Genomic DNA, 71,519 nt, shown 5'->3' with positions numbered 1-71,519 from the left:
TTGAAAACTGTAAAAACCACACGAATGGTATCTCCATCAATTGGAACTCTGGGTTCTTCACTTTGCACATCAACGGTACCCAGCTGTCAGACAATGGGACATATTACTGTCATCTTCAGATTGAGCGACCCATCCCAATTAAGAGAGGACAGGGGAACGGAACAGTTTTGATTGTTGAGGCATCAGGTATTCCGAGGATTTTGAAGGAAGGGAGGGTGGTCATTGAGGAGGCGCAGGCCGCAATCTTTCAGTTGTTCCTTGGATTCGCCAGACTGAAAGATTGCAAGCTTTTCTTTCCCCCTCACTGAAGGAAGGTGGTGGGATTTGCGCAGAGGGTGGTGGGGAATCTGGAACTCACTGCTTGTGTGGGTGGGAGAGGCAGAAACCCCTCATTTCCTTGAGGAAGCGTTGAGATGTGCACTTGCGACGCCAAGGCTGTGGGCCAAGTGTGCTGGGAAATGGGATTAATATAGGTGGGCTGAAGGGCCTTTTTCTGTGCTGCAGACTTCCACAGATGGGCTGAAAGGCCTCATCTTGTACTGTAGCGCTCCATAGATGGGCTAAAAGGCCTCTTCCTGGGCTCTGGACCATCACAGATGGGCTGAAGGGCCTCTTCCTGTGCTGTAGATCTCCACAGACGGGCTGAAAGGCCCTGTCTTACGCTGTAGACCTCCACAAATGGGAGGGGGTTGGAGAGAGGGAGAGATAGAAAGACAGGTAGAGAGAGAGAGAATGAGAGAGAGAGAGGGAGAGAGAGACAGAAAGAGAGAGAGGATGATGGTTGAAATCAGGGCTGGAGGGGAGGAGAACAGAGGGCGGGGGTTCGCAGGTAGTAGACGTGACTGTCTTTCTGTTACCTTTAACCCTACTCCTCCGATACCTCCCTCAGAATGCTCTCTGGAATGAAATCTCCAGCAAGCTTCGAATCCAGTTCAGGGCATCAACACGTGAGGCGAGGGAGTGAGAAAGCGCTTTTCCCGGAATCAGTTCATGTCTAATCCAATGGTTCTTTCTCCTTTCCAGGAGACGCGCCTCTGGAATTTTACACTGATAGGGAATGGATGATGATGGTAGCTTGGCTGATCTCTGGGATCCTCCTTTGCGTACTGGCTACAATAATCTTCATTGTCAAAGACAGGAGACTGACTAGTGTGTACATTCGTGAGTTAATTATTGTAGCATCTTTTTTTTACAGGCGTCAGGGTTATCGGGGGTTTGGGGGGGCTAGCCCTGAATGCCTAAGGACAAATCCTGGTCTGAGATGTTAGACTGGATTTTCCGATGTCCTTCCATCTGATGTTGCGGACTCCAAGGCAATTCTCTAGAAAATTGTGCGTGACATCAAAGAAGTTCATCCACCATACCTTCCACCTCCCACCCTGCAAGTGTATCCTTTCAAATCAGATAATCTGGAGGGTTTCACTGCAGTTAAGTAGATAGTCGCCTGGCGAAATCTCCAGCAAGGGATTGCCACTCCTTGGAAAATTCTTATCTACCAGGCACTCCATTATCCCTGAAATCCGCAGGATGGTGTAAGAAATCCCAGCTGAGCAGGACTTACCACATTCCAATTCCTGTCCTCTTCCTCACTCTGGATACCATGAGCAGCAGTCTAGCTCAATGATAGAATGGATCCGACGAGTTGAATGGCCTGCTCCAGTCCCTGGAATCATTCTTACTTTCTCACCATAAGATATAACATAAGAACATAAGAACTAGGAGCAGGAGTAGGCCATCTGGCCCCTTGAGCCTGCCCCGCCATTTAATAAGATCATGGCTGATCTTTTTGAGACTCAGCTCCACTTACCCGCCCACTCACCATAACCCTTAATTCCTTTACTATTCAAAAATTTATCTAGCCTTGTCTTAAACACATTCAGTGAGGTAGCTTCAACAGCTTCACTGGGCAGGGAATTCCACAGATTCACAACCCTTTGGGTGAAGAAGTTCCTCCTGACCTCAGTCCTACATCTGCTTTCCTTTATTTTGAGGCGATGCCCTCTAGTCCTAGTTTCATCTGCTAGCGGAAACAACCTCCCTGCCTCCACCTTATCTATTCCCTTCATAATCTTATATGTTTCTATAAGATCTCCCCTCATACTTCTGAATTCCAATGGGTACAATCCCAGTATACTCAGTCTCTCCTCATAATCCAACCCTCTCAACTCTGGAATCAACCGAGTGAATCTCCTCTGCACCCCCTCCAGTGCTAGTATATCCCTTCTCAAGTAAGGAGACCAAAACTGCACACAGTACTCCAGGTGTGGCCTCACCAGGACCCTATCCAGCTGCAGCATAGCCTCCCTGTTTTTAAACTCCATCCCTCGAGCAATGACAGACAAAATTCCATTTGTCTTTTTAATCACCTGCTGCACCTGCAATCCTACTTTTAGCGATTCATGCGCAAGGACACCCAAGTCCCTCTGCACAGCAGCGTGCTGCAATTTTTTACCATTTAAAACATAGTCCATTTTGCTGTTATTCCTACCAAAATGGATGACTTCACACTTATCAACATTGTACTCCATCTGCCAGACCTTTGCCCACTCACTTAGACTATCTATATCCCTCTGCAGACTTTCAGTGTCTTCTGCACACTTTGCACTACCACTCACCTTAGTGTCATCTGCAAATTTTGACACACCACACTTAGTCCCCAACTCCAAATCATCTATGTAAATTGTAAACAATTGAGGTCCCAACACTGATCCCTGAGGCACACCACTAGCCACTGACCGCCAACCAGAAAAACACCCATTTACCCCTACTCTTTCCTTTCTACTGGTCAACCAATCCTCTATCCATGCCAATACATTACCTGTAATACCGTGCAACTTTATCTTATGTAGCAGCCTTTGCTGTGGCACCTTGTCAAATGTCTTCTGGAAATCCAGATACACCATATCCACAGGTTCCCCATTGTCCACCATGCAAGTAATGTCCTCCAAGAATTCTATCAAATTAGTTAAACATGACCTACCCTTCATGAACCCATGCTGGGTGTTCCCAATGGGACAATTTATATCCAGATGTCTTGCTATTTCTTCCTTAATGATAGATTCAAGCATTTTCCCCACTACCGAAGTTAAGCTAACTGGCCTATAGTTACCAGCTTTTTGTTTACTTCCTTTTTTAAACAGTGGCGTCACATTGGCTGTTTTCCAATCTGCGGGAACCACCCCAGAGTCCAGTGAATTTAGGTAAATAATTACTAGTGCATTTGCTATTTCCCCCATCACCTCTTTTAGTACCCTGGGATGCATTTCATCAGGGCCAGGAGACTTGTCTACCTTTAGCCCCATTAGCTTGCCCAGCACTGCCTCCTTAGTGATAATGATAGTTTCTAGGTCCTCACCTGCTATAACCTTCTTGCCATTAGTTTTCGGCATGTTATTTGTGTCTTCCACTGTGAAGACCGACACGAAATAACTGTTTAATGTCTCAGCTATTTCCTCATTCACAGTTATTAAATTGGCCTTCTCATCCTCTAAAGGACCAATGTTTACCTTCGCCACTCTTTTACGATTTACATATTTATAGAAACTTTTGCTGCCTGTTTTTATATTCTGAGCTAGTTTACTCTCATAATCTGTCTTATTTTTCTTTATAAGTTTTTTTGTGGCTTTCTGTTGGCCTTTAAAGATTTCCCAGTCTACTAGTTTCCCACTAATCTTTGCATTTTTGTATGTGTTTTTTTTTCAATCTGATGCTTTCCTTTATTTCCTTAGACATCCATGGCTGGCTCTCTCTTTTCCTACAGTTCTTCCTTATCACTGGAATATACTTCTGCTCAGCACTGTGAAAAATCGTTTTGAAAGTCCTCCACTGTTCCTCATTTGACCCACCATAAAGTTTTTGCTCCCATCCTACCTTAGCTAACTCCTTCCTCATTCCTTCATAGTCTCCTTTGTTTATGCACAGGACATAGGTACTGGATTTAACCTTCTCACTCTCCATCTGTATTTTAAATTCGACCATACTGTGATCGCTCCTTCTGAGAGGATCCCTAAGTGTGAGATCATTAATTACATTGCCTCATTACACAGGACTTGATCTAGGATAGCTTGCTCCCTTGTAGGTTCCATTACATATTGTTTAAGGAAATTATCGCGGATGCATTCTATGAGCCCCTCCTCAAGGCTGCCATGACCGATCTGGTTTGACCAATCGATATGTAGATTAAAATCCCCCACGATAATTGCTGTACCATTTTTACATGCATTAGCTATTTCTATGTTTATTGCCCGCCCCACCACCATGTCATTATTTGGTGGCCTATAGACCACACCTATCAGTGACTTCTTCTCCCTGCTATTCCTAATTTCCACCCAAATGGATTCAATGTTTTGTTCAGTAGAACCTATATCATCTCTCACTACCGCCCTGATATCATCCTTAAAAATCAGAGCAACACCACCTCCGTTATCTTCCTGTCTGTCCTTCCGAACAGTTTGATACCCCTGGATATTTAACTGCCAGTCATGACCATCCTGTAACCATGTCTCTGTAATGGCCACTAAATCATACCCATTTGCCATGATTTGCACCGTCAACTCATCCACCTTGTTTCGAATGCTTCGAGCATTCAGATAAAGTGCCCTTATGCCAGTTTTTGCACCTTCTTTTTGGGTCCTATCACCTCTATTACTAACAGCTCTTGAGTTCTCCTCCCTTTAAATTTTTCCTAATTTTCAATGGAGTTGAAGCTTCCTCATCACCTGCTAACCTGCGGCTCTGCCTTACATTAATTGTTATTCTCCCTCTACGCTCACTTCTCCCTTCCCCCCTACTTACTAGTTTAAAGTCCTATTAACCACCCTATTTACCCTTTTTGCCAGAACACTGGACCCGGCCCTGTTCAGGTGGAGTCCATCCCAGCGACATACGTCCCTCCTGTCCCAGAACTGATGCCAGTGCCCCATGAAAAGGAAACCCTCTTTCCCACACCACTCTTTTAGCCACGTGTTTACTTCCCTGATCCTCGCCTCCCTATGCCAATTTGCACGTGGCTCGGGCAGCAATCCAGAGATGATGACCCTTGAAGACCTGTTTTTTAATTTTGTTCCTAGCTTTTCATAATCCCGAAACAGGTCTTTTTTCCTAGTCCTGCCTATGTCGTTGGTACCTACGAGGACCACAACAACTGGATCCTCCCCCTCCCTCTCTAGTATCCTCTCAAGCCGGTCAGAGATATCTCGCACCCTGGCACTGGGCAGGCAACACACCATGCGGAATTCTCTATCCTGCTCACAAAGGGTACTGTCTATCCCCCTGATGATGGAATCCCCTACAACTGCAATCTGTCTTTTTGGTCCCCCCTCTTGAATGGCCTCCTGGACCATGGTACCATGATCAGTTGACTCATCCTTCCTGCAGCCCTGTTCCTCATCCACGCAGGGAGCAAGTGCCTCATACCTGTGGGACAATGTCAAGGGCTGCGGATCCTGTGTTCCTGTCTGCAGGGTCCCTCTACCTGCCTCACTCGCAGTCACACACTGCTGTCCCTGCCCGCCGATCGAATTAACATTAGTTAATCTACCAGGTGTGACTGCCTCCTGGAACACAGCATCCAGGTATTTCTCCCCCTTCCAGATGTGCCGCAGTGTTTGGAGTTCGGATTCCAGCTCATCAATTTTGAGCCGGAGCTCCTCAAACAGCCAACACTTGCTGCAGATGTGGTCTCTGCCGTTCTCAATGGGATCAGCTAGCTCCCACATCATACAGCTACAACACATCACCTGGCCTGCCATCTCTACTTAGTTAATTATTTAAAATTAATTAGTTTTTTTTTAGTTTCGCAGTGTTCGCTGCACCAGTAAGTTTACTCCGTTATATACTCAAACAGACTCTGGCTTTGCCTTCCGACCCGCTCCCAGAGGATTTGGTGTCTAGGTGACCACCCCAAAAGATAACAAAGAGATGAGGAAAATAAATGCAAATAGCTTACCTGCTCACCACACTTAGTTGTTATTATTAGGTCAGAGGAGGTGGAAGGATGGGAGACACTACGTGTGTAGTGTCTCGGGTTAACTCCCAAATTTATTGGGTGGAAGCTTACCTTCCCAGGCTGCCCTCGCGCTTTCTCTCGGACTCCCGCTGCTGAAACAATGCAGTTTGACCAGACCCTTATACAGCCTCAGCAGTACATCCCTACTCTAGCCCTCTCAAAATGAATGCTAAATTCCATTTGCCTTCCTAACTGCCAACTGAACCTGCATGTTAACTTTTAGAGAATCCTGAACTAAGAGTCTAAAGTCCCTTTGTGCTTCAGATTTCCAAAGCCTTGCTGTTGAGAAACTAGTCTGTGCCTCCATTTATCCAGTCAAAGTTTCATAGAATGCCTGCACTGCAGAAAAAGGCCACTTGACCCATTAAGTCTGCACTGACCCTCCAAGGAGCATCCCACCCTACCACCCTATCCTGCCTTTAGCATAGTTAACCTAACATGTCTGCACATCCCAGGTCACAATGGGGCATTTTAGCTCATGGCCAACCCCACCTCACCTCACCTGCGCATCTTTGGACTGTGAAAGGAAACCCACACAGACACAGGGAGATTGTGCAAACTCCACACAGACGGTCACCCGAGGCTGGGATTGAACCTGTGTCCCTGGTGCTGTGAGGCAGCAGTGCTAGCCACTGAGCCACCATGTTCTGCTTTCCTAACTCCTTAGCCCCCAGGCTCTGCATTGACTAAGGGACAGTTCAGGATCTGATCGAAGGGCGTGGGACTCTTGTATTACTAAGAGACAGATGAGCCGACTCCAAAAGTCTGTTTCTCCTCCTCCCATTGGCCTTGTCTTCTCTCCTAACGTTGAGGAATCTCTTGCAGGATCGGGATCAGAATCACAGGAAGCTGGGGGAACAGATGAGCCCTGTGATCTACCGTCGGAGCATGAGAAAGTTGCTGGAGAATCTCAACAAAGTCTGGGGAGAGAGGCTTTCAAAAGCGTGATGATGAAAGTTCAGAATAACTATGTTCCTGTTAGAGTGAGGCAGGTAAGATTAAGGAACAATGGATGAATGAAGATATTGATGTTCTAGTCAAGAATAAAAGGGAATCTTATATTAGAGATAGACAGCTGAGTACAAATGAATCCCTTGAACAATCACATATAGACAGGGTGGTTAAAAAGGTGTTTGGTACACTTGCCTTCATTGCTCAGTCCTTTAAGTTGGGATGTTATATTGAACTTGTACAGGATACTGGTGAGGCCTCTTCTGGAATACTGTGTCCAGTTCTGGTCACCCTGTCATAGGAAGAATATTATTAAGCTGGAGTGAGTTCAGAAGAGATTTACCAGGATGTTGCCGGGAATGGAAGGTTTGAGTTATAAAGAAAGGCTGGATCGGCTGGGACTTTTTTCACTGGAGCGTAGAGGTTGAGTGGTGACCTTATAGAGGTTTGTAAAATAATGAGAGATATAGATAAGACAAATAGCAGATGTCTTTTCCCTACAGTGGGGGATTTCAAGACTGGAGGCATATTTTTAAGGTGAGAGGAGAAAGATTTATAAAGACATGAGAGGAATTTTTTTCACACAGAGAGCAGTTCATGTGTGAAATGAACTCCCTGAGAAAGTGGTGGATATGGGTATAGTTACAACGTTTAGAAGACATTTGGATAAGTACATGAATAGGAAAGCTTTGGAGGTATATGGACCAGGAGTAGGTAGCTGGGACTAGTTTAGTTTGGGGTTATGGTTGGCATTGACTGGTTGGACTGAAGGGTCTCTTTCCATGCTGAAGGATGGAAGAAGAGGGGTTATGAGATAGTATTGGCAGATAAGATTAAGGATAATCCAAAGAGATTCTTTGGATTGGAGAGATATTAAGTGAATATACCGAAACAGTTTTTATTTTGGAGAAAGAAATAGAGGCTACAGAACTCAGGAAAATAAATATTGATGTTTTGGAAGCAGTTCACATTACAGGAGAGAGACAGAGAGAGAAAGAGAGAGAGAGAGACAGTTTGATGTCAAATGTGCAGGGGGTGATTGTGTTCCATACATAGATTCACAGACCCATAAAGCATGGAACCAGATCTTTCGGTCCAACCTGTTCATGCCGACCGCATATTCCAAATTAACCTAGTCCAGTCCATATCCCTGTAAACACTTCCTATACATGTACTCCTCCAGATGCCTTAAAAATGTTATAATTGTACCAGCCTCCACCACTTCCTCTGGCAGCTCATTCCATACACACACCACCCTCTGTGTGATAAAGTTGCCCCTTAGGTCTCTTTTAAATATTTCCCTTCCATTTACCTTAAAACTATGCCCTCTAGTTTTGGACTCCTGTACCCTGGAGAAAAGACCTTGGCTATTCAACCTATCTATTTCCCTCATGGTTCTATACACCTCTATAAGGTCACCCCTCAGCCTCCGACAATCTAGGGAAAATAGCCCCAGCCTACTTAGCCTCTCCCTATAGGTCAAACCCTCCGACCCTGGCAACAGCCTTGGAGATCTTTTCTGAACCCTCTCAACATCCTTCCTATAGCAGGGAGACTGGAATTGAACAGTATTCTGAAAGTGGCCTGACCAATGTCGTGTATGTCCACAACATGACCTCCCAACTCCTATACTCAGTGCACCGACCAATAAAGGCAAGCGTACCAAATGCCTTCTTCACTATCCTATCTACCTGGGACTTCATTTTCAGGGAACAATGAACCTACCCTCTAAGATCTCTCTGTTCAGCAACATTTAAGACATGGGATTTCCCTCTCCCCTCTTAGGGGCCTGTCCATTTTCTAATCTTATTTTCTTAATCAACCCAAGATCCCAATTTTCCCAGTTTGGTTCTGTGTCTCTACTTGATGCATCTGTTATTCCAAGTAAATATATTCTGGTAAATCCTCCCATTCTGTTTGGAGGGTGGGGCAATAAATTGTAGGGGGGGAATGTGGGGGCCAATTGTAACAGTTTCAAATTCCTTATTAGAAACAGAAGTAGGCCATTCAGCTCCTCGAGCTGGTTAGCCAAATATTCCGGATAATCAAAGGGGACGTATAAACGCTGTCAATCCTGACCAAATGAGATTTTGAGGCATCAACAAGGCTCAAAAAATCAACGTAAAAGCATTGACAAACTTCCTAAAAGCGATCTAAATACAAATAGCAAGTGAAAGAATCGTAGTGCATGGTGTACACGCAAATGTAACATTTTATTCGCAGTATGATCAGACGTCGCTGTAGCTAGTTTACCTAGAGTGCCGGTTGATCAAAAGTGCCGGTTAAATGGAAGTTTGCTGTCCCTATACATCTGCATTCCCCAGGCTAACAGAGAAGTGATCTCGTCGAGCCTTACACAATTCTCACAGGGTGTGCACGATGTAGACAGGGACAATTCCCCTGAATGGCAAAGATAGAATGAGACAGTGCAACCTCAGAATAACAGGCAAGGCCTCCAGGACGGAGATGAGGAGGGATTCCTTGAATCAGAGGGTGTTACATCTTTGCAATTTATTGTTACTTTCTACTTTACCAGCTCCTTATCTCTCAAGCTCTGTGCTGACTGAGGGACGATTTAGAAGCTTATCGAGCAGTGAGGGTTTTATCAAGAGGCAGATAAGCCAGTTCCAAATGGCTATTCCCCCTCCTCCTGTCGGCCTTGACTTCTCGCTACATGTTCATGAGTCTCTTGCAAAATCAGGATCAGAACTGCAGAAAGCATGAGGAGGAGAGAGGCACATCCCTCAATCATTGAGTAGGTTCCAGACCAAAATCAGGAGGGTTCTGAAAGTCAATTATATTAAAGGATTCAGAGACAATAGAGGAAAATTGTTTTTTTTCCTGTTTACTCATGGGATGTGGGCATTTTTGGCTGGGCCAGTATTTTTGACTGTCCCTAACTGCCCCTGGAGAAGGTGGTGGTGAGCCACCTTAGGGTCATACAGCACGGAAACAGACCGAAAGGACTGCGGTTGCTGTTAATCAGAAACAAAAAAAGAAATTCCTGGAAAAGCTCAGCAGGTCTGGCAGCACCAATGGAGAGAAATCAGAGTTAATGTGTCAGGTCAAGTGACCCTTCCTCAGAAACAGACCCTTCGGTCCAACTTGTCCATGCTGACCAGGTTTCCCAAACTAAACTAGCCTGCATTTGGCCCATAACCCTCCCAACCTTTTCTATCCATGTACCTATCCAAGTTTCTTTTAAATGTTGTAATCATACCTGCCTCCACCACTTCCTGTGGCAGCTCATTCCACATACGAACCACCCTCTGTGTGAAAATGTTTCCCCTCAGGTCCTTCGTAAATCTTTTTCCTCTCACCTTAAAAATTTTTATGCTCCCTAGTTTTGAACTCTTCCATCCTAGGGAAAAGACCCTTGCCATTCACCTTATTTATACCCCTCATGATTATATAAACCTCTATAAAGACACTCCTCAACCTCCTACACTCTAGTGTAAAAATATCCCAGCTATCCAGATAACTCAAACCCTCCAGTCCTGGCAACATTCTTTTCTGAACCCTCTCAAACTTAATTATATCCTCCTATAGCAGCATGACCAGAACTGGACACAGTATTCCAGAAAAGGCCTCACCAATAGCCTGTACAACATCACGTCCCAACTGCTATACTCAAAGGTCTGAGCAATGACATCTTAAATGCCTTCTTAACCACCCTGTCTACATGTGACGCAACTTTCAAAAAACTATGTAACTGAACCTCTAGGTCTCTCTGTTTGATGAATTGCTGATGTCCGTGTGCTGTAGGGACACCCACATAGTGCCGTTAGGGAGGGAGCTCCAGGATTTTGACTCGGCAATACTGAAGGAACAGCTGCCATATTTCCAAATCAGGATGGTGAGGGGAACTTGCAGGGGGTGGTGTTCCCATGTATCTGCTGCCCTTATCCTTCAAGTGGTTGTGGGTTTGGAAGGTGCTATCTGAGGATCTTTGGTGAATTTCTGCAGTGCATCTTGTAGATGATGCACACTGCTGCTACTGAGCGTCGGAAGTGGAGGGAGCGGATGTTTGTGGAAGTGGTGCCAAGTCAAGCGGGGGCTACTTTGTTCTGGATGGTGTTAAGCTTCTTTAGTGTTGTTGGAGTTGTACTCATCCAGGCAAAGCAGGGACTATTCCCTCACACTCCTGACTTGTGCCTTGTCAATGGTGGATCATTGAGGAACCATGATGTAGAATAGCAAGGCAAGATCAATGGGCTGACTGGCCTCTGAATTAAAATGAACCCTCAGTCGAGCAATGATGTGCAACTGACTTTAACATCTGCATGACCTTCCCAGCTCTCCGAGGTGTCTCAGGACCAGGTCGATGAGGCGGGGGTGTCTGACACGGTTTTGTACAGTGTAATCACAGTGCTGGGGATGACATCGACAATGTTTCAAACCCCATCTGAGGATGGGGAGGTCTACTCGCAAATCACCGGTGGAACATTGGATTGCGACCAACACTTACATAGCCACCCATCTTTCACCCCAACGTGTGCATCCTTGGAAACGAGAAGCTAATGGAACACCATCTTCTCATCTGAAAGCTGTGGATAAAGGCGAGTTATGTTCCTGACCTGACATCTGAAATTTATGGGTGGCATGGTGGCTCAGTGGTTAGCAGTGCTGCCTCACAGTGCCATGGATCCAGGTTCAGTTCCAGCCTCGGGTGACTGTCTGTGTGGAGTTTGCATATTCTCTCCATGTCTGCATGGGTTTCCTCCGGGTGCTCTGGTTTCCTCCCACAGTTCAAAGATGTGCAGGTTAGGTGGATTGGCCATGCTAAATTGCCCTGTAGTATCCAGGGATGTGAAAGTTAGGTGGCTTAGCCATGGGATAGGGTAGGAGTGTGGGTCTGGATGCCACGATCTTCGGATGGCTAGTGTGGACTTGATGGGTCAAATGGCCTGATTCCACTCTTTAGAGATTATTTGATAAGTCCGTCCAATATTTCATCCTCCTTCCCTTGCTCTTGCTGCCCCTTGTCATCAAGAGGCCAAATGGCCTATCTTTGTCAGGTGTTCTAATAGGTGTAGGCAGAAAGGATATTCCCAGTGACTGGGGTGAATCCAGAGTCAGAGGGTTACAGGCTAAGGATATGGGATAGGACCTTCATTAGTCAGAGCATTGAGTACGGGAGTTGGCATGTCATGTTGACATTGTACAGAATGTTGGTGAGGCCACTTACAATGTACTGCATACAGTTCTGGTCGCCCTGCTACATGAAGGATCTTTTTAAACTTGAAAGGGTGCTGAAAATATTTACAAGGATGTTGCCGAGACTAAAGGGTTTGCGTTACAAGGAGAGGCTTTTCTTTTCTGGAGTGTAGGAGGTTGACGGGTGACCTTAGAGAGGTTTATAAAATCATGAGGGGCATGGATAGGGTGATTAGCCAAGGTCTTTTTCCCCAGGCAGGCAAAGTCCAAAGCTAGAGGGGCATAGCTTTAAGGTGAGCGGGGAAAGATTTAAAAGGGACATGAGGGGCAAATTTTTCACACAGAGGGTGGTTCATAAATGGAGTGAACTGCTGGAGGAATGGTACATGCAGGTAAGTTATAACATTTAATAGACATCTGAAGAGGTACATGAATAGGAAAAGTTTAGAGGGATATGGACCAAACACAGGCAGATGGGACTAGTTTAGTTTAGCAACCCTTGGTTGGCAGGGACAAGTTGGACAAAGGATCTGTTTCCGTGCTATTTGATTCTATGAATCAAGGAAACAATCACCAGAAAAAAAAAACCATGTGGTTTACTATATAAAGGGAAGTAGGGAGAGAGTGCAACTAAACGTGTGGCTACAGGGCTGGTGTAGGAGGGAGGGCTTCCATTATGTGGTTAATTGGAGCACATTCTGGGGAAGGTGGGACCTGTACAGTAAGGACAGATTACACCTGAACTGGAAGGGCACAAATATCCTGGGAGGGAGGTTTGCTTGAGCTATACGGGATGGTTTAAACTAGATTGGCAGGGACTGGGGAACCGGATTTATAATTCAGAAGATGAGGTATTCAGCCTTCCAATGGACACAACAGGGAGTGAAGTTGTCTATAAAGAAATGCGGTCGATGGAGCGTGATTGTGGACAAAGAGATGGTTTGAGGTGTGTATACTTCAATGCTAGAAGTATCAGAAATAAGGCAAATGAACTTAGAGCATACATTGGTACTTGGAACTACGATGTTGTGGCCATTGCAGAAACTTGGGTAAGTCAGGGAGAGGAATGGTTTAAAAGAATTGGGACGGTGGAAAAAGAGGCGGGGGAGTGGCATTGCTAGTCAGGGCTAGTATAGCAGCTACTGAAAGGCAGTTCAAGAATGATATGTCTACAGAGTCAGTTTGGGTTGAGGTCAGGAACAAGAAAGGAGCAGTCACTTTGCTGGGGGGTTTTTACAGAGAAGTTGCAGAGAAGTAGAGGAGTGGTTTGGGAGGCAGATACTGGAAAGGTGCAGAAGTCGCAGGGTTGTAGTCATGAGTGACTTCAACTTTCCAAATATTGATTGGAAACATTTTAGTTGCAATAGTTTACATGGAACGGATTTTGTCCAGTGCATTCAGGAAGGATTCCTGACACAGTATGTAGATAGACCAACAAGAGAAGGGGTCACTTTGGATTTGGTGCTTGGCAATGAACCGGGCCAAGTGTTAGACCTGTTGGTAGGAGAGCATTTTGGCAGTAGCGATCATAACTCTGTTACTTTTACAATAATCATGGAAAAGAATAGGTACATACAGCAGGGTAAGGTTTATAATTGGGGGAAGGGTCATTACAAATCTGTTAGGCAAGAACTGGGTAACATAAATTGGGAACAGATGCTGTCAGGGAAGAGCACTATTGAAATGCGGAGATTGTTTAAGGAATGCATACTGCATGTGTTCGATATGTTTGTCCCTCGCAGGCAGAGAGAATGCGGTTGAGTGAGGGAGCCTTGGTTCTCAAGAGAGGTCGAACAACTGGTTAAGAGGAAGAAGGAGGCTTATGTAAGGTTTAGGAAACAAGGAACAGAAAAGGCTCTAGAGGGATACAAGTTATCCAGGAAGGAGCTGAAGAAAGGGCTTAGGAGAGCTAAAAGGGGCATGAGGAAACCTTGGCAGATAGGACCAAGGAAAATTCCAAGGCTTTTTAAACATACATGAAGAATAAGAGAATGATCAGAGAAAGGGTAGGGCCGATCAAGGATTGTAAAGGGAATTTGTGCACGGAGCCTAAAGAGATAAGAGAGGTCCTTAATGAATACTTTTCTTTGGTATTCACAACTGAGATGGACCTAGTTGTAGGGGAGGACAGTGTGAAACAGGCTGGTAGGCTAGAGGAGGTGGATGTTAGTAAGGAAGATGTACTAGGAATTTTGAGGAACTTGAAAATGGATAAGTCACCTGGGCCTGATGGGATTTATCCAAGGATTCTATGGGAAGTGAGGGAAGAGATCGCAGGGACCTTGGCAATGATCTTTTCGTTCTCACTGTCCATGGGTATAGTGCCGGAAGATTGGAGAGAGGCAAACGTCATTCCCTTGTTCAATAAAGGGAATAGGGATAACCCTGGAAATTACAGGCCAGTTAGTCTTATGTCAGTGGTGGGCAAATTACTGGAAAGGGCTCTGAAAGATAGAATTTATGATCACTTGGAAAGGCACAATTTGATTCGTGATAGTCAGCATGGATTTGTGAGGGGTAGGTCATGCCTCACAAACCTTATTGAATTCTTTGAAGAGGTGATCAAACACATGGATAAAGGTAGAGCAGTGGATGTAGTATACATGGATTCAAGTAAGGCGTTTGATAAGGTTCCCCATGGTAGGCTCATGCAGAAAGTAAGGAGGCATGGGATAGGGGGAAATGTGGCAGATTGGATTTAGAATTGGTTGACCCTTAGAAGACAAGGGTAGTAGTGGACGGAAAGTATTCAACATGGTGCTCAGTTACGAGTGGTGTACCACAAGGATTTGTTCTTGGTCCTCTACTAATTGATGATTTTTGTAAATGATTTGGATGAAGGAGTGGAAGGATGGATTAGTAAGTTCGCGGACGATACGAAGGTGGGTCGAGTTGTGGATAGTGCGGAGGGCTGTTCTAGGTTACAAAGGGACATTGATAGGATGCAGAGCTGGGCTGAGAAGTGGCAGAGTTTAACCCTGAAAAGTGTGAAGTGATGCAGTTTGGAAGGATAAACTTTAAAGCAGAATACAGGGTTAACGAAAAGATTCTTGGCAGTGTGGAGGAGCAGAGGGATCTTGAGGTTCATGTTCACAGTTCCCTGAAAACTGCCACCCAGGTGGACAGAATTGTTAAGAACGCGTATGGTGTGTTAGCTTTCATTAATAGAGGGACTGAGTTCAAGAGCCGTGAAGTTATGCTCCAGCTATACAAAAGCCTGGTTCGTCCACATCTGGAGTATTGTGTCCAGTTGTGGTCACCTCATTACAGGAAAGATGTGGAAGCATTGAAAAAGGTGCAGAGGAGGTTTACCAGGATGTTGCGTGGAATGGAGGGAAGGCCTTACGAGGAAAGGTTGAGAGAGGTAGGGCTTTTCTCTTTAGAATGACGAAGGATGAGAGGTGTCTTGATAGAGGTGTACAAAATGATCAGAGGTATAGATAGAGTAGACAGCCAGAGACTTTGTCCTAGAGTGGAGGTAGCTATTACGAGGGGGCATAGTTTTAAAGTGAGTGGAGGTAGATAAAGGGGAGACATCAGAAGTAGGTTCTTTACTCAGAGAGTGGTCGGGGCATGGAATGCATTGCCAGAGAGGGTAGTGGAGTTGGCCTCATTAGGGGCATTTAAGCGGCTATTAGATAGGCATATGGATGATAGTATAAGGTAGGGCTGGAGGTTAGATAGACCTTAGGATTCAGGTAAAAGCTCGGCACAACGTCGTGGGCCGAAGGGCCTGTACTGTGCTGTACTGTTCTATGTTCTATGTTCTGATGTCCTTTAGGGAAGGAAACTGCCAAATTTACCTGCTCTGGCCTACATTTGACTCCAGGCCCACAGGCCAAGTCATTGACTGTCTTTAGGATAGAGATGGATAGGTTCTTGATTAGAAAGGTGGGGGGTGGTGGGGTGGTCAAAGGTTATGGGGAGAAGGGAGGAGAGGGGGGGTTGAGAAACATACCAGCCATGATCGAATGGCAGAGCAGACATGACAGTTTGAATGGGCCTAATTCTGCTCCTATATCTTATGGTCTAATGTCGTTGACTTTTAACTGACCTCTGGGTAATTAGCGATAGGCAATAAATGCTAGTCCAGCCACAGTAGCTCACGTCTATGAATGATTTAAAAAAAATCCTTAATGTGTTCAAGAAGGGGTTGGACGTAGAGCCTGGGGCTAACGGGATCAATGGGTTTTGTAACAATCCAGATTGTTTTTAAGTGTGTTGAGGGTTTTGTTCTGGGCAATGAAATCCAGATAACACTCCGAGCAGAAGAGATTTTCCTCACATCTTCTTGTTATCCTTCTACTTAGTTCCGTGTCGCCTGTAATTCACCTCTTCATTCGGGGAAAGCGATCTTATCTGTGCATGCTATATACACAATGATGAATTCATCTCTTCTGTTGAAAGGAAAGCTAAACTCATCTATCCAATCTGTCCTTACAGCTGCAATTTTCAAATCCTGGCAATTTGTCTGCACCCATATGACCATAAGAAATAGGAGCAGACTTAGACTATTCAACCCATTGAGTCTGCTCTTCCTTTCGATCATGGTTGACGTTTCCCAACCCCATTCTCCTGCCTTCTCCCCGTAACCCTTGATCTCCTTATTAATCTGACAGAAGTTCACAAAATTATGAGAGGTGTGGATTGAACGGAGAGTCAGAATCTTTTCCCCAGGGTAGTAATGTCAATTACTAGGGGACATAGTCCAAAGGTAAAAGGGGAAAAGTTTAAAGGAGATGTAAGAGGCAGGTTTATCACAAAAAAGGTGATAAGTGCCTGGGATAATGCAGTGTGGATCTGGAGGAACACAGTTGACGTTTCTGGTCAGGACTGTTCTTCAGAAACGAAGTCTTCCCGACCCGAAACATCAACTTTCCTGCGCCTCTGATGTTGCCTGGCCTGCTGTGTTCCTCCAGCTCCACGCTGTGTTATCACTGACTCCAGCATCTGTAGTTCTTACTATCTCTGATAAGTGCCTGCAATGTGCTGTCAGAGGAGGTGATGGAGGTAGATGCAACAGCAATGATTAATGGGCATCTTGACAGATACATGAATAGGTAGGATTAGAGGGATATGGACCGCACAAGGTTTTTAATTTAGAAAGGTGTCATATGTCAGCACAGGCATGCTGGGCCAAAGGGCCTGTTCCTGTGCTGTATTGTTCTTTGTTCATTGTTTTTTGTTCTTTGTAATCAAGAACCTATCTGTCCTAAAGACATTTCACCCCCTCTCTTTCTTTCCTTCCTTTTTTCTCTCTCTCTCACAGTCTTTCTCTCTCTCTCTTTCTTTCTTTCTTTCTTTTTTTCTCTCTTTCTGTCTCTCTTTCTTTCTTTCTCTCTCATACGCTCTCTTTCTCTCTCTCTCTTTCTTTCTCTCTCTCATATGGTCTCTTTCTCTCTCTGTTTCTTTCTCTAGCTCTCTTTCTTTCTCTATCACACTGTTTCTCTCTCTCCCTTCTTTCTGTCTCTCTCACACATGCTCCCTCTTTCTCTTTCTTTCTCTAGCTCTCTCTTTCATTCTTTCTCACTCTCTTTCTTTCTCTAGCTCTCTTTTTTTCTCTATCACACTGTTTCTCTCTCTCCCTTCTTTCTCTCTTTCTCTCTCTCTCTTTCTTTCTCTAGGTCTCTCTTTCATTCTTTCTCACTCTTTCTTTCTTTCTCTACCTCTCTGTGTTTCCTCTCTCCCTCATGCTGTTTTTGTCTCTCTCTCTCCTTTCTTTCTATCTCTCTCTCACACACTGTCGGTTTCTTTTTTTTCTCTCTTTCTCTAGCTCTATCTTTCTTGCTCCCCCCCCCTCTCTCTTTCTTTCTCTACCTCTCTCTTTTTTTCCTTCTTTCGCCCCTCACCCCCAAGCTCTCTCTCTCTCTCTCTCTCTGTCCTGCCCCTCCGTAATGTGTGACCAGGAATATACAGGAAACATCAGCTGTAGCTCAGCATTACTTCCCTGATCCTGTCTTCAGTACCTCTCCAATGAAGGATAGTATTCTTTCTACCTTCATAACCACCTCATCGATCTGTCCTGCCATCACCAGGTATCTGTGAATATGCAAATCAAGATCGTATGATTTATTGACTGACTCCTTCCTTGCTCCCAAATGTATAATCTGGTACTTCTCTGCATTGAATTCCATTTGCCACATTCCTACCCACTCAGCCAAACCATTAATACCTTTGTGCAATCAGCAGCCATCCTCTTCATTATCGACTACCTGAATTTTTGCATCACTTATATAAGATACTAAGGGGGATTGACAAAATTGTTGTGGAGAGGATGCTTCCCCATGTAGAGCATGCTAGAACATGCTAGGTCACAGTCTTACGATAAGGGGCGGCAGATGGGGAGGAATTATTTCTCTCAAAGAGTCGTGAATCTGTGGAATTCACTCCCCCAGAGTGCGGTGGGTACTGGGTAACTGGGTAAATATAAGGAGGAGATACACAGATTGTTAATTGGTAACAGGTTTATGGGGATGGGTAAGAAGGCGGAGTTCCTCCAGATCTTTCCACTTTTGTTTTTATTCTCACAGGAGGCACAGTACAATTGTTACACGAATCACAAAGTCACTTAGTTCCTGATTCAAGCTCAGAGCAACTGGTGGGAGGAAATAACTGGCTTTCTTTAGGCCGCTCAGATATTTTTGCTGCAGGGAGAGTGAGATTCACAGCCTGCCCTTATAACAGTCCAAAGGCTTCTTACTATATTGTTCACACCCACAAGCTACCCAGGAATAGAACCAATCAGAGACTGCTGGTCAGGCTCACAATCTTTGCATTCTAATATTTGTCACAATTACATTAAAAAAATTCAGCTTCTTGTTGTTGGTCATATTATACTGTACACGCCCAACCTGTGTCACCAACAAACACATTCCCCTCACTTGTTGAAGAGGGCAGTGGTACAAACAGATACAATGAGTTTCACTAACTTATTTTTTGAAAAAGCATCAATTACTTCCACAGACCCTTCCCCCATTTTAGCCCACAGTCAGAAATGCAGAAAATGGAATGATATGACCTCTGGTCTATTCCTTGGGCAGCCATTATTTCACACAGCAAGATCCCAATCGGCAGCAAACAAAACATGGGAAGCACAGTTCAATAGCACCAGTCCACATGTTGAGATGTTTGTTTTACTTGGCAAGGCCTTCTGTTCTTTGACTTTATTTCTTCAGATTCTTCCACTCTTTCTTTTTTGAATGAGGCATGGAGTGGTTGGTATACAAACTACAAAGTCTCTTCATTATTGGTTCAAGGCAACAGCTTAGGGCTGGGCGGTAATTGTTTCTTCATCGCTTCAGGTGAGTGAGGAATGGACGCTGGGAACTGGATTGTTAGCTCAAACGGGATCTGCAGGATTATGGAGAATAAGGTGGGGGGACCGGAGTGGCTCTTGCAGAAGGCCAGCAAGGGGCAGAATGGCCTCTTTCTACACATAAACACTCCGTGTTTCTCTGTATTTCCTCCAGGCTTCGGCAGGATCATTGACAATGGACGGGCCAGAGTCGATAGAAATTCTGTGTTTTTCACCATAGCAGGTACTTCTCCACGACGTAGTGTATGGGGGAAGACCGGACACCAGGCTTCCTGATTGGAGGAAGGGTGAATAAATTGAGCTTAGCAGCATTTTTAAGCACTGTGCGATGATATTACATTCTGCTGGAATAGTCACACATCGTTTTTCTCAAGAATGACACAAAAATAGGTGGCGAGACAAGTGGGGAGAATGACACAAAGTGTGCAGAGGATTGTGGTGAGTGTGCAAAATTCTTGGCAGATGAAAGAATAATGTGGGGAAATGTGCACTCTGGCAGGAAGAATCGAGGAGTTGAATATTATTTAAATGGAGGAAGACTGCGGAAATCTACCTGAACAGCGGGATTTGCGAGTCCTCATCCATGAAATACAAACAAGTGAACATCCAAATTTAATGGGTAATAGAGAAGGCAAATGGAATGTTGGTCTTTATTTCAAAGGGAATTGAATATATAGGTGGGGAGGTTTTGCTAAAATTATATAAGGCACCAGACAGGTCACAGTTGGAAAACTGAATGATTTTGGACTCTCTAGCTAAGGCTAAGGGGTGGTACGGTGACCCAGTGGTTAACACTAATGGAACACCATCTTCTCATCTGGAAGCCTTGGATAAAAGTTATGCTCCTGACCTGAGATTTTGATGATATGGGTGGCTCAGTGGTTAGCGTGACAGCACGAGGGTCCTGGGTTCGATTCCACCCTCGGGTGACTGCCTGTGTGGAATTTGCACATTCTCTCCGTGTCAGCATGGGTTTCTTCCGGGTGCTCTGGTTTCCTCCCACAGGAACGTGCAGGTTAGGGTGGGTTGGCCATGCTAGTTGTCCCATAGTGTCCAGGGATGTGAAGGCTCGGTGGGTTAGCCATACTAAATGTATGGTTATGGGGGTAGGTGGGATGATCTTCAGAGGGTCAGTGCATACTCAACGGGTTGAATGGTTTCTTTCCACACTGTAGGGATTCTGTGAAAGATAGACTGGCATTGGAGGCAGTCCAGAGAAGGTTCATTCGGCTGATCCCGGGTATGGAAGGACTGACTTATGAGGAGTGTTTGAATAGGTTGGGCCCATACTCATTGGAGTTTAGATGAATGAGAGGCGACCTTGTTGCAACATACAAGAGTCTCAGGGAGACTGGACAGGGGAGATGTGGAGAGGTTATTTCCCCTTGTGGGAGAGTCCAGGACCAGAGGGGCATCATCTCAGAGTAAGGGGTCACCCATGAAGACAGAGATGAGGAGGAACTTCTTTTCTCAGAGGGGAGTGAACCTGTGGAATTCTTTACCGCAGAGGCTGGGTCATAAAGCATATTCAAGGCAGAGACAGATTTTGAATCAGGAAGGGAATCAAGGCGAAAAGACAGAAAAGTGGAGTTGAAGATGATGAAATCAGCCACTGAATGCAGAACAGACTCCAACGGGCTGAATGGCCTACTTCTGCTCCTATGTGTTACGTTCTAATGAATGGATGTTCGATAAAACTATAATGAATTTAAGTGATCTATAAACATTAATCTATACTCCACACAATCCTGCTCACAGCCTTCCTTCCTCTCAACCCATCAGTCCATCCTCAGATTCCTATCTTCCTTATGTGTTTAGACAACTCTTATAGATGGGGAGGTGATGGCCTAGTGGTATTATCGCTGGACTGTTAACGCAGAGACCCAGATAGTGTTCTGGCGACCTGGGTTCAAATCTCGCCACAGCAGATGGTGGAATTTGAATTCAATAAAATATCTGGAATTAAGAATCTAATGATGGCTGTGAATCCATTGTTGATTGTCAGGAAGAACCCATCTGGTTCACTAATGCCCTTTAGGGAAGCAACTGCCCCATAAAATATCTGGAATTAAGAATCTAATGATGGCTGTGAATCCATTGTTGATTGTCAGGAAGAACCCATCTGGTTCACTAATGCCCTTTAGGGAAGCAACTGCTATCCTTACTTGGTCTGGTCTACAGCAATGTGGCTGATTCTTAACTGCCCTCTGGGAAATTAGGGATGGGCAATAAAAGCTGCCTAGCCAGCAATGCCCTCATCCCATTAATGGATAAAAAAAACCCTCCCCTTTCACCTCAACCACCCCAGTGTACCTGTCTAGTAAAGAAGCCCTACAAAACCACAACTGGAAGCTGGAGTTAAGATACAGATACTCTTGAACTTGAGTTACGATCTAATCCTTCTGATCATTTAAGGAAGAGAAGCATTGTTTAATAACGTGTTAATTATGTTTAATTATATTGAGGTGAAAAGCATTAAATTGGGCTTTTATCTCAGAGTTAGGAGGTGCATGCTTGTAATTTCTTACGCTGCAAATAAATGTTTAACTGTGTACAGATTGGTTGTGGCTCTCTCCTTTACCTGAAATATAACAGCTTGGGGTCTTAAGCAGCAAGATGGTACAGATTGTTATTAAAAGCGAACACTTACATCATTCCCCACATCTCCAGCCACAGCCACCATTGTTATAGCAGAGTTCATAACCGCAATTGCACATCTCATTAATCCACAGACAGTTCATGAACCTTCCCTGAGTTAAATTGACATTACAGGACCTGGGCACTTAGAAAGCGCCTTTCTAACTTATCCCCTGAACTCATGGGGCCATAAGGGACGAGAAATAGGAACAGGAGTTGGCCGTTCGGCCCATCGAGCCTGCTCCACCATTCAATAGGATTGTGGCTGATCCAACATTCTTCACGTCCACTTTCCTGCCCTTGCCCCTTAACCCTTAATTCCCCGACTGATCAAGAATCTATCTCAGCCTTCAATATACACAAGGACTCTGCCCTCACAGCTCTCTGTGGCAAGGAGTTCCAAAGACTCTGAGAGAAGAAATTCTTCCTCATCTCGGTCTTAAATAGGCATCCCTTTATTCTGGGACTGTGCCCTCCTGTCCTGGGCTCTCTCATGTGGGGAAACATCCTCTCAGCATTGACCCTTAAGAATCTGATATATTGCAATGAGATCACCTCTCATTCTTCTAGAGTCCCAACCTGTTTAACCTTGGCTCATAAGACAATCCCACCATACTGGGGATCATCCTCACGAATCCCTCACTCCCCCTCAATTCCCCTCACCTTAGAATGATTTAGAAAGAAAGCCCTGCATTTATATAGCAACCCTTGTGAGCGCCAGACAGCTCGGCCAATGAAGATCCTTACAAGGTGTAATGTAGGAAATCCAGCAGTCTATTTGCACCCAGTCAGATCAGAGAAGCAGCAATTTGTGGCATTTTTGCTCTCTTGTAATGTCAAGCGAGGGTGTAAATAATCTCTAAAGACTCAGGAGGGCTCCTCGGCTCTTCCTGAAGATCGCAGCCAGGAAAATATTTATGTCCACCAAAGTATAATCAGTTGCCACTCTCCGCTGGAAGGGGGCATCTCCAACAATGTAGCACGCCCTCAGCTGAGCGCCAATGGTAATTTAGCCAGAGATGCAATGGGGCAAATAAAGTAGTCCTCAGGTTGAGCAGACTGACAGAGCTCTATAGGTGAGATACTTACTCATCCTCTTGCTCTTTCGTTCCTGCATTTCGCCTCTACCCTGAGGAGCGCTGATCCTACAACCCGCTGAAAAAGAGAGAGTGCATTCCAAACAGAGAAAAACTTGCATTTAGGTAGCACCTTATGTGACTGCTAGTCTTTTCAAGGCACCTTGCAGCAATTGAATCTGCACTGCAGTCCCGCGGGACACACATCTGTCAATCCACGTGCAGCAAGATCCCACAAGCGTGGAGTCATAGAATAATACAGCATGGAAACAGGCCCTTCAGCCCAACTCATCTGTGCCAACCAGGTTTCCGATTTGCAGGCCTTTGGCCCTTATCCCATAGATAAGGTGAGGGAATAGATAAGGTGGAGGCAGGGAGGTTGTTTCCGCTAGCAGGTGAAACTAGGATTAGAGGGCATCGCCTCAAAATAAAGGAAAGCAGATGTAGGACTGAGGTCAGGAGGAACTTCTTCACTCAAAGGGTTGTGAATCTGTGGAATTCCCTGCCCAGTGAAGTGGTTGAAGCTACCTCGCTGAATGTTTTTAAGGCAAGGCGAGATAAATTTTTGAACAGTAAAAGAATTAAGGGTTATGGTGAGTGGGCGGGTAAGTGGAGCTGAGTCTCAAAAAGATCAGCCATCGTCTTATTAAACAGTGGGGCAGGCTCAAGGGGCAAGATGGCCTACTCCTGGTCCTAGTTCTTATGTTCTTATCCTTTTTCTATCCCTGTACCTGTCCAAATGTCTTTTAAATGTTGTCATTTTACCCGCCTCTACCACTCTTTCTATCAGCTCACTCCATATACAGCACCCTCTGTGTGAAAATGTTGCCCCTCAGGTCCCTTCTAATTATTTCCTCTCTCACCTTAAAAATATGGCTTTTAGTTTGGACTCCCCTACTCTGGGGAAAAGACCTTGGCTATTCAACTTATCTATGCCTCTCATGATCTTATGAACCTCTATAAGGTCGCCATCACCCTCCAATGCTCCAGGGAAAACAGGTCCCAGCCTATACAGCTTTTCCTTATAACTCAAAACCTACAGTTGCAGGAACATTCTTGTAAATCTTTTCTGCATCCTTTATCCTTTAGTAGTATCCTTCTAAGATCAGGGTGACCAGAATTGTACACAGCACTCCAAAGGTGGCCTCAACAATGTCCTGATGCAGCCATAACATGACATCCCAACAATGGTACTCAATGCTCTGACCGATGAAGGGAACCGTGCTAAATGCTTTCTTTGTTGCCCTGCCTTCCTGTGATGCCATTTTCAAGGAGCCATGTACCTGCTCCCCTAGGTCTCTTTGTTCGACACTACTCTCCAGAGCACTACTATTAAGTCTGTAGGTCCTGCTTTTGTTTGTTTTACCAAAATGCAACACCTCGCATTTATCCAAATTAAACTCCATCTGCCACTCTTCAGCCCACTGGCCCAGCTGATCAAGGTCCCATTGTGCTCTCAGATAACCTTCTTCACTGTCCAGTACACCACCAGTTTCGGTGTCATCTGCAAACTTACTAACCATGCCTCTGATATCCTCACCCAAATGGTTTATATAAATGATGAACTACAGTAGATCCAGCACCAACCCTTGTAGTACACCACTGAACACGAGGATCCAGGCTGAACAACAACCCTCTGCCACCACTCTCTGTCCCTCACTTGTCAAGCCAATTTTGTACCAAATATGGTAGCTACTTGATCGTCTGTTCTTGGGGTGACAACCGAGAGTTAATTATTGACCAGAGATACTGGGGGACGGAGAACTCCCTCACTTCTCTTTGTCGAAGTATAGCCTTGGGATCATCAGTTGAGCAGGAGCCTGGGACATCAGCTCATGCCTCATCCAAAAACTGACCCTTCCTACAGTGCAGTTCTCCATGAGTCCCACACACCGGGATATCAGCCGAGATTTTGGTACTCAGGGTCTGGAGTGAAATTTCAACCCAGAAACTCAACAGTGAGGGTGCAGTCAGTATGTATTTTTACAATCAGGAATCGAGGAGGTTTAGGAGTTAGGAAGTCATGTTGAGGTTGCACAGGACGTTGGTGAGGCCTCTTCTGGAATACTGTGTCCAGCTCTCGTCTCCCTGTGATAGGAACATTGTTATTAAACTGGAGAAGGTTCAGAAGAGATTTGCTAGGATGTTGCCAGGAATGGAAGGTTTGAGTTATAAAGAGTGGCTGGATAGGCTGGGAATTTTTCACTGGAGCATTGAGGGGTGACCTTTTGGAGTTTATAAAATCATGAAGGGTATAGATAGAATTAGTGGTAGGTTTCTTTTCCTCAGGGAGGGAGATTTCAGGACTACAGGGCATATTTTTGAGGTGAGAGGAGAAAGATTTAAAAAGGACATGAGGGGCAACCTTTTTACGCGGAGAGTGGTTTGTGTGTGGAATAAACTTCCAGAGGAAGTGGTGGATGCAGGTGCCATTACAACATTTAAAAGAAATTTGGATAAGCTCATGATTAGGAAAGGTTTGGAGGGATTTGGGCCAAGTGCAGGTAGGTGGGACTAGTTTAGTTTTGGATTATGGTTGGCATGGACTGGCTGGGCTGAAGAGTCCATTTCCATGCTGTGTGACTCTATGACTCTAAACCATTATGACAATTCGCAACAGAGTCGCTGGAGATTATGCAGGGTTGTTTGTCTAAACTGAATGGCCTGGATCACATAGGATACTGTTAGCTGCCACTCTGAGAAACTACCATCAACTTCAAACTTATCCTTCTCACTAGGTTTTTGTCCAATGGGTTATGCTCTGCTGTTAACGATTCCCCCGAGATTCAGCTCTGTGTTTCTACAATTATGTGTGCCTGCTTATTGTTGATGCTCACTGCGTTTGCTTTTATTTTTATTCATTCACGGGATGTGGGTAGCTTTTTGTGTCAACCACATTGCCGTGTTTCTGGAGTCATGTGTGGGCCAGATCATGTAAGGATGGCAGATTTCCTTCCCTGAAGGACATTAGTGAACCAGGTGGTATTTTTTTTCTCCCCAACAATTAGACCCAAATATTTATTGAATTCAGATTCCACCGTCTGCCCTGGAGGGATTCAATCCTGGGTTATAATGTCATACAGCATAGAAGCAGACCCTTCGGTCCAATTCGTCCATGACGACCAAGTTTCCCAAACTAATCTGGTCCCATTTGCCTGCATTTGGCTCATATCCTTCTGAACCTTTCCTATTCACATGCTTATCCAAATGCCATAGAGCCACAAACAGACCCTTTGGTCCACTTGTCCATGCCGACCAGATATCCAAAATTAATTCAGTTTCATTTGCCAGCATTTGGCCCTAACCCTTCCTATTCATGTCTCTGTCCAAATGTCTTTTAAATGTTGTAATTGTAACAGCCTCCACCACTTCCTGTGGCAGTTCATTCCAAACATGCACCACCCTCTGATAAAGTTGCCCCTCAGGTCCCTTTTAAATCTTTCCCCCCTCATCTTAAACCTACGCCCTCTAGTTTTGGACAGCCCCACCTGAGGGAAAGGAGTTTTGTTATTCACCTTATCGATGCCTCTCATGATTTTATAAACCTCTATAAGGTCACCCCTTAACCTCTCATGCTCCAGTGAAAAAAAGTCCCAGCCTCTTCTTATAACTCAAACCCTCCAGTCCCTGCAACATCCTGGTAAATCTTTTTTGAACCCTCTTCAGCTTAGTAATATCCTTCCTGAAGCAATGCTTGTTACTACTGTCAATGATACCGCCATCACTTTCCTGATAATCCAAAGTAGATTGATGGAACTGTAATTGGCTGGGTTGGATTTGTCCTGTTTACTATGTACAGGACACACCTTGGTTCTTAGCACCTTACTTGGGTCTCTCTGAATTAATCATCTAGCAATGATACAATGGCACCCACAAAGTCTTGTGCCTGATTTCTGTCCTCTCGCATTAGAATTTTTGTTTGAAAGCAAAATACTGAGGGTGCAGGAAAGCTAGGACATAAACTGCTGGAGAAACAGCACCTGTGGAGAGACAGAAACAGTTAACGTCTCGAGTCTGAGACAACTCCTATGCTTTTTTAAAATCGTTTTGTGACAGTTTAATGATTGTTAGACCTGAAAACTCAATGCTATTCAGACGGCCATTGGATTGAGCTCCGGGAAACATCCCAATCTATCCTTTTTCTTTAAGCTCCACAGTATACATTTGCCACAATCAAGAACCATTCACGACACAAAAACAAATTTGCTGGAAAAGCTCAGCAGGTCTGGCAGCATCTGTGAAGGAAAAAAAAAGTTAATGTTTCGGGTCCAGTGACCCTTCCTCAGAACTTTCGGTTTTATTAACCGTTCATTACAGTTTTGCTCAATCGCTGAATCATTAAGAGCTCTTTGGAATTTTTATGGTCTGCATACAATCTCTGTTCAGCTGTAAAACTGGACACAAGAAAGTCTTTTTGTTTCTCCACAACACAGCCGCTCTGTTGAAAACTCTCTTTCATACAGCAAAGGATGTATGTTAGGTCTACTGATTTATCAGTTCCAGAATATTTTCACAGAAACTGTTGAGTCCTTCCTTCAACAATTTGTTCTGACCGAAGTGTTCTTGAATCCTTTAAGACAGAGACTCAGTCAACTCTGATCTTTCTGATGTTGCAGTTTGAACACAGTTGCAGGAAGATGCTGTTTTAAGTCTGGAGCCTGGACTGGACATTCAGAACCAAGAAGACCCTGATGGAGTTCAGAGAATCGAATCCAAAAGCCCAATCGAGTTCACCAGAGTGGGGTGGTATGTGTGTTTCTCAGGCAGTCAGCTTACTTTGGGGAAATGTTAACTTTAATTTGCTGCCTTTAACTTGCGAGAACTAAAGTTTGACGGGGCGGTGCTAGTGCCGACCCTTGGAGGCGAGTTTGGGCTGGTTCAGGACAAGGCAGCATCATTGGCACCTGCATTGGCGAGATCCAGCGGCGATGCATAGTGGCGAGGGCATCAGTGGAGGCGAGATGGCACCGAAGAATGGGGACTTTCGTTCTGGGGTGGCAGAGCAGCGAAAGGGACTCGTTCCTGGCTACCAGGCCCATAGCGGAGCACTTAACAAAGCTGGACTGTAAAGTAGAACACCTAATTCTTTGTTTCGTTATTCTTCTGCCTCTCTGTTCTCCGTTTCAGCTTATTTTTCTGTCTTTTAAGATGGCACCAGAGGGTGGCGACACTGTACAACACTTTTCATTGTATTTTGCAACGCAATAGACGTGACAGTGAATAATTGAAATTGAACATTCAGAGACCCCAGTTAATGTTCTGTGGGCAATGGTTGAGTATTGGTCAGAGTGTGTCTGGAATTTTGTTAGCAAAATTTGCCTCCTTTACTCAGCAAAGATGTACTTGCCACTCAGAAAGTGCAACATATGAGCAGGCTGTTTATAGAATCTCTACAGTGTGGAAGCAGGCCATTCGGCCCATCAAGTCCACACCAAACGTCCAAAGAGCATCTCATCTAGACCCATCTACTACCCTATCCCTGTAACCTAACCCATCTAACCTGCACATCCCTGGACACTCTGGGGCAATTTAGCATGGCCAATCCACCCTAACCTGCACATCTTCGGACTGTGCGAGGAAGCCAGAGCACCCGGAGCAAACCCACGCAGACACGGGGAGAATGTACAGACTCCACATAGACAGTTGTCTGAGGGCGGAATCGAACCTGGGTCCCTGGTGCTGTGCCCCCTGGAGCCAGAGTAGGCCATTCACTCAGCATTTATTGCCTGTCCCTAATTGCCCCTGCAGAAGGTGGGGGTGAGCTGCCTTCTTGAACCGTTGCAGTCGATGTAGTGTAGAGACACCTAACAGTGCCATTAAGGAAGGAGTTTGCGGATTTTGACCCAGCGACACTGAAGGAATGGCCGAATATTTCCAAGTCGGGATGGTAAGTGGCTTAGAGGGGAACCTGGGGTGGTGTTCCCATGTATCTGCTGCCCTTCTCCTTCTAGATGGAAGTGGTCATGGGTTGGGAAGGTGCTGTCTAAGGATCTTTGGTGAATTCCTGCAGTGCATTTGTAGACAGTACACACTGCTGCTACTGAGCGTCAGAGATGGAGGGAGTGGATACTTGTGGATGTGGTGCCAATCAAGTGGGGGCTGCTTTATCCTGGATGGTGTCAAGCTTCTTGACTGTTGTTGGAGCAGCACCCATCCAGGGCAAGTGGGGAGTATTCCCTCACACTCCTGACTTGTGCCTTGTAGATGATGGACTGGCTTTGAGGAGTCAGGAGGTGAGTTACTTGCTGCAGTATTCCCAGCCTCTGATCTGATGTTGTAACAGCTGTGTTTAAATGGTGAGTCCAATTGAGTTTCTGGTCAATGGTAACCCCTAAGGATGTTAATAGTCGGGGATTCAGTGATGATAACACCATTGAATGTCAAGGGATGGTGGTTAGATTGTCTCTTATTGATGATGGTCATAGCCTGGCGTTTGTGTGGCGTATATGTTACTTGCCAGTTGTCAGCGCAAGCCTCGACATTGTGCAGATCTTGTTGCATTTGGACACGAACTGCCTCAGTATCTGAGGAGTCGCGCATGGTGCTGAACATTGTGCAATCATCAGCGCACATCCCCACCTCTGACCTTTGGAGGGAGGGAAGGGCATTAATGAAGCAGCTGAAGAAGGTTGGGCCTATCATTCAATAAGCGTTTGGCTTCCCCAGTGAAGAGCTCTCGTTGTGGGAGTTCTCCCTCCTTCCCTCAGGGACCTGGGGTGGAGGGTGTTGAATGCCATGGCCCTGTACAATCGCAAATTCTGATGGTTCATGGACTCCCAGCCCAGTTGGGTGTTTGTTGAGCACTGTGGAGTCCATGGACCATGTCTATATTGGTCATGGGTGATTGCACCCTCTTTTTAGTCATTTGAAAAAATCTTTTGTGGCGTTTTTGGTTTCAATTCAGCCCCACGCTCCTGATCTTTGGTGCGGTGAGGGGTGTAGGGGAGTGTGGGCAGATCAGAGGACCTCCTTTTGGCGGGCGTGGGGGTGGGGGTTTGCTCCTGGGTTTGGCCAAGCTGGTTATAAATAAGTACAGGCAGGGGGACGTGGAAGTTGTGGCGGGGGTCATCTCTGCCAACTGCCTGCCCCTCTTCTTCAGCCGTTCCGTTATGAACCCGGGTGTCCTTGGAGAAGGAGCACACAGTATCCACCAATGCCGTCGATGCCTTTAGAGAGAGAGGGGTGGGCACCATGGGGGAAACAGCGCTTTATTTCCCCTTCCAACTCAATTTTGATTTCGTCCTTTCCCTCCCTCCCTACCTTGCCTTTGCTCCTGGCTGTTTACATTACCCTAATGGGCTTTGCATATAAATACATGGATGTCCAGTCCCTATATATTTGCATTCCCCATGCAGATGGCCTAAGAGCCCTCCGCTTCTTCCTGTCCCTCAGGCCCGACCAGTCCCCCTCCACCAACACCCTTATCAGTCTAACCAAACTCGTCCTTATCCTTAACAACTTCTCCTTCAACTCCTCCCACTTCCTACAGACAAAGTGGGTGGCCATGGGTACCCGCATGGGCCCAAGCTATGCCTGCCTCTTTGTAGGTTACGTGGAACAATCCCTCTTCCGCAGCTACACTGGCACCATCCCCCACCTCTTTGTCTGTTACATCGATGACCATATCAGCGCCGCCTTGTGCTCCCACGAGCAGCTCGAACAGTTCATCCAATTTGCTAACACCTTCCACACCAACCTTAAGTTCACCTGGACCATCTCTGATATCGCTCTCTCCTTCCTGGACCTCTCTGTCTCCATCTCTGGTAACCACCTGGAAATTGATATCTATTTCAAGCCTATTGACTCCCACAGCTACCTAGAATACACCTCCTGTCACCCACCTTCCTGTAAGAATGCTATCTCCTATTCCCAATTCCTTCGCTTCCGCTGCATCTGCTCCCAAGGTGAGCCGTTCCACTCCCAGACATCACAGATGTCCTCGTTTTTCAAGGAGCACAATTTCCCCCACTCTGGTCGAAAACGCCCTCGACCGCATCGCTTGCGTTTCCCGCACCTCAGCCCTCACACCCCCTCCCCACAATAACAACCAAAACAGAATCCCTCTTGTCCTCGCGTACCACCCCACCAACCTCTGGATCCAACACATCATTCTCCGCCACTTCCGCCATCTGCAATCCGACCCCACTACCAAGGATATATTTCCCTCCCCACCCTTATCTGCCTTCCAGAGGGACCGCTCTCTCCATGACTCCCTTGTCCGCTCCACACTCCCCACTAGACCCACCACCCCTGGCACTTTTCTGCAACTGCAGAAGGTGCTACATCTGCCCCTACACCTCCCCGCTTATCTCCATCCCGGGTCCCAAGAACACCTTCCACATTAAACCGATGTTCACCTGCACATCCGCTAATGTGGTATATTGTATCCGCTGTTCCCGATGTGGCCTCCTCTACATCGGGGAAACCAAGCGGAGGCTTGGAGACCGCTTTGTGGAGCACCTACTCTCGGTTCGTGACAAACGACAACACCTCCCAGTCGCGAATCACTTCACCTCCCCCTCCCACTCCTTGGACGACATGTCCATCCTGGGCCTCCTCCAGTGCCACAACGATGCCACCCGAAGGCTGGAGGAACTGCACCTCATATTCCGCCTGGGAACCCTGCAGCCCAATGGTCTCAATGTGGACTTTACAAGCTTCAAAATCTCCCCAACCCCGACTTCATCCCAAGACCAGCCCCTTTCGTCCTCGCCTCCTTGACCTGTCCATCTTTCTCCCGCCCATCTGCTCCTTACAACTCACTGACCAGCCCCCACCCCACTCCCTACCCACTAGCCTCATCCCCGCCTCCTTGACATGTCCGTCTTCTCTCCAGCTATCTGCTCCTCTATCCACCTTCTATCATCGCCTCCCCCTCACTCTATTTATTTCCGAGCCCCTTTCCCCTCTCCCATTTCTGAAGATGTCAGCTTTCCTGCTCCTCTGATGATGCCTGGCCTGCTGTGTTCATCCAGCCCCACACCTTGTTATCTATGACTGCATGGTGTGTTTTACTGATGGTGGTTCATGTTTATAAAAGAATTTTTTAAAAGGTCACGGTGATTTTGGTGGTGGGAGAGTCGTTCGGTTGCGTGTAATAGCATTTCTGGGTCAAATAAGGAATTAAGAGTGTGGTTAAGTTGATAGCATCCTGAAATCCACATTTCTCCCAAACTCTGACTAACCTTTCACTCCCCCACCCCCAACATTGAAGCCAAAATGGAGAGATTTCTGATAAGCAAAGATATCAAGCACTCTGCTACTGATATCTCTTCAGGAAGAAAGAACTCCAAAGCGAGGCATTATCTTGTGGTATTATTATTTGACTGTTAATAAACAATATTCTGGAGACCCAAGGCCTTGGATCCTGCAGATGGTGGAATCTGAATATGTAGAATTATCGAATCATAGGATTTTACAGGACAGAAGCAGGCCATTCGATCCATTGGGTCTGTTCCAGCTCGCAAAAGAGCTGCCCAGTTAATCCCAACCTCCAGCCCTATTTCCATAGCCCTCTGACTTTATCACTGTCAAATATATATCCATTTCTCTTTTGAAGGGATATACTGGCACAGGAGGGGGTGCAGAGGAGGTTCACTAGGTTGATTCCTGAGTTGAGGGGGTTAGCTTATGAAGAGAGATTGAGTAGACTGGGATTGTACTCATTGCAATTTAGAAGAATCAGAGGGGATCTTATAGAAACATATAAAATTGTGAAGGAAATAGTTAAGATAGAAGCAGGCAGGTTGTTTCCACTGGCAGGTGAAAGTAGAACGAGGGGTCATAGCCTCAAAATAAGGGGCAGCAGATTTAGGATTGAATTGAAGGGGAACTTTTTTACCCAAAGAGTTGTGAATCTGTGAAATTTCCTGTCCAGTGAAGCAGTTGAGGCTACCTCATTGAATGTTTTTAAAGCAAAGATAGATAGATTTTTGAACAGTAAAGGAATTAAGCTTTATGGTGAGCGGGCGGGTAAGTGGAGCTGAGTCCATGAAAAGATCAGCCATGATCTTATTGAATGGTGGAGCAAGCTTGATGGGGCCAGATGGCCTATTCCTGCTGGCATTTCTTATGTTCTCATGGTCTATGTTCTTATGAAACCTCCTGTGCAGTCTGCCTCCACCACTTTCCCACGCAGTTCATTCCAAATCCTAACAACTCTCTGAACAAAGAAAGTTTCTCCTCATCTCAGTCCTGGATCTCTTGAAATTGTGACCCCTAGTTACTGACATACCAATTGTATAAACAGAATATTGTTCTTTTCCCAGTGGGAAGGATGTTGCTTCTTGTCTGTGGAGCAGTCTACAACCAGGGGATACAACCTCAGGATAAATGGGAGGCCATTTGGGACTGAGACGATGAGGAATTTCTTCTCTGAGAGGTGGCGAGGGTGGGTGAATCTATGGAATTCTCTACTGCAGAGGCTCAGTGACTGCGTAGATTCAAGACAGCAATTGATGGATGTCTGGGCTTTGAAGATATCAAGAGTTTATTGGATAACGTGGGAAAATTAGGATTGAGTGCGTGTGTATGCATGTGTGTATGTGTATGTGGATGCACGTGTGCGAGTGTGTGTGTGTAAGTGTATACTGGATGCACGTGTGTGTGTGTGTGTGTGTGAGAGAGTATGTGAGTGTGTGTGTGTGAGAGAGTGTGTGTGAGTGAGTGTATGTGGATGTGAGTGTTGTATGCATGTGTGAGAAAGAGAGCGTGTGTGTGTTTGCAAGTGTAGTTGTGCGTGCACACGTGAATATGTGTGTGTGTACGAATGTATGTGTGTGTGTCTGTGTGTGTGTGCATGTGTGTGTGTGTATTTGAGCCTGTGTGTGTGAGAGTGTGTATGAATGGGGCGAGTGTGTTAGGGGCCTTTTCCAGGGTTGGGGGTTGAGAGGTGGGATGTGGGAGTGTGGGGATGGTTGATATGGCAAGTTATGATGGTGGAGTGTGGGGGTGGGTGTGGCGGGGTGTGGGGATGTGTGTGGTGGGGTGGGAGATGTGTGTGGTTGGGTGGGGGTGTGTGTGTGTGTGGTGGGGGTGTGTGTTGTGTGGTGAGGATGTGTGTGATGGGGTGTGGGTTGTGTGTGGTGGGATTGGAGTGTGCGATGGGGTGTGGGGGTGTGTGCGGTGTGTGGTTTATAGAGGCGGGGGGGGTGGACCATTTTCCCCACTGTCCTGGAGCCCACATATACCCCACAGGTTATGTCATGCTAACAGATGATCAAGCCGTGACCTCGCTGCCTGTTTGCCTGTGGGATCTTTCTGTGCACACCGGAACTGTGACAACAACGCTGCATGAGGAAGCAGACCCCCATCCTTGGGCTGTGGAGTAACTCGGAACAAATGTAAGGGAGGTGAAAGGTCACATGGAGATGTAGACCCTGCCTGTAGATCCTTGCTGGGTGATAAGTCCTTTCCATCGGGGGAAGCTCAGTCCACTGCAGAACCACTTTGAAACTCTGTGAGGTCGCCCTCTGAGACTCAGCGAGACACTGCCACATATGTCATTCAGTTGTCTTGACTTTGTTCCCTGCCCAGCTCAGCGAGGTTGATTTCAGTATATGCACTCTCCTCACTTTGGTGATGTGAAACGGGAGTGTGCACCAGCAAGTACACTATCTCAGTTGAGTACTATACAGGAAAGAAAGGAGTTATAGACAGGTTAGAACCAATTACAGATAGCAGATCTGCCCATAGGTTAAAAACAGTAAGTGTCATTCTGTTCTGACGTGATGGAGCTGGTCCCATTGTCCTGAGTTGGATTGCGACTCTCACTGTGCTTGTGTGGGTACAAGCTCAGGGAAAAGTAAACGGAGCTCTGGATAGAGCTGGAAGTCAGAATTGAAACATAGAGTTTCACAGAGTCATTGGATTGTTAGGGCACAGCCAGAGCCCATTGTGCCTGTGATTGCTCTCACTTTGCGCTGCTCTATGCTTTCTCCCTGTGACTCTGCGTTTTATGATGTCCTCGAATTCTTCATTCTTCATAGAATCATAGAATCCCTACGGTGTGAAAACAGGCCATTCGGCCCAACAAGTCCACACTGCCCCTCCGAAGGACATCCCACCCAGACCCATTCCCCCAACCCTTTCCTTGTAATCCTGCATTTCCTATGGCTAATCCACCTAACTTACACATCCCTGGGCTCTATGGGACAATTTAGCATGGCCAATCCACCCTAACCTGCACATCTTTGGACTGTGGGAGGAAACCCACGCAGACACGGGGAGAATGTGCAAACTCCACACAGACAGTCGCCTGAAGGTTGAATCAAACTCAGGTCCCTGGTGCTTTGAGGTAGCAGTGCTAACCACTGAGCCAGCATGCTGCCCTGACTCTTCACTCTCTGTGTCCTTTCCTACAGAAATAATTCACTTCACACCTCTGTATATCGAATGGCATCTGTTTGCCGACCTGTGTGTGTCCTTTTGTAGTTTCGCGCTCCCCTCCCCTCCAAGGCATATGTTGTCATAGAATCTCTCCTGTGCAGAAAGAGGCCATACAGCCCATCAAGTCTGCAGCAACCCTCTGAAGACCATCCCAGCCTTTTCCCCACAATCCCCAGGGCTAATGTAGTGATTGTAACAAAGTCAGTCAGGTGGATCTCATAGAATATGCGTTCCCTGATTGGGGCTGTTAGCCTGGTCCAATCAGGGAGCCCTGGCTGACAGATGTGAACAGGAGTATCCAAGGCTCTGTTCACTCTAGGCTCTGAGCTGCGATAAGGTTAGTGTCATGCGCTATGCAGGTGTAAATAAAGGGTGATAGGATACCAGCTTCTGCAGAGTTTTTTCAGCTAACCCGCCTATATATCCCTGGACACCACGGTGCAATTTAGCATGGCCAACACACCTAACCTGCACACCTTGGGACTGTGGGAGGAAACCAGACTACCCAGAGGAAACCCACGCAGGCATGGGAAGAACGTGCAAACTCCACAGGGAGAGTCGCCCGAGTCTGGAATTGAACTTGGGTCGCTGCTGTGAGGCAGCAGCGCTGACCACTTCACCACCAAGTCACCCAAGGCTACAGCTGTGTCGACAAGATTTGTAATCTTTCCTTGTACTCCATGGTCTACGTCACTGATATAGATCAGAAAAGACTGGGACCCCAACACTGACTCCAAGGGAACTGTCTCACAAACTTAAATCTAGCCTAAAAAACATCCAGGTTCTGCTAATTTCTGGTTCCTATCACTCAAACAACTTTGTATCCATTTGGCTACTGTCCTGTTTATTCCATGAGGTACAAAGTATCTCACAAGTCTGTTGTAAGACACTGTGTCGAGTGCCTTTTGGTAGTCCATATGCACCAAATCTACAGCATTACCCTCATTAATCCTCTTCAAAATTCTCCAGTGAGTTATCAACAGATTTTCTGTGCTATCAGAAATCCATGCTAGTTTTCCTGAAATAACCTGCATTGTGATGATTAATTATATCCCAAATTATTGTTTTCCGTCGTTTCCCATCATTGAAGTTAAAATTGTTTTATTTGTTCATAGGATCTGGGTGTCACTTGCTAGCTCAGCATTTATTGCCCATCCCAATCAATTTAAGAGTCAGCCACACCGCTGTGGGTCTGGAGTCACGTGTAGGCTGGACCGGGTAAGGATGGCAGATTTCCTTCCCTAAAGGATGTCAATGAATCAGATGGGATTTCTACGACGATCAAGAATAGTTGTATAGCTTCCCCAAATGTAGCTTTAAATTCTGGATATAGATTAACTTGAAATTCCACCGCCAGTCTTGGTGGGATTTGAACCCATGACTCCTGAACATCACCATCCCCTCCACACACCTTGCCCACACCCGGAGGGCAATGGAGGCTGGATCCTTGGATTTAGTCCACACTTGAGTGGGGTCAGTTTTTAATATGAAAGGAGACCAAGAGCTGCTGTGTGTGTGTGTGTGTGTGTGTGTGTGTGTGTGTGTGTGTGTGTGTGAGGGCGTCTGAGCGTGTGTGAGAAAGTGAGTGTGGGTGTGGTACAAGTGGGAAAGGAGAGATGATGACATCACCAGTCATAGTCATGGAGTCATACAGCAAGGAAACAGACCCTTCGGTCCAACCAGTCCATGCTGACCGTAATCCCAAACTAAACAAGTCCCACCTGCCTGTGCTTGGCCCATATCCCTTCAAACCTTTCATATTCATGTAATCATCCAAATGTCTTTTAAATGTTGTAACTATATCCACATCCACCACTTCTTCTGGAAATTCATTCCACACATGAACAAGTCTCTGTTTAAAAAAAAGTTGCCCCTCGTGTCCCTTTTTAAAATCTTTTTCCTCTCACCTTAAAAATATGCGCCCTAATCTTGAAATCCCCTACCCTCTGGAAAAGACAATCTATACCCCTCACGATTTTATAAACCTCAATAAAGTCACCAACTTCTGATGCTCCAACAAAGAAAATCCCAGCCTATCCAGCCTCTCCCTATAATTCAAGCCCTCCATTCCTGGCAACATCCTGGTAAACCTTTTCTGAAGCCTCTCCAGCTTAATAATATCCAACCTATAAGAGGACGACCAGAACTGGACACAGTACTCCAGAAGAGGCCTCACCAACATCCTGTACAACCTCAAAGTGACGTCCCAACTCCTATACTCAATGGCGTGAGCAATGAAGGCAAGCGTGCTGAACACCTTAGTAGTGATTGGAATGATGTCAGCCAGTTGGACCTCATGGAATTAGAGCTCCCTGATTGGGGCTGTTAATCTGGTCCAACTGGGGAGCCCTAGCTGACAGAAACAAACAGGAGTGTCAGGGGTTCTGCTCTATCTAGGATTGGCTCTGTGTTAGCTGGGTCAGCGTCATGTACTATGTACGTGTAAATAAACAGTGACTTGTGATGGGATACCAGCCTTTGTGGAGTTATTTCAGCCTTCTTAACCGCCCTGTCTACATGTGATGCAAACTTCCAAAGAATTATGTACCTAAACCCCAGGTCTCTCAGTTCTACAACACTACCCAAGGCCTTAATTTTTATTGTGTTTTTTATTGTATAAGTGCTGCCCTTGTTTGTTTTACCAAAATGCAATACCTTGCCTTTATCCAAATTAAACTCCATCTGCCACCCCTCAGCCCATTGACGCAATTGATTAAAATCTCTTTGTAATCGTATATAACCTTCTTCACTGTCCACTATGCCACCAATCTTGGTGTCATCCGCAAACTTACTAACCACACCTTCTCTATTCTCATCCAAATCATTCAAATAAAAGACAAACAACATTGGATCCTGTACCGGTCCCTGTGAAATACCACCAGGATAGACCAGGATCTTGTTGAAGGGCTGAATGTCCTTGAATACCCTCATGTTCATTGACTCTCTCATGACCCCCCCCCCTCCTCCCCCCACTTCATCTTGGCTTTGAGGAGAACAAGTCTAGCCTCATCAGTCCCTCTACATGATTCGCTACCCCCAAAGCCTGCTAGAGACTCAGTGTGAGAATCTGTGGGGGTGGGGGGGGGGGACGGAGGGGAATTGAGGTGGGGGCATTGAAGGTGTTTCTGTAAACAGTACCCACCTGGTCATCAGGTGAAGCAGCCCCCAGGTTCTGAGCCTCTCGCCTTAGTGTCTTGTCCTGAGGAGTTCCTGCAGACAAAGAACATGACAATGAGGCTCAAGTGTTAAACACAAGCAATCCTGGAGTGGGATAGAAACCCAGAAAATAGGTGTAGAAGTGGGCCATTCGGCCCCTCAAGCCTGCTGCGTCATTCAGTGATGCCCCAGGACTCATTGCTGCCCGTTGGATATTGCAGGGGGTGGTTCGGGGAAAAGAACTCTCCGTCCGGAAGGTTGCTTCAGGCGAATGGTGCAGGATGCAGGAATTACAAGCAAGATCAAAGCAGGCGACCTGTGGCCAATTATTTACATAGGAATTGGATTGATCAGAGCATGTATAGGCCCAAGGACACAGAGAATAACTCACAAACTTCAGATTAAAAGGAGATAGTGAGGAGAAAGAAACAGAAAGAGAGTTTCGTCCACTGCTTTGCAATCTGCATTAATCTAGCAGTTTAATGGATCTGTTTGAAGACCTTCAACTGCCTTTATACATTCATGGGATCTGGACATCACTGACAGGACCAGTCATTATTGCCTGTCCCTAATTGCAGTTATGGACCAGACCAGGCTCGACTCCCTCAAAATATTTTAAGACCGTAGCTTAGACACTAACATTTCCTTATTTTAAAGGTAGATGTGAAGTGCTCTGTTCCAGATGCAACACGACTAGCGAACTACTCGATGTTAGCCAAAACATAATTTATTTTAAACACTGTAGTTAAAATAAAAAGAAAGAAAGAAGAACTTAGAATAACTTAACTCTATTAGAAAACTTAACAGAATAATAGGTACAATAGCTATCACAAATTAACTGTTCCAATATAGCAACATCCCATAAATACACCCCTTGGCAAAAAGGAAAATTCTGACACAGATTCTCACATGCAGTTCTCCAATCCAAGAAGAAAAAAAACATCAAGAGAAAATTGAGAGAGAGTGGCAGCCAGGAAACATTCACTGAAGCTTCCAACTCTTTAGAGACCCCAATAGCTTCTGATGCTGCTCAGAAATCCTGATCTGTGAGAGCTGGCCACAATCATTTAGGCTGCATTAAAAAAAAACTAAGGCCTCCCATGCTGTTTACTCAAATGATCTTTAGTAGGCAGCTAGGTGCCTCTCGATCAATTTCTCTCTTAAAAGAAACCAGGACAAAATAATCTCTTAAAAGCCATCACATTACCCTTGAACTGAGTGGATGGCCTGTCAATTTTAGAGGGCATTAAGGGTCAACAGTGAGGCTACATGGTTGGAGTCACAGGAAGAGCAGACTGGCTAAGGAAGACAGATTTCCTTCCTTAAAGGACATGAGTATACCAGGTGGGTTTTTATAACAACGCCAGTAGCTTCCTGGTCACTATCACTAAGACTGAGTCATTATTACAGATTTATTTCAAAGGTTGAAAGCAAATTGTTTTCCAGGGAGGGGTGGGAGAGCTGGGGAATTGCCTCTGAGTCACGAATTTATGGTTAATGGAATCTTAATCTCATTGTTATGATGCAAAAGAATTGGTAAATTAGGTGCGGAGCACTTGTAAAGAGAGACTGCCGGGACACTCAGTTTATTATGCAGGAGGCAGACATTTGTAATTCGGTATTCTGTAATTAAATGAGCAAACAAAGAGGAGACTTTGCGTCTGGTTTAATACTGTCCTTTCTGGCTCTATGTCACTTTGGTTTACTCTTGGATGAGTGTGCAGTAATGCTTGCGCTGCTTCTTACTTCATAAAGACCAGGAGCAGGAGTAGGCCATTCAGCCCATCGAGCCTGCTCTGCCATTCAATACAATCATGGCTGATCTCATCTTGGCCTCAATTCCACTTCCCTGTCCACTCCCCGTAACCTCCAACCCCATTACTAATGAAAAATCTGTCTCTTCCTTAAATTTACTCAGTGTCCTGGTATCCATTGCACTCTGAGGGAGTGAATTCCTCAGATTCATGACCCTTTGAGAGAAGTAATTCCTCCTCATCTCTGTTTTAAATCTGCTTCCCCTCATCCTAAAACTATGATCTTTTGTTCTAGAATGGCCCACATAGAGTCGTAGAATCATAGAGTCATACAGCACGGAAACAGACCCTTTGGTCCAACCAGTCCATGCCAACCATAATCCCAAACTAAACTAGTCCCACCTGCCTGCTCCTGGCCCATATCCCTCCAAAATTTTCCTATTCATGTATTTATCAAAATGTCTTTTAAACATTGTAACTGTGCCCATATCCACCACTTCCTCAGGAAATTCATTCCACATGCAAACCATCTTCTGTATAAAAAAATTTGCCCCTCTTGTCTCTTTTAAATCTCTCTCCTCTCACTTTAAAAATAGTCTTAATATCCCCCAACCTAGGGAAAAGCCACTTCTCTTTAACCCTATCTATACTCCTCATGATTTTATAGACCTCCATGAGGTCACCTCTCAAACACATTAGGAAATATCTTCTCTGCTTCTAATTTGTCAACTCCCAGGGCTGCAAGTCCTGGAGCAGCGCAGGTAGTGAGCCCCAGAGTAGCGTGTCGGCAGCAGACTCTGGAACAGCACACGGGCAGGGAGTCCTGGACTAGCACGTAGGGAGCGGTTCATGGAGCAGCACGCAGGCAGCGATGTCTAGGTGGGGACTGGCGCAGGGGAGGCAGTCCTGGAACTTACGTTGGAGTAGCTGAGTGCCAGTACGGAGTGGCCAGAGGCTTGGAGTGGAGTGGGGATGGCTGTTGGGCTGGGGCCTGGTGTTGGTGGTCAGATCATGTGCGGAGGCCCTGTGCTGAACTGCTACAATGTAGCATTTATTTAAATTTTTTTCCCAACTGTAATGCCAATCCTTTAATGTTGTCTTATTTTTTAAACTCTGTAAAGTAATGCAACTACTTTTTGCTCCTCTTTTGTATTCAAGATTTGTACCTAGGTACTGGCACCTAAGATGGTACCACAAGAAGCAAATGTTGGAAAATCTTTTCACTGTACTTCTGCAATAGAGTATGGAGTACGTGTGACAATAAAGGATAATCTATTCTATTCATAGATAGGCCCTCATATACTATATGTATACAATATAGTATAGCTAATATACAAATACATATCTTTTATTAAAAGTCAGAATATTTAGTTCAGCAAATTTTTTGGCTCCAAAAACAGATGTTTTGAAGATGGTGAAATATTAGAAAATGTAGATGACTAAGCACCAATGTAAAATTTTGCTCCATTAATATTTATCAGAACTATATCTCATATTTCTGAGCCTCAGGGTTCCTGGTTCAAGACACATGCCTTCCCCTAAATCCCCTTCAGACCTCAAGCACAAAAATCAAAGATGACCCTTCCCAGTGCAGTACTGACCCTCAATGCAACATGTGGGATGTGGACATCGCTAGCTGGTCCAGGGGTTAATGCCCATTCCTAGCTGCCCCTTGAGAAGGTGGGGATGAGCTGCCTTCTTGAACCACTGTAGTCCATGTGGTGCAGGGATACCCACACAGTGCTGTTAGAGAGGGAATTCCAGGATTTTGACCCAGTGACACTGACACTAAAGGGATGGCTGATATATTTCCAAGTCAGGATGGGTGAACGGATCAGAGGGAAAACTTCAAGGGGCTGGTGTTCCCATGTATCTGCTGCCCTTGTCCTTCTAGATGGAAGTGGTCATGGGTTTGGAAGGTGCTGTCTCAGGAGAGAGTGAATGCTCAAGGTTGGGCGCTGGTGGTGTACCAGTCAAGTCAAGTGCTTTGGACATTGTCTGCTGCAGTATTGGAGGAGTTGCGAATGGTGATGAACATTATGCAATCATCAGCGAACATGATCACTTCTGACCTTATGGTGGAGAGAAGATCATTGGTGAAGCAGCTGAATATTATGTCCAGATTAACAGTCTATATTATACATGACGGAGCAGTTAGTTGCAGTCCTAATACAATTGTACATGCCCAAAAACTGCCACAGGATGTTGTACTCTCACTCAAAGAGGTAGACAGGTGACCCAGTTTAATGTCTCCTCTGAAAGATAGCCCCTCTGACGGTGCAGAGCTCCCTCAGCCCTGAGTGTCTGACAGTGTCCACTCCCTCACAACTGACCCTCCAACAGTGCGGCACACCCTCAGTACTGACTCTCCAACAGTGTGGCATTCCCTCAGCACTGACTCTCTGACTATGGGGGCAGTGTAAAGGAAGCTTTGCTCTGTATCTAACCCCGTGCTGTCCCTGTACTGGGAGTGTTTGATGGGGGACAGTGTAGAGACAGTGTTACTCTCTGTATCTTACCCCGTGCTGTCCCTGTCCTGGGAGTGTTTGATGGGAACAGTGTAGAGGGAGCTTTACTCTGTATCTAACCCCATGCTGTCCCTGTACTGGGAGTGTTTAATTGGGGGACAGTGTAGAAACAGCTATATTCTGTATCTCACCCCGTGCTGTCCCTGTACTGGGAATGTTTGTTGGGGGACAGTGTAGAAGGAGCTTTACTCTGTATCCAACCCTGTGCTGCCCCTGTCCCTGGGGAGCGTTTGATGGGGACAGTGTAGAGAGAGCTTTGCTCTGTATCTAACCCCGTGCTGTCCCTGTACTAGGAGTGTTTGATGGGGGACAGTGTAGAAGGAGCTTTGCTCTGTATCTAACATCGTGCTGTCCCTGTCCCTGGGAGTGTTTGATTGGGGACAGTGTTGAGAGCTTCACTCTGGATCTAACCCTATGCTGTCCCTGTCCTGGGAGTGTTTGATTGGGTGGACAGTGTGGAGGGAGCTTTAATTTTGGTTTATGTGAGACTTGAGCCCTCAGTTCAAGACAGCCTATCGCAGGCAGAGTTCACTGATCCCCAAAATAAAGCAACGTGCAAAATATTAATCACCACAGCATTCAAGTGAGATTCGGTTTACCTTTGTTCCATTTTAAAACCAGAATGTAGCTCAAACAAGCGACGATGAAGACTAGCAGCAAAACCGAGGTTGCAACTGCAAACAGCAGAGCCAAGGAACGAGGAGATTGATGACCTATTTCTGAAAAGAGAAATCTGTTTAACTAACACCTTGCCAAAAGAACAATACAATGTGAATCAGCCGCTGACAGAGAGGGGAAGATGTGATAGGAAAGAAAGGTTAGGAGAAAGAACTGAGGGGTGTGAGATGATTGATTGATTGATTTTATTGTTGTCATGTGTACGGAAATACAGTGAAAAGCTTTGTTTACGAGCGGTACAGGCAGATCACAGCAAGCAAAGGATGTACACTTCAAAAAGACGTCGGGGCATGCAGGTTACATTATTTGAGGCGAGAGTCCATTCAACAGTTTGATAACGGCTGGAAAGAAGCTGCTGTTGAACCTGTTTGTGCGTGTGTTAAGGCTTCTGTATCTTCTACCTGACAGAAGAGGTTGTAGGAGATCATTACTAGGGTAGGATGAGTCTTCGATGATGTTGGACCTATTTCCTTGGCAGCGAGCCGTGTAAATAGAGTCTATGAATGGAAGGTTGGCTTCCGTGATGCACGCCACCTTCTGTAGTTTCTTACAGTCATGGACAGAGCAGTTGCTGTACCAGGCTGTTATGCACTCGGACAGTATGCTTTCAGTGGTGCATCTGTAGAAGTTGGTGAGGGAGCTTATGGATGTGCCAAATTTCCTGAGCTGCCTGAGGAAGAAGAGGCGTTGTTGTGCCTTCTTGACTGTCGCATCTACGAAGGAAGTCCAGGACAGATGCTCTGGTACTTCGCAACAGAGCTTTGATCAGTTTTACAATTGCTGCAGTGTTTTGGAGCTGCGGCCTCCTCCTTTTCCGTGGGTGTTAACTCTCCTGGTGAGCAATCTGGAACTGGGAAGGCCATTCAGCCCATTGACCCTGGTCACTGTTCACAGAGATCCGGGATGACCTGATCATCCACTTTCCTGCCTCTTCCCTGTAATCACAGTTCCCTTACACATTGCATTACAGCTCAGGGGCTTGTGGGACTTGAATCCAGGATTCCTAGGCTAGACATCAGGACACGACCACTGCAGCACAAGAATCTTCATGCCGTTGTTGCAGGTTGCAAGCAAATCCAACAAAAGACAGATCCCGTTAGGAGTGGCAAATGGAGTTTAGCTTAGATAAATGTGAGGTGTTGCATTTTGGAAAGGCAAATCAGGGCAGGACTTATACTCTTAATAGCAGGGCCCTGGGGAGTGTTGCTGAACAAAGAGACCTTGGGGTGCAGGTGCACAGTTCCTTGAAGATGGAATCCCAGGTAGAAACGATAGTGAAGAAGACATTTGGTACACTTGCCTTTATTGGTCTGTGCATTGAGTGTTGGAGCTGGGAGGTCATGTTGCGACTGTACAGGACATTGGTTAGGCCACTTTTGGAATACTGTGTTCAATTCTGATCTCCCTGCTATAGGAATGTTGTAAAATGTGAAAGGGTGCAAAGAAAGATTTACAAGGATGTTACCAAGACTGAAGGGTTTGAGTTTTCAGGAGAGACTGGATAGGCTGGGATTATTTTTCCTGGAGCGTTGGAGGCTGAGGGGTGACCTTATAGTGGTTTGTAAAATCATGAGGGGCATGGATAGGGTGAATAGACAAAGTCTTTTTCCTCAGGATAGAGGAGCCCAAAACTAGAGGGCATAGGTTTAAGGTGAAGATTTAAAAGGGACCTGAGGGGCAACATTTTCACACAGAGAGTGGTGCGTGCACAGACTGACCTGCCAGAGCAAGTGGTAGACGTTGGTAAAATGACAACATTTAAAAGGCATTTGGAGGGCTGTGGAGGGATATGAGTCAAACACAGGCAAAGGGACTAGTTCAGTTTAGGAAATCTGGTCAGCATGGACTAGTTGGACCGAAGGGTCTGTTTCCGTGCTGTGTGACTCTATGACTCCAGCACTGCTGAACTGATTGATCAACCCATCTGAAAGTGTTAATGGCAATCCATTCAAGTGTTTGAAATAATCGCTTCAGGTCAAGTACATTACATCTGGCATTGGCTACAAGCAACCCTTATCCATCCCGGTGAAATATCCCATACCCACTCTGAAGAAGGATCACTGGACTTGAGATGTTCACTCTCTTTTCTCTCTCCACTGATGCTCCCAGACCCTGCTGAGTTTCTCCAGCACTCTCTGATTTTCTTCCAGTGATATTCCAGCAATGAATTCAGAGATAGTTGTTTGTGTTATCTCTCCTTGAAGTTGACCAGCTTGCCGACTTACTCCGTCCTCCCCAACTGCTCCCCTAAAATCCCTTCGTTCGGCCCAGAGTCACTCACCTCCCAAATACTGGGTGGATGTTCCCAATTTGCAGAGAGGGGAAGAAGCAAGCTGTACTGTACTGATAGGACAGATCTGTTGCCATCAAATCTGCCAATTGAGCTGGGTTTGAGGACTTCAACGTGGCATTTGTAGGTCCCAGCATCCTTCAGACTTCCTTGCTTGATACTTAAGACTGAGGATCGAGTCGGTAAATGAGCCAAGACAGAGACTCGTGGGTCCTGGCTGTCGCACTCCAATGTTTCAGAAACATTGGCCATTAGATGGCAGGAAACCTCACTATCCCGTCCCATCCAGGTGAAGGTGAGCACTTCCAGGCTTATAACTGCTATCCGCAAGGTACAGTTCAGATTGATAACTTCTCCCTCTCTTACAATGAGAGAAGTGGGAGACTGGATGACTGGATAAAAAGAGACTGAATAGTCATTGAAGGTGTCTACAGACTCAGAGTCACCAGATATTTAAATACCAATGAGGATAAGTCATCAGGAACCATGCACATATTCCCCAGGAGGCAGAGGGGTGATCTGATAGAAGACAATGAGAGAGATCAACAAATAGATCGAGAAGCTAGTCCTACTTCTAGCGGAGAACAGAACTTAGGTTTATGTATAGATCTGGGAGAGTTACAATTAAATCTAGGTGAGAACTCTGGAGAAACATTGTTATTCAGCGAATGGGTAAAATATGCAACTTCCTCCCACAGGAAACAGTTCAGCTGAACAGCATATATTTAGTTGTTAAGTTGCCATGGTCTCCACTCACATCATTGGAGAGACATGTTTAACCTGAGGGTCACTATACCTCATGCAAGGTCTTTTTAACTACCCTGTCTACATGTGACGCAAACTTCCAAGAGTTTTGTGCTTGAACGCCTAGGGTTCTACACCACTACGCAAAGGCTCCACCATTAATTGTACAAGTCCTGCCCTTGTTTGCTGTGCCAAAACATGCTGGGCCTGAGATAGGACCAATGCAGTTTAAGACAGAACAGAAATGTAATCATGCATTTTTGAAAGTGGTAGGAAGGCTTAAACAGCACCTACCCTGTACCAGTACAACAGATCCATTGCCAGTGAGTGTCTTGATTGGGTAAGGTTTGAAGATTTGGGCCTGACACCTATAGGCACCAATGTGGTTTAAAGATGCGCGGGTGATGGTTAAGATTGAAGATTTGTTTGCTAAATGAGCTGCGATGGAAAATCTTGGATCAGAATTTTCATCCTGGCAGGACGTAGAAAAACTGGCTTCCAAAGCACAGATTACCTTTGAGCTGCCAACAGTCCAGGTGAAGGTCAGTTCCATTATGTCTGTGGTTTGTGTTCGTAAGATGCAGTGCAGAAATGTGGCTTTGCCTTCAGATAGCGTGAGAAAGGAGGGCGACTGGAGGATTTCACTTTCCATCTCTATGGAAAAGAGCGACACGAGATTCATTAAAGTGTCAGAAAAAAAGGACGAGGCAATTAAACTTCACCAACAACTGGGAACATTAATCCAGTGCAAGGCGTTGTTAATGGTTCCCAGGGTTGCAAGCCCAACAGATGGGCCAAACTCTTTGGGGTTCTGCATACAGTTCTGCTCACCTTGCTATAGGAAGGATGTTATTCAATTGAAAACGGTGCAGAAAAGATTTACCAGGATGTTACCGGGACTGGAGGGTTTGACTTCTAAGGGAAGCCTGTGAAGAAGGCGTTTGGTACACTTGCCTTTATTGGTCAGTGTATTGAATATTGGAGTTGGGTTATCATGTTGCAGTTGAACAGGAGATTGGTTAGGCCACTTTTCGAATATTGCATTCAATTCTGGACTCCCTGCTGTAGGAAAGGGTGCAAAAAAAGATTTACAAGGATGTCGCCAGGGTTGGAGAGTTTGAGCTATAGGGAGAAGCTGAATAGACTGGGGCTATTTTCTCTGGAAAGGGGTGACCTTATAGAGGTTTGTAAAATCACGAGGGGCATGGATAGTGTGAATTGCCAAGGTCTTATTCGAAGGGTAGGGGAGTCCAAAACTACAAGGCATAGGCTTAAAGTGAGAGGGGAAAGGTTTAAAAGGGACCTGAGAGGCAACTTTTTCACACAGAGAGTGATTCATGTGTGGAATGAACTGCTAGTGGAAGTGGTATAGGCGGGTACAATTACAACACTTAAAAGGCATCTTGATGCTTATTTGAATAGGGTGGGTTTTGAGGGATATTGGCCAAATACAGGAAAATGGGACCAGTTTAATTCAGGATATCTGTTTGGCATGGATGATTTGGAGCGAAGGGTCTATTTCCATGCTGTATGACTCTACAACTCCATGTGGAAGGTTATGAGTATCAATAGGCTCTATGTGGTGTGTTGCTGGGAATGACAGAATCTAGATTTTATCTAGTGAGTGCTGCAGACTCCAGTCTCAAACTGGAAAAGGATCAAATGCACAGAATGCTGGAGAAGCTCAGCAGGGTGGAGGGGGAGCGAAACAGAATTGATGTTTTGAATCAGAACTCAGAGGCAAGAACTTCAGGGTTGGAGTGTGAAGTCTGACTGTGAGATGTCAGAGCCGAAGTGGGCCGTTCAGCCCATCAAGTCTGCACTGTTGTTCAATGAGACCATGTTGGATCCGATCGCCCTGGATGACAATTACCTCCAGAGTTTTCTGTCATTATAAAAACGAATGGAGTGTCTGATGTTGTGGTTGGTTGGCTCGCCAAGCTGGTTCGTTGTTGTTCAGCAGACGTTTCATTACCCTGCTGGGTAAACTCATCAGTGCAGCCTCCGATGAAGCGCCGTTGTGTTTTCCCGTCTGGTTTTTAAACTCTGGAGTCCTTTGAGCTGGATTACCTCACTTCCGGTTTTCCTTCACAATGGAGTACATATGGGGTCGAGTTCTATGTGTTTGTTGATGGCTTTCCTTCCTGTTTGTCCGATGTAGTGTTTGTCACAGTCTCTGCAGGGAATCTTGTATATGACATTGGTCCTGTCCATAGTGGGTAGTGGCACACAAACCCACATCAACCCTACGACAACTGCTCACCCAAACCAAAGATCCACTACCCACTAAATTAACAACAAGGGTACATGAACACAAATTGGCTACAAAAAGACATGACCAATACTCACTCCTCTCTATCCACATGGATAAGGAGAACCACGAATTTGATTGGGACAACACCAAGATCCTGGGACAAGCAAAGCAGAGACAGGCACGGCAGTTCCTAGAAGCCTGGTACTCCACGAAGAAGGTGCTTCATCAAAGGCTGCACTGATGATGTTACCCAGCAGGGTAATGAAATGTCTGCGGAACAACAACGAACCAGCTCGGCGAGCCAACCAACCACAACATCCACAACCCGAGCTACAAATCTACTCCAAAACCTTGGAGTGTCTGATCATCATCTACCCCAGCAAATACAATGACTTGTAGTATCAAGTTCATTTCATTGCTTGCACACTTGTATATTGGTAACATCACTGGCTCATATTCTGGGGTCATGAATTTGAAAGCTTACCGAGGGTAGGTGGTCGAAAATTTGAAGTCATTAGCCACAAAATCATGGCATTGGGATGTGGTGCCTGTCATGGTGACCGCACTGACTATCTTGGCTTGTTATAAAATACCTACTGGTTCACTCATGCCCTTTAGGGAAGGAAATCTGCCATCCTTACCTGGTCTGGCTTATGTGTGACTCCAGACGCACAACAATGTGATGGACTCTGAACATACTACAAAGGCATTCAGTTCATTGCCAACTTTCTCAGGCAAGGACAATAAAATTTACACTACCTCTTTTGTCACTCACGCCAAATCCCCTTTACCCCTCTTTTCACCAACCTCTCCAGTACCCGCTGACCACTCCGGCTACCCCCAACCCCCAAGTTAAGCCATGCTTCCATTTCAAACTCTCGTCTTTCTCTTTCAAATGCCTCCATCAATTGTAGATCATTCTAGAAGACTCTTATGAAGTGGCTTGGGGCATCAAGTTCAATTTCAGGGGCTATCGAAATGCGAGTTGTTGCTGCACAACGGAGAATATGGGATAAATCTGAACATTGCAGGTTAAAACAACAAATCGAATTTCTCGTGTATTTTGTACATGGAATCGAAAAGGTACAGGGTGCACACAATAAGGTAAACAGCATGTATTTAGCTAGTTGCTCCAACATTGCGTCATTGTATAAAAGTGCTCAGTTGTTCAATTGTCCTCAGAGCAAGTTCTAATCTAAGTCTTACTTAAGAGTCCCCGAGTTTCTTACATATAAAATGATCGCTGCACGCTTATTCTTTCTTGGAGTCTCCACTATAGCCTTTACTTGTCAGGAGTAGACACAAACCTTTCCACTCTGGGGGAACATCGCCACTCAAGCCAATGATGCGCTGTCAATTCATTAAACATTAACAACCGGCTCAAGAGTTGCAAGAGACCAGACCAGACAATCCTTCTGGAGGTCGCTTCCTGATCCTCTGTCCAAAGTAACCTCAGCATGTCAAAATAACACCTCCCACCCTTTTCGACCAAGCAATGTAGGATTGGCCCCTGAAGAAATCAATTTGTGCTGTGTCTCCATGTCTCTTGCTCTTACTTCTGTCCAGCTCGTCCACTGTTTCCTCACTCTGCCTCTGTTCCTCTTTCTCTAACCTTCCCTCTTTTTGTTCTCTGAATTTATCTCCTTGCTCCCACATTTTCTCTACCTTCTCTTTTCCTTTCTTTTCCTTGCTCTCTCCTCTCTTTCTTTTGCATCTCTTACTCTCATCTTTCTTACTCTCCTCTCATTTTATTCTCACCCATTCTCTCTCCCCCCCCTTATGATTCTCCCTTTCTTCTTTCCTCGATAACTCTCGCTCTTTCTCTCTGTCTATGTCTTTCTCTTTTTCTTTGTCTTCCTGTTAACTCTCTCTTTTTTCTCTCTCTGTGTTTCTCTCTCTTTTCCCTGTTGTTATATTTCTCGATCTTCAATCTCGCTCACTCTCTCTGTTTTGCCTACTAGCTTCCTCTCTTTCTCCTCTCTCTCATTCTCTCTGTCTTCCCTGTTCGCTCTCGCTCTCTCTCTCTGTCTCTCATTTTCTCTGTGTTCCCTGTTAGGTCTCTTTCTTTCTCTATCTGTCTTTTCCTCTGTTTTCCTTGTTTGCTCTTGCTGTTTCTCGCTCCCTAATTCTCTCTGTTTTCCCTGTTAGCTCTGTCTCTCTCTCTCTTCTGTCTCCCTCTCTCTCGGTCTCTGTCTTTCCCTCCATTCCCCTGTTATTATCCTTCCTGTCTCTCTTGTTGCCCAGCATTCTCTTTCACCCTCTCCCTACTTCCTCACTGTCTTTACTGTTGCTCTATCCATCTTTTCTCCACCTCCCTTTATTTCTCTGACGTCCTCTTCCATCTCCCCCACCTACCTGCCCCCCTAACTTCACCCCTGGCTTCCTCCTTTCCTTTCCAGTCCCCTTCCAGCAGATAATGGGTCAGAGATGTCACCTTTTCACATCGACAGGAATACTTTCAGATTTTACCTCTCCAGAAATCTCTACAAGGAGCGCTGCCAGCTCAGAACAGACAGATTCCAAAAAGTAGCCAAACCCCTCTCTGACCAACAGCAAGCAGAGAAACAGCAAGGGTCCAGGCAGAGAGGAGTATCAGAATCATGGTGAGTGTTTGATCTGTGTCTGCTGCATTTGATGAGGGTTCTTTACATTTGCTGCCCACAGCAGACCCACAGGATGAGCTATTTATGTATCAGTGTTGCAATGTCACATGCAGACTTCCTTAAAAGCTGCACCAGATATCTGGCCTTGTCGTCGAGAGAATACTGTTCAATAGATCGCAAAGAATCAAGGGCAGGTTAATTAATTAATCATAGAGTCGCACAGCATGGAAACAGATCCTTCGGTCCAACCGCTCCATGCTTACCATAATCCCAAACTAAATTGGTCCCATCTGCCTGCATATTGACCCATATCCCTCCAAACCTTTCCTATTCATGTACTAAACCAAATGTCTTTTAGACGTTGTAACTGTGCCCACATCCACCACTTCCTCCGGAAGTTCATTCTACGCACAAATCTCCTTCTGTATATAAAAATAAAATTGCCCCAGTGTCTTTTTTAAAATTGTTTTATGTTCCCCCCTCAAGTGGAAATGATCCCTCAACTTCTTTCTTATTGATTTCCAGCTGCCAGAGGAAGTGGTGGAGGCTGGTACAATTACAACATTTAAAAGGCATCTGGAAGGGTACATGAGAAGGAAGGGTTTACAGAAATATGGGCCAAATGCTGGCAAATGGGATGTCTGGCTGATTTGGATAAGTTAGACTGAAGGGTCTGTTTCTGTGTTGTACGACTCTATCACATATGGGATGTGGATATCACTGGCTAGGCCCAGCATTTGTTGCCCATCCCTAATTGCTCAGCAGGTAGTTAAGAGTCAACCATGTTGCTTTGAGTCTGGAGTCACATGTAGGTCACACCAGGTAAGAATGACAGATTTCCTTCCTTAAAGTACAGTAGTGAATCAGAGATAACAAGGTGTCAAGCTGGATGAACACAGCAGGCCAGGCAGTATCAGAGGAGCAGAGGTTCATCAGTGAACCAGATGAGCTTTTCCCCAACAAATGGCAATGATTATCATGAGACTATTAATTCCAGATTCTTTATTGAAGTCAAATTCCACCATCTGCTGTGGCGAGATTTAAACCAAGGTCTCCAGAACATTAGGTGAGTTGCTGGATTAATAGTCCAGCCATAATACCACTGGGACATCACCTCCCCTATCAAAGCCCCCTTCAGAATCTCCCAATGAGGTCATCTCATGTTTGTTTTTCCCAAACACCAGAGAATCTTGAGCCAATTTACTCAGCCCCCTCCCCACCATGGTGACACAGTAGTTAGAGCCTCTAGCAGTTTTGTGGGATCTCAAATTAAACATGCATCAGACACATGGCCTGACCACTGCAAGCCAAACTAAGAACAAAATGAGGAAGCACTTCACACAAAGAATGATGAACATGCTGATTTAGCAGCTTGTCATAGAATCATAGAAAAATGCAGCGCCCTGCGTCCACTCCCCCGCATCCCCGGGAGGGCCATTCCACCCCTTCACACCATGTTAACCCCTTTTCTCCATCACTCTTCAATTCTTTAAAACATGTTTCATTCCCATTTATTATTTTTCCATTCCCCTTCACCATCGAATTTGCCACCCCCAACCCTGGGTGAAGGCAGCGGCTTTCTGAGTGGAATTAAAGCCCCTGGGCTGAATGGTCTCACTCATTCTCACTCAGAGCTCTTCTTCCAGTTTTGTTTTCCAGAATAAAAGACGAACCAATGAAGGGCTCGGTCAGGTAGACGTTAAGTCTTCAGGGAGAGGGAGAGACAGTGCATCATTCACCCAGGAATTCGCAACTCTAAACTGGATAAGCCACATAACACTTGAAGAGAGTTTTCAATCTGGAAAATTTGCCTCACCCTCTCTCTTTCCTCCTCATTCTATCTCTTTCCCACCTCCACACTCCCTCGCCACTTCTTCTCTCTCATTCTTCCCATTTCTATCTCTGTCACCATCTCACTCACCCTCTCTCTTTTTTCCCCAATATCTTTCCCATTCTCTCTCAAACACCTGCATCTCTTACCCTCTCTCTCTCTCTCTCTCTCTCTCAACCTCACTCTTGCTCAACGTTGCTCTCCCTTCCATTTTCTCTCTCTATCACCCATTCTTTCAACCCCCCTACTCTCCACCATTCTCTTCCTGTTCCTCTCAGTGTCTACTCTTTCAAACCCCTTCAAAGTCTTGCAAATTTCAATGAGATCATAGACAGTGTGGAAGCAGACCATTTGGCCCATTGAGTCCACACTGACCCTTTGAAGAGCATCCCACCCTATCCCTGTGAACCTGCATTCCCATGGCTAACCCACCTAGCCTGCATATCTCTAGACAGTATGGGCAATATCCCATGGCGAATCCACCTAACCTGCAAATCTTTGTGACTATGGGAGGAAACCAGAGCACGCAGAGGAAACCCATGCAGACACAGGAAGAACGTGCAAACTCCACACAGACAGTCGTCCAACAGTGGAATTGAACCCAAGTCCCTGACACTGTGAGGCAGCAGTGCTAACGACTGAGCCACCATGCCACCCCATCACAGCTCATTCTTCAAACCTCTGAGAATAACGGCCCAATTTACTCAGTCCCTTATCATATAGAACAACCCCATTATCTCAGAGGTCAAAACAGTGAGACTACACTGTATTACCTCCAATGCAATATATCCTTCCTTCGATGCAGAGTCGAAATTGTTCCAAAAATAGTCCTATCTAAACTCGAATCTTTTTTTTTGTATTCACTCATTGCTGGCTGGGCCAGCATTTATTGCCTGTCCTTAGTTGCCCCTTAAGAAGGTGGTGGTGAGCTGCCTTCTTGAAACATTGCAGTCCATGTGGTGTAGGGACACCCAGACAGTGCCGTTAGGGAGGGAGTTCCAGGATTTTGACCCAGCAACACTGAAGGAACAGCCGATATATTTCCAAGTCAGGATGGGGAGTGGCTCAGAGGGGAACTTTCAGAGGGCTGGTGTTCCCATGTATCTGCTGCCTTTGCTCTTCCAGGTGGAAGGGGCCATGGGTTTGGAAGGTGCTGTCTGAGGATCTTTGGTGAATTTCTGCGGTGTATCTTGTAGATGGTACACACTGCTGCCACTGAGTGTTGGTGGTGGAGGGAGTGGATGTTTGTAGCAAGATCTTTTAATTCTTGTACTCACAAACCTATGAAATCACAAGCGAACGCTCCCTCACTCTGATTCTCGACATTTTTGGCTCACGGGCTGATTGATCCATGGAGATTAATAATTAAAAAGGAGCGTTAACGCAAGACTGGAGTGCCCTGTCAGTTAGTGACTCTCAATTCTTGTACGGGGATGACGGTCATTCTTCAGGGGAATTCTGCCTTTGACGGGGGCCACTCGTGTCATCCTACTCCTGATGGCCTCTTTGAAAGAGGTTCCTAATGTGTCCTCACCCCAAAGGCTGCCTCTTTATCTTGTATTCATGCAGATTGTCCCCTCCAGATAAAAGGGTACAAATCCTGCTTGGATAATTCCAATTCAATCTGCTTTTCCGCTAATGTGTAGCAGATCATGACATATCTCCCCCCCCGACTCCTCCCAACCTGGGGAAATAAAACTGACCAGCCCTCTCTCTGGATACTTTGTCAATTCCCTTCACTCTGTGCCCCTCTGGTCACTGATTCTGCTACCAGCAATCAAAGGGACAAGAAAAAGAGTTTCTGTAAATTTTTTTTCATTATGTACGCTAAGGCAGATCTTACGGATTTGCCAACAAGTACTCATCCCAGTTTTATCTTCTCCGGGATGTGGGGAGATGGTGGGACAAATGCAGGGCTCTTGCCTCAGCTATTTGGTGTGAATCGCTCCCAGATTGGATGCTCCCTCTGTGTGGGAGGGTTCTCAGGACAGATGAAACCATGGCCCTGCTTCTTCCACGAGCAAAGGCACCAATCCACATTAAAAACAAGCTGAGGCTGGGACTGGAATGCATCACAGTCATTCAGGCTGCTTCTGATAGATATTATTCCCGACTGTGCAGAAGATACTCTGTATCTGAAACCGTGCTGTCCCTGTCCTGAGAGTGTTTGATGGGGCGACAGTGCAGAGGGAGCTTTACTCTGTGTCTAACCCTGTGCTGTCCCTTTCCTGGGGGTGTTTCCTTTGGGACAGTGTAGAGGAAGCTTTACGCTGTATCTAACCCTGTGCTATCCCTTTCCTGGGAGTGTTTGATGGGGTGTCAGTGTAGAGAGAGCTTTACTCTGTATCTAACCCCGTGCTGTCCCTGTCCTTGGGAGTGTTTGATGGGGATAGTGTAGAGGGAGCTTTACTCTGTATCTAACCCCATGCCATCCCTGCCCTGGAAGTGTTTGTTGGGGACAGTGTACATGAAGCTTTAGTTCCAGTACAAGGGAGTGAAGGGAGCTTTACTTTCAGTATAAGAGAGCAGAGAGGACTTTACTCTCAGATTGAAAAAGTACGGGGAGCTTTACTCTGTATCTAACCCCTGTGCTGCCCCTGTCCTGGGTGTCTTTCACAGGGAAAGTGTAATGGGAGCTTTACTCTGTGTCTAACCCTATACTGTAACTATCCTTGGATCCTTTGATGGGGGAAGGTGTAGAGGCAGCTTTACTCTGTAACTAACCCTGTGCTGTGCAAGTGCTGGGAATAATTGATGGGGCAGTGTAGCGGCAGCTTTACTGTGTATTTAACCGTGTGCTGACCCTGTCCTGGGAGTATTTAATGGGGACAGCATAGAGAGAGCTTTAGTCTGTATTTAACCCCGTGCTTTCCGGGTGCTGGGATTGTTTGATGGGGACAATGTAGAGAGAGCTTTACTCTGTCTCTAATCCCCTGCTGTGTCTGTCCTAAGGAGTGTTTGATGGGGACAGTGTAGAGCAAGCTTTACACTGTATCTAACCCCATACTGTCCCTGTCATGGGAGTGTTTGCTGGGCACAGTGAAGAGATAGCTTTACTGTGTATCTAACCCCGTGCTGTCTCTATCATCGGTCCGTTTGATGGGGGATGGTGCACAGGGGGATGATGTACAGGGAGCATTACTCTGTATCTAACCCCATGCTGTCCACTGTAAATAAACTGCGTCCCATTGGGCTCTGCCCTGGGATCCCGTTCCCCTCAGTTCACTGTTGAATTGGGCCTTTGATCTGTAAATCGCACATATCAGCTGAAGATGTGGTCTGATCCTCAGCATGTTTCTATCTCAATACCTCACAACATCTCTCGTCATGGCTCTCTGGCCAATCGATGAAGAAGATGCTGTGATGGGCTGAGAGCTGCCAAGGCAGCAGGGTCCTGGCAACAAGCCTGAGGCTTCACCCAAGAGCCAGGCCTTTGAATGCTCCCTGCACTCAGTCTCTCAATCTCTAACACCAACAACACTGAGGCCCTTCATCTGCTGCTCTCTTCCCATCTGTATTACCTACCTTCTCGCCCCCTCCCCTCAGCTCCACTGAGGGAGAGTCGTTTTCTGAGGAATTGCGAATGATTCCTGCTCGTTGCATCACGCCTCTCCTCTGAGGAGAGCTTGTGCGACTGTTGGCGAATCTGCCTTCGTCTCTATTCTAGCATGCACTTAGTTGGGCTGAATGGCCTGTTCCTGCAATGTGTAGACCACATTGGAGACTGAGGTGATGGGTTTTGAGTGGAGGCTAATGAGACTCAATGGGATGTGGAATGTTAGCTGTCAGCTAAACATTGGTTGGCCCACATTGATTGTGGGAGGTCTAGTTAAGGCTCAGTGGGCTGAATGGCCTCCATCTGTTTTGTAACCACTCTGTTCCATCAGTCAGCCAGGTCAAGAACTGACCCAACATGGTCCTGAGGGGACACAGACTCTGGGGTAGTCCAGACCTGACCACTCGCATTGTGGGTTAAAGTGAGGTTCTGTTTTTTAACCCCCAACCAAGCTACTGGAACTGCTCCACTCTGCTTCAGACAGTATTGTGCCCTTGTGCTCTATCAGGATTCAAGGCCCAGTGTTTATTCATTGAAGGGGATGTCAACAAAGGGAGGGAGGTCAATATTGCAGCCCCATTGGTCAATGACTTTCTTGATAATGGCCTCAGTTAGTGGTTCACTGGGTACCGCAATGTCAGCGATATAAGATATCAGTAATCTGATGTCCTTAAACAACCCCAAAACCCACTGCTTATAACCGACATTTCCCTTTACCGCATGCCCATGAACTGTGGGTCAACTCCAGGCAGTATTATTAATGCGAGGAAGACCTGACAAGCTTTCAGACAAAGGACGGAGAGCCGACAGGTATAAGACTCTGAATTTCCACTGTGTTGGTGGAGACAGGTATTATTTCTCTCCTCCTCTTCCTTGATCTCTGAATCAGCCACGATCGGTGACTTCTCCAGCTCAGTTCATCGACTGGTGATAGTGCAGTGAGTGGGATTAGACCCCTCTGTATAGAGAGGACAGAGGTCTCCATGTACTGTGTGTATACAATGTTGTGACTCTGCCTGGGTCTCAGCCTGCTGTGAGTCTGCAAGCTGCACTCACACAGAGATCGATTGCTTTGTCGTAATGCCTGTTTAATATGCTTTAATGTCTTTAATGCACTAACCCACAGAGGTAATCCATCCTTGTTGAGGGATTGATCAATGATAGAAAGAAGGGGACACACCAACGAGGCATTCCAGCTCTGAGGGTCATGTTTACCCATGACAGCAACATTGACAGCTGGTTGGGGAGGGCATCCAGATGTTACCATAGTTGGCAGAAGGGCTGGAGATATGATCAGGAGTCAAGTTCCGATCTGGAAAGCACTGCCTGAAAGGGCACTCGGAGCAGCTGTAACAGTCTCTTTCCAAAGGGAACTCGGTGATATGTTTGAATGAGAGGAAGGTGAAAAGACAATGATACAAATTTTGTCACAGGGAGCCTGCATGGTCATGGTGGGCCAAAGAGCCTCGTCCAGATTGGACAATTCCTTGTGACGATGCAAAGACAGATTGGGATTATGTTACTGTCCACTTTAACCCCTCACAGAAATCCTAGACATATAGAAAACAGAAGCAGGAGGAGACCATTCCGCATTAATATGATCATCGCTGATCATCCAACACAGTCCTCCATCTTTCAGGCTATCTCCCCCCAAAACCCTTTGATCCCTTCAGCCCCAGAAACTATCCCAACTCCTTCTTGAAACATTTAATGTTTTGGCCTCAGCTGCTTTCTGTGGCACGGAATTCCACAGATTACCCCTCTCTGGGTGAAGCCATTTCTCCTCATCTCACTTGTAAATTGTTTACGATGTATCCTTAGACTGTGATCCCTGGTTCTGAACTCCCTGGTCATCGGGAATATCACTGCTGTGTTTATCCTTTTGGAATCTTATCGGAGTCTCTAAGATCCCCCTCCCTAATGCTTCAAAATGTCAGTGAATATAATCCTAACTGATCCAATCGCTCTTCGTACGACAGTCCTACTATCCTAGGATTCAGTCCAGTAACCCACCACTGCACTCCCTCTGCAGCCAGAACATCCTTCCTCAGCTAAGGAGATCAAAACTGCTCACAATACTCCTGGTGCAGTCTCACCAAGGTCCTGTGAAATTGCAACCAGACATACCTGCTCCTGTACTTGAATCCTCTCTCTCTGAGTTGATACTAACCCTAAAGCAAACTGGATCAAGCTGTGCTGAGTATTAATGAATGTTGGAGCTGATGATTAGTGAACAAGTCTATTCAAATAATGATTGAATCGTTTTCCCCAGATATTCTGATCTCATCATGTTCAAGGAACTTATCTTCCTGTTTCTCTTCTCTCACGGTGAGTCACTTTATACTGTGTCTGGCTGGAAGGGATACAGTAGAAATGTTTTACACTTATAGAGTGATCTATTCTTCAAACTGTTTACAGGAACAGTCCAAAGTTTGGAATGATCAAACATACAGGAATTGAAAGCCGGGATTTCCATTTCCTGCTCAAGGCATTATTTAACAGGGTTTGTCCTTCATTGCTAAAAGGGATTGAGATTAAAAGCAGAGAGGTTATGTTGCAGCTGTACAAGGTGCTGGTGAGGTCACACCTGGAGTACTGTGTGCAGTTTTGGTCTCCTTACTTGAGAAAGGATGTATTGGCACTGGAGGGGGTGCAAAGGAAGTTCACTAGGTTGATTCCGGAGTTGAGGGGGTTGGCTTATGAGGAGAAACTGAGTAGATTGGGATTATATTCATTGGAATTCAGAAGATTGAGGGGGGATCTTATAGAAACATATAAAATTATGAAGGGAATAGATAAGATAGAAGTAGAGAGGATGTTTCCACTGGCAGGTGAAGCTAGGACAAGAGGGCATAGCCTCAAGATTAGAGGGAGCAGATTTAGGACTGAACTGAGAAGGAATTTCTTCACCCAGAGGGTTGTAAATCTATGGAATTCCTTGCCCAGTGAAGTAGTTGACGCTACTTCAGTAAATGTTTTTAAAAAAAAGGTAGATTTTTTTTGAACAATAAAGGAATTAAGGGATACGGTGAGAAAGCGGGTAAGTGGATCTGAGTCCACGAAAGGATCAGCCATGATCTTATTGAATGGCGGAGCAGGCTCGAAGGGCCGGACGGCCTACTCCTGCTCCTAGTTCTTATGTTCTTATGTCCCTGAGTAATTTCAGCCTTTTGCTCCCAGTACTATCTATTGATTATTCCAGAAGCTCAGTGTTATTGCTGGATAGCAATGCCTTGAGCTTCAGCCCCATCCCAAGATTAAAGTGCAAACATCAAGCGACTCATTTGCTCCCTCACTCCCCACTGCCTTTAGTATCCCTTCCAGTATAATCCCACTCTCCCCCCTCACCTCTTGCTCCATTTAATATCCCACCCAGTCTGCTCCCACTCTACCCCTCACTACCCACACCCTTTAATATCCCACCCATTCTAAGCCCACTCTTAACCTCACATCCCGAACCCTTTAATATCCCACCCTGTCAATCCCACTCTTCCCCCTTACTCTCCACACCCTTTAATATCCCAACCAATCTAATCTCACTCTCCCCATCACTCCCACACACCATTTAATATCCCACCAAGTATAATCCCACACTCTCTTCACTCCCTGCATTTTTCAGTATTCCACCCAGTCTAATCCGACTCTCCCCCTCACTTCCCACACTCTTTAATAAGCCCCCTAGTCTAATCTCACTCTCCCCCTCACTCACATACACTTTAATTTACCACCCAGTCTAATCCCACTCTACCCCTCACTTCCCACCCCCTTTAATATCTCACCCAACCTAGTCCAACTCTTCCTCTCACACCCTGCACCCTTTAATATCCCACCCTGTCTCATCCCCTTCACCCTGTCACATCTTCACCCTTTAATATCCCACCCAGTCTAATGACACTCTCCTGTGCTCACTTGACAGACTTTTATCTCCCTCTGAATCCACTCCCACTCCTACTCTCTCAGCAAAAGTACATTAAGTGCAAAAGAGTAACTAGGGAGATAATAGGACCCCTTTAAGATCTACATGGCTGCCTATATGTGGAAATTCAAGAGATGGATGAGATACCAAACACATATTTTGTGTCAGTATTTATTGTGGGAAAGGATGTAGAAGCTAGATAACTTGGAGAAATAAATATTGCTATCTTGAAAAATGTCCATATTACACAGGACGTCTGGATGTCTTAAAAAGCATAAAAGTGAATAAACCCCTGGGACCTGGTCAGGTGTATCCCAGAACTTTGTGGGAAGCTAGGGAAGTGATTGCTGGGCCCTTTGCTGAGATATTTGTATCATCAATAGCCATGGGCGAGATGCCGGAAGACTGGAGATTGGCTAACGTGGTGTCATTATTTCAGAAAAGTGGTAAGGAAAAGTTAGGGAACTGTAGACCGGTGAGCCTGACATCAGTGGGTAAGTTGCTGGAGGGAATCCTGGGGGAAAGAATTTGCATGTACTTGGAAAAGCAAAGACTGATTAGGGATAGCCAGCATGACTTTGTGCATGGGAAACCGTGTCTCAGTAACTTGGTTGAGGTTTTTAAAAAAGTGACGAAGATGATCAATCACTGTAGAGTGGTAGATGTTGGCTGTATGGATTTCAGCATAGTGTTCGAAAAGGTTCTGCATGGTAGACTGTTTAGATCACATGGAATCTGGGGACCGCTAGCCAACTGGATACAAATTTGGCTTGTAGGTAATAGGGGAGGGTTGCTTTTTGTACTGGAAGCCTGTGACCAGCGGTGTGCCACAAGGATAGATGCTGGGTCCACTGTTTTTTGTCATTTATATAAATGATTTGGATGCAATTATAGGAGGAAAGGTTAGTAAGTTTGTAGATGACACCAAAATGGTGAACAGTGAAGAAGATTATCTCAGAATACAACGGGTCTTGATCAGATGGGCCTATGGGCTGAGGAGTGACAGATGGAGTTTCATCTGATAAATGAGATATATTTTAGTAGGTCAAATCAGGGCAGGACTTATGCACCTAATGGTAGGTTTCAGGGGAGAGTTGCTGAACAAAGAGATCTTGATCTGCAGGTTCGTAGTTCTTTAAAGATGGAGTTGCAGGTAGACAGGGTAGTGAAGAAAAGATATGGTACATTTTATCGGTCAGTGCATTGAGTATAAGAGTTGAGACGTCATGTTGTGGTGGTACAAGACATTGGGTAGGCCACTTTTGGAATACTGCATTCAGTTCTGGTCTTCCTGCTATAGGAAAAACATTGTGAAACTTGAAAGGGTTCAGTGAAGATTTACAAGGATGTTGCTGGGGTTGGAGAGTTTGAGCTATAGGTAGAAGTCAAATAAGCTGGGGCTATTTTCCCTGGAGCGTCAGAGGCTGAGGGGTGACCTTATAGAAGTTTATAAAATCATGAGGGGCATGGATAGGATGAATAGCCAAGGCCATTTCACTAGCTGGGGGTGTCCAAAACTTAAGGGCATAGGTTTAAGGTGAGAGGGGAAAGATATAAAAGGGACCTGAGGAGTAATTTTTTCACACAGAGGGTGGTGTGTGTTTGGAACGATCTGCCAGAGGAAGTGGTGGAGGCTGGTACAATTACAACGTTTAAAAGGCAGCTAGATGTATATATGAATAAGAAGGGTTTAGTAAGATATGGGCCAAATACTGGAAAATGGGACCAGATTAATTTACGATATCTGGTTGGCATGGACAAGTTAGACCGAACAGTCTGTTTCCATGCTGTATGTCTCTACGACAAGGAATTAAAAGCGATTGCTTGATATTTTCCCTTCGATCTTAGATGCTTTGACAGTGACAGTAAGTTTGTTGTTGCCTCTCTGTCCCACAGTTGCAGCTGGTCGCTGGGGTAAACTGTGCAGGGGTAATCCAACAAACAGAGTGAGGGGGACAGATAGCTACGGCAGTGGAGCATATGGAGCACCCAGGTAAATGTTTGTATTCTCATTAGTGATGCACTCCACCCACACCTTCAACAAGCACCACTTCTATTTTCTATTTGCGTAGCAACTGTCAATGTGGGAAAACAACACATGGTGCTTTAGAGTGGAGTTCCCACACCTCCTGCTTTATACCGCACTGCCCCCTTCCCCCCTGCCCCAGTATGAGGTAGGATGATATTGCAGAGATGCTTTTGCAAGGAGGTATTGACAGAGAGTGAGAGTGAAATGGGGTTACAGAGGCAATTCTGGAAATTGGGGCCCGGTCAGCTGAGGGTATTGCAGTCATTGGTGGGGGTGGTGTGCATATAATTTAGGAAGTCTGACAGGCCAGATTAGAGGAGTACGGGGACCTCAGCTGGTGAGGAGGTGACAGAAATAGGGAGAGTTGTAGGGACTGGACGAGATTACAGAGATAGGGAGGGGTGTACAGACTGCAGGAGGTTACAGAGATAGCGAAGGGTGTAGGAGCTGGAGGCAGTCACAGAGATAGGGAAGAGTGTAGGGGGCTGGATGAGTTTACACTGGTATGGAAGGTGTAGGGGCTGGGGGAGTTTAGAGAGATAAAGAGGGATGTAGGGGCTGGAGGAGGTTACAGAGATAGAGAGGGGTTTAGGGGCTGGAGGAGGTTACATAAATAGAGAGGGGTGTAGGGGCTGGAGGAGGCTACAGAAATAGAGAGGGGTGTCGGGGCTGGAGGAGGTTACAGAGATAGAGAGGGGTATAGGGGTTGGAGGAGGTTACAGAGATAAGGAAAGGTGTAAGAACTGTAGAAAGTTACAGAGATGGGGAGGGTTGTAGGGGCTGGAAGAGGTTATAAAGATATACCACCACTTTCTCTGTGGGCAGTTAGGAATGGGCACAATGGACCACATCCCATGAAGGAATTTTTTTTTTTAATTTTGGAAAGAGACCAAATGCCATCTGGCAAACATCAGACCAGGACAGACTGGCAAGAATGCCAAAAGATGAAGGGAACAACAATTTACATTGTTTGCTGAGGAAAAGCTGACAATTGAGGTATTGCTGCTAGACTTGTCATGCTGAACCCCTAAGATAATCATCTGGGGGCCGTGGGTTCCAAGCCTGCCATGGCAGGTGGTGAAACCTGAATCCGAATGGAAGGAAAATGTCCAGTTTGGAGGTGGAAAGAATGGGGGCCACTATGAAAACCATCTGGTTCACTAATGCCCTGCAGGGAACGAAAGCTGCAGTCCTTACATACTCTAGCCTATATGTGACTCCAGACCCTTGCCAATAGGCTTGTTTCTTAACTGCCTCCTTGAAATGGCCCTAGCAAGCCCGTGTGGCTCAAGGGGCAATTAGGGATAGCCAACAAATTCCAATGATGCTGGGAAGAAGCTCTGCTAAGGCCCAATAGATACTAGCCCAGCCCTAGCCCACTTTTCCTCATGATACGCCTCTCACTCCCAAGGCTGATGATGCTTTAAGAGGTTTTTTCTCTACCAGTTTCTTTTTCTGTCCCTCTTTCTTCTGCTAGGCCCCCCGTCTCCTTTTCTTTTTGCTCTGCTTTTAATTGTAATTCAGACTCTTTGTTTTGCCTCTAATCCAACCTGCTTCATTTGCAATTGAATTTTAGCCATTTCCAAAGATTCCGATGGCATTTCTGAAAATTTTAAATGCTGCGCAAATTCCACAACTATCTCCCCTTTTCTCGCAGACCCAGGAAATCCCAAGTCCTGCCTGTCTGCCAACTCTGAAAGCTTTGCCTTTCTCACGCTCTTTAAAACTTCTGCAGTGACTTCTTCGACCCTAGAAAACTCTTTGTGACTGTAAGAGCCATTATTACACAAGGCGCACCCTGTTTAAACCAGCTAACTTCACCACCTGAAATGACAAACACCAACAATGCCATCGCAGCCTTTGAGTCCAACAATCCTCAACCCAATCTGGAATTAGGGATTTCGATCCCGACTAAAGCCCCTAGTCTGTCATTGACCACACAAGACCCCCTCAAAGTATTTTAAGAAGGTAGCCTCTACCATAACATTTTCTTATTCTAAAGTCAAATGCAAAGTGCCTATTCCAGATGCAATGCGACTGGTCAAACTATTCGATGTTAACCAAAACAAAATTTATTTAAACATTATACTGAATGGCCTGGACATTCGCTTCCATTCGCAGGAGAGTCTAGCACCATAGGGCACAGCCTTAGAGTACAGGGAAGACCTTTTAGAACGGAGATAAGGAGAAACTTCTTCAGCCAGAGAGCAGTGAATCTATGGAATTCACTGCCATAGAAGGCTGTGGAGGCCAGGTCATTGAGTACATTTAAGACTGAGATAGATAGGTTCTTGATTATCAAGTGGATCAAGGGTTACGGGGAGAAAGCAGGAGAATGGGGTTGAGGAACTTATCAGCCATGATTGAATGGCAGAGCAGACTTGATGGGCCGAATGGCCTAATTTCTGCTCTGATGTCTTATGGTCTTCTTATAGTTAAAATACAACCAAAGAAAGAAGAAGTTAGAATAACTTAGATTGGAAACTTAACAGAATAATAGAAACAGTAACTGTTGCTAATAAACTGTTCCAACATTGTAACATTCCAAAAAGACACGTCTTGGCAAAAAAAAAATTCAGACACAGATTCTTACATGCAGTTCTGCCATCCAGGAGGAAAGAAACAACATCAAGAAAATATTCAGAGGGGAGAGTAGCAGCCAGGAGACATTCACTGAAGCTTCCAACTCTTTTGAGACCCCAATAGCTTTTGCTACCACTGAGAAATCCTGATCTGTGAGAGCTCTCCACACCCATTCAGGATGCATTTAAAAAAAAACCAAAGGCCTCCCAAGCTGTTTACACAAGTGATCTTCAGTAGACAGCTCTACACCTCTGCCATACAACCTGTCTTCAAATAAACAAAGGACAAAATAACCTCTTAAAATGACAGATTCATCACTCAAGATTCAGCCTGAGTGACCATAAGACCATAAGATATAGGAGCAGAATTAGGCTATTTGGCCCATCAAGTCTGCTCTGCCATTCAATCATGGCTGATATGTTTCTCAAACTCATTCTCCTGCATTCTCCCCATAAGCCTTGATCCCCATTACTAATCAAGAACTCTATCTCTGTCCTAAAGATACTCAATGACTTGACCTCCATGGCCCTCTGTGGCAATGAATTCCATAGAGTCACCACCCTCAGGCTGAAGAAATTCCTCCTCATCTCAGTTCTAAACAGTTGTCCCTTCACTCTGAGGCTGTGCCCTCAGGTCCTAGTCTCTTCTACTGGTGGAACCATATTCTCCATATCTACTTTATCCAGGCCTCTCAGTATCCTGTAAGTTCAGTGAATGGGTGTGATAGTGCGGGAGATGTCTAACTATGTTCTTTTGTGTCCAGAGACAACGGCAGGCACTTGGGAGTTGACGTGATCTGCAAAGAGGGATCAGTGATCTACGCCCCATTCAATGGGAAGCTGATAAGACGGGCCAATCCTTATAACAATGGTAACGAGATTGATAATGGAGTGATGTTGCGGGGATCAGGTGAGACATAGAGGGAGAAGGTGAGAGGGAGAAGACCGTGCCTCACAACGTGCCCTCTCCATCTCTGTTTTAAATCTGCCACCCTCTTATCCTAAAACTGTGGCCTCTAATTCTAGATTACCCCACTTTGTCAATCCCCTTTAACATCTTATAGACCATAATTAGATCTCCTCTCATTCTTCTGAAATCCAAAGACAGTATAGGCCCAAACTGCTCTGTCTCTCCCCATCAGACAGACCCCTCATCTCTGGAATTAAACTAGTGAACCTTCTCTCATCTGCCCCCAAAGCAATTACAGTCTTAATGGACTCGGACATCAACTTTATTGTGAACTTTCAGTTCACCATGTTTATGAATCTGATCAACTGTATGCACAACACAATTCTATGATAATCCCAAATTCAGCTAGTAAACAGTCCACATTTTCAGATCTGATTCACTGTGTGTGTTTTAAAGCAAATATTCAGCTTTTGCAGAATTTCTGTGACAGTCCGGTTTGTTAGTGCTGAGTTACAGCTGTAGATCTAAACACGTACACACACAAACAAACACATTCACACACGTACAATCACACTGACGCAAACACACACACACAAGCACATGTACACATACACACCGACAACCATACAGAACCACTTTCAAACCAGTGCCCTTTCTGATCATTAGGTCATCCCCAGGTTCCATATGATTTCTCCTCCTCATTTCATTCAATTTCAGTTAACATCATTGTGGCTAACCCTGCAAATTTTCAGGTAACATCTGTAGTTTGTCTCTAACAAACATGGAAACAGCTTCTCTGTGTCTTCACTATCGTTACCACAAAAGGCCCAGTTTTGAAAGGTGGCCTAAATTAACCAGGTTGTGTTGGCAGTAATGATTGGGAAATTTGGAGCTGGGAAAGGCGCTGGTGTTTGAGAGTAATGCAAGTCCAGGAATTATATCATTGCAACAAAGACGGAGAGCGTTGTAGAAACTCAGCAGGTCTGATGGAATCTGTGGAGAGAGAAATAGAGATCACGCTTCGAGTCCACTGACCCTTATAGAGTCCATATGAAATGAGAACAGGAGTAGACTATTTAGCCCCTTGAGCCTGCTCCACCACTCAGTTGGATCGTGGCTGATCTGACATTCCTCACATCCACATTCCTGCTGTAACCCTTGATTCCCCGACTGATCAAGAATCTATCTCAGTGTTAAGTATACACAAGGACTCTGCCTGCACAGCTCTCTGTGGCAAGGAGTTCCAAAGACTCGCAACCCTCTAAGACAGGCAATTCCTCCTCATCTCAGTCTGAAGTTGGCTGCATTGTATTCTGAGATGAGGCCATCTTATCCTGCACACCCCCACAAGGGTAAGCAATGATTATGAAGGGCAATGGCCTGGTGGTATTATTGCTGGACTGTTAATCCAGAGACCCAGATAATGTTCAAGGGACCTGGGTTTGAATCCTGTCGCACCAGATGGTGGAATTTGAATTCAATAAAAAATTCTGGAATTAAGAGTCTAATGATGACCATGGATAATTGTCAATTGTTGGGGAAAACCCATCTGCTTCACTATTGTCCTTTGGGGAGGGAAACTGCCATCCTTACATGGTCAGGCCTACATGTGAGTCCATGAGGTGGACTCCTAACTACCCTGTGTAATTAGGGACAGGCAATAAATGCTGGCCTAGCTAGTGATACCCACATCCTGTGAACGAATAAGGGAAAAGAAAAAGGCATCCTGGAAGACCAAAAGATATAGGAGCAGAATTAGGCCATTCGGCCCATTGCAATTGCTCCATCATTCGATGGTGGCTGATATGTTTCTCAATCCCATTCTCCTGCCTTCGCCCTATAATCCTTGATCCCGCTTACTAATCACGAACCTATGTATTCCTGCCTTAGAGACACTCAAAGACTTAGCATCTACGGCCTTCTGTGGCAATGGGTTCCACAGATTCACCGCCCTCTGGCTGAAGAAATTCCTCCACATCTTAGTTCTGAAGAGTTGCCCCCTTCACTCTAAGGCAGTTCCCTGGGTCCTAGTCTTTCCTACAAATGGAAACATCTCCGTGTCCTCTCTATCCAGGCCTTTCAGTATTCTGTAAGCTTTAATCAGATCCCTGCCCCCTTATCCTTCTAAACTCCAGCAAGTACAAACCCAGAGTTCTCAACCGCTCCTCCTTGGCATTATTCTTGTGAACCTCCTCTGGACCTCCTCTAAGATTAACACGTCCTTCCTTAGATATGGCGCCCAAATCTGCTCACGATATTCCGAATGTAATTTGCTCAGCGTTGACCCTGTCAAGCCACTTCAGAATCCTCTTGGTTAATATCTACAAATCTCTCTGACTCCAGGTTTGTGTGTGAAGATTTTCAATTTCCGGCCTGATCGCTATTCTGGGCAGATCTCAAAAGGCCAGAGGTTGGGAACCCTGCTGAATGTTCAAGCTGTTTTCCCGGAAATCACCTCCCATGTGCACATCGAGATGTGTGACACCTCCATCAACCCTACCCCTAACCTGTAGTTTGGGCCGGAAAGAACACCCGGAGACTTGTGTAATTCCGATATAATTCCGACCACACGTTGAGGCTGAAGAACCAATGGGGAGAAGATATGGACATTGTTTGCAGAGTTGGGTGAGCTGGGGGGGTTGGGAGGGGACTGAATCCAGCGGATATTTCTAGAACGCAGCACCTGGGGTTTGAGGTAATCGTTGGGATCTTCACGCCGCTCCCTTTCGATCCTGAATCTCAACATCTCCCCCCAACCTCCATCCCCCCCCACCAAAAAGGGGCAAACAAAGAAAAGGCGGTGGGAGCAAAAGTGGGTATGAAGTGGGTTGTGGCGGTTGTGGGCTCAGTGCCCCACACCTCGCCATCACTCAGTGGCAGAACGGGTACACCTTTTCATGTCGGACCATGTCCTCATGGACCCCTTCTGGTCTCCTCTCATTTTAGCTCAGTTCCTGGGGAAGGTGGGGGCTTTACAAGCCCAAAGTTCACCACCAGAAGGTGTCAACCATTCTGTGAATGTCCCTCCTTCCCCCTCCCCAATCCCCTCACCATAATCCTGCTCACCTCCTGTTCATCCTCAGTAACCCTTCCATCACCCTCTTCCCTTCCCCACCCACTCTCAGGGACGGGCATGCTCCATTTTACCTTGAACCCCAACGCCCATTATTAACTCCCTCCACCCTACCCCCTCAACCATCTGCTGCCCTTATCCTTCTAGATGGTAGAGGTTGTGGGTTTCTGGGTCTAAGGGGCCTTGGTGAGTGTATCTTGTAGATAGTACACACTGCTGCTACTGAGCGCTTGTGATGGAGGAAGTGGATGCCTGGAGGCACACGATCTGCCACACTGGAAAAAACCCATTGGCCCATTGAACCTGTGCCGGACAAAGCATGGACCCAGCTATTTATATAAAACAAATCCCATTTCCCAGCACTTGGCCCCACAGCATCGTATGACTTGGCATTGCAAGTGTGCACATCCAGACACTTCTCAAAATGTAATGAGAGTTTCTGGATTGTTTGTGGATGTGGAGCCAATAAACGGGCTGCTTTCTTCCTGGATGGTGTCGAGCTTCCTGAGTTTTATTGGAGCTGCACCCATCCAGGCAAGTGGGGAGTGTTCCCTCACACTCCTGACTTGTGCAATGTCGATGGTAGACAGGTTTTGGAGGACCAGGACGTAAGTTACTAACTGCATTCCTGACTTCTGACCCATTCTCGTTGCCACTGTATTCATATGGAATATCCAGATTTGTTAAACCATAGTAGGTGATTTAATGATGGTAATACTCTTGAGCATAAGGGGAGATAGTTCGCTTCTGTCTTGTTGGGACCTGGCTATGGTAATGGCGTGAATATCACTTGGCATGTATCAACCCCAGACCTGAATGTTGTGTATTAAAGTTCGGGTAACTAAGAATTCAATCTCATCCAAAACTGGTTTTGATTCAGTTGGGCAAAACAGATAATGAATCGTAGGGAAGCGAGTCTTGTCAGACTGGATCTAGAATGAATGGACCCAGAGGCACACAGGTGGGAGAGTATAATGAGAGTCACAGGGGGTGAGAGGACAGGTCCCAAGCACGCCCCATTCCCATGGGAAAAATCTCCAACGATCTATGAGCACCAACGAAAACCAGCTCAGTCCGTTCTTAACCACAGTTTGATGTTTCTCTTTTGTACTTCAAATGACAAATAAAGGAATGAAACGTTGTGAACATTTACCTGCCCTCCGCCTCCCTCCTTGACCTTTACTAGCGATGTGTTCTGAGTGCATTCCTGAGTCTCGGACCGGAGTTTTGTCTGGATTCCTCCCTCCTCAGTACTGAGGTGTCTTGACCAATTTTGGGTGGGTGGAGGGTCTGACCTCACTTTTACTGTCACTATCTGGTTTCCACTCATCTGAGGGCTAAACTGCTCAGTTACTCCTTTCCTTTCATTTAGTATCTTGATTCTCTTTTTCCTTAAGTTCTCACCCACTCTAGCTAACTCAGAGCCTCCCCTTAGGTTCCCATTCCCCTGCCAAACTAGTTTAAAGTCCACCCAACAGAGCTAACAAAACCACCTGCAACAATATTGGTCCCGTCACTGTTTGGATGAAGACTGTCCCTATCAAACAGGTCCCACTCTCCCCTGAAACAGTCCCAGTTATTCAGAAGTCTGAAGCCCTCCCTCCTACACCAATCTGGAGATTATTACCTTTGAGGGTCTGGCTTTCAATCTGGTTCTTAACTCCTTAAATTCAGCCTTCAGGACCTCATCCCTCTTCCTACATATGTTGTTCGTACCAACTTATACCACAACCAATGACTGGTGCACTTCCCCCACTGCATAAGGTCCTGTAGCTTCTTAGTAACCTGCAGGACCCTTGCACCCACAGTGGATCACGCCATCCTGTTGTGATTAGATCCACTACAGATGCACCTCTCTGTTCCCCTAATGATTGAGTCTCCAATCACTACAGTCTTAACTGCCTTTTTCTCTCTACTTTATGCAGCATTAAGTATTGGAGTGGGGAGGTCATGTTGCGGCCGTACAGAACATTGCTTAAGCCACGTTTGGAATATTACATTCAATTCTGGTCTCCCTGCTATAGGAAGGATGTTGTGAAACTTGAAAGGGCTCAGAAAAGATTTACAAGGATGTTGGCAGGGTTG

General features: G+C 45.7%; 3 protein-coding genes across 3 annotated transcripts in view; 2 read left to right on the top strand and 1 right to left on the bottom strand.

Moving 5' to 3' along the window:
* LOC125487770 overlaps window positions 1-19,650 on the top strand; it is a 23,895-nt gene extending 4,245 nt beyond the window's left edge. Inside the window, exons 2-5 of the mRNA XM_048620031.1 lie at window positions 1-186; window positions 1,024-1,161; window positions 6,833-6,999; window positions 19,585-19,650. The exon at window positions 1-186 is cut by the window's left edge and continues 177 nt beyond it. Of these exons, the coding sequence (XP_048475988.1) occupies window positions 1-186; window positions 1,024-1,161; window positions 6,833-6,999; window positions 19,585-19,650 (557 nt within the window). The remainder of the gene's footprint in view (window positions 187-1,023; window positions 1,162-6,832; window positions 7,000-19,584) is intronic.
* A 14,829-nt stretch (window positions 19,651-34,479) lies between these two features.
* LOC125487821 lies at window positions 34,480-51,506 on the bottom strand. Its single transcript, XM_048620194.1, has 5 exons — window positions 51,404-51,506; window positions 46,975-47,334; window positions 43,568-43,687; window positions 38,673-38,740; window positions 34,480-34,771 (listed from the first exon to the last, which is right to left on the bottom strand). Exons 2-5 carry the CDS (start codon window positions 47,330-47,332, stop codon window positions 34,649-34,651), a joined length of 669 nt encoding a protein of 222 aa, XP_048476151.1. The 5' UTR covers window positions 47,333-47,334; window positions 51,404-51,506; the 3' UTR covers window positions 34,480-34,648.
* On the top strand, window positions 51,174-68,981 carry LOC125487822 (leukocyte cell-derived chemotaxin-2-like). Its single transcript, XM_048620195.1, has 5 exons — window positions 51,174-51,537; window positions 59,197-59,252; window positions 62,737-62,833; window positions 66,216-66,361; window positions 68,705-68,981. Exons 2-5 carry the CDS (start codon window positions 59,213-59,215, stop codon window positions 68,872-68,874), a joined length of 453 nt encoding a protein of 150 aa, XP_048476152.1. The 5' UTR covers window positions 51,174-51,537; window positions 59,197-59,212; the 3' UTR covers window positions 68,875-68,981.
* Window positions 68,982-71,519: the final 2,538 nt, after the last annotated feature.

The sequence above is a fragment of the Rhincodon typus genome, chromosome 45 (assembly GCF_021869965.1).
Source record: "Rhincodon typus isolate 14 chromosome 45, sRhiTyp1.1, whole genome shotgun sequence".
Taxonomy (NCBI): Eukaryota; Metazoa; Chordata; class Chondrichthyes; order Orectolobiformes; family Rhincodontidae; genus Rhincodon; species Rhincodon typus.
Note: the sequence above shows the minus strand (reverse complement) of the source record. Positions and strands in the feature narration are given on the sequence as shown.

Coding starts and splice junctions, on each gene's coding strand:
- LOC125487821 (XM_048620194.1), bottom strand. CDS start 47,332: ATGGAAAGTGAAATCCTCCAGTCGCCCTCCTTTCTCACGCTATCTGAA. Junction 38,741..43,567: donor GGTTTTAAAATGGAACAAAG/GTAAACCGAATC, acceptor CTTTGTCTGCAG/GAACTCCTCAGGACAAGACA. Junction 34,772..38,672: donor CTGCTTCACCTGATGACCAG/GTGGGTACTGTT, acceptor TTTCCTGTATAG/TACTCAACTGAGATAGTGTA.
- LOC125487822 (XM_048620195.1), top strand. CDS start 59,213: ATGTTCAAGGAACTTATCTTCCTGTTTCTCTTCTCTCACG. Junction 59,253..62,736: donor CCTGTTTCTCTTCTCTCACG/GTGAGTCACTTT, acceptor TCTGTCCCACAG/TTGCAGCTGGTCGCTGGGGT. Junction 66,362..68,704: donor AGTGATGTTGCGGGGATCAG/GTGAGACATAGA, acceptor CTCTGACTCCAG/GTTTGTGTGTGAAGATTTTC.